General features: G+C 39.6%; 2 protein-coding genes across 7 annotated transcripts; both read right to left on the bottom strand.

Annotated features, from left to right (window-relative positions):
- Positions 1-24,475: 24,475 nt before the first annotated feature.
- LOC110790664 (uncharacterized) lies at positions 24,476-53,345 on the bottom strand. Of its 5 annotated transcripts, XM_056836609.1 has the most exons (7): positions 52,822-53,325; positions 52,599-52,716; positions 51,600-51,817; positions 51,035-51,456; positions 39,698-39,750; positions 37,145-38,021; positions 35,792-37,064 (listed from the first exon to the last, which is right to left on the bottom strand). In XM_056836609.1, exons 6-7 carry the CDS (start codon positions 37,196-37,198, stop codon positions 36,450-36,452), a joined length of 669 nt encoding a protein of 222 aa, XP_056692587.1. In that variant the 5' UTR covers positions 37,199-38,021; positions 39,698-39,750; positions 51,035-51,456; positions 51,600-51,817; positions 52,599-52,716; positions 52,822-53,325; the 3' UTR covers positions 35,792-36,449. The 5 variants fall into 5 exon arrangements, 4 of the variants coding, with proteins under 4 accessions (XP_056692587.1, XP_056692588.1, XP_056692586.1 ...); XR_008927608.1 differs by lacking the exons at positions 35,792-37,064; positions 37,145-38,021 and adding an exon at positions 24,476-24,723 and having other exon boundaries at positions 52,822-53,295; XM_056836608.1 differs by having other exon boundaries at positions 36,923-39,750; positions 52,614-52,716; positions 52,822-53,345.
- Positions 53,346-55,183: 1,838 nt separating this feature from the next.
- Positions 55,184-59,518, bottom strand: LOC110790675 (uncharacterized). Of its 2 annotated transcripts, none has more exons than XR_002533880.2 (5): positions 58,955-59,515; positions 58,252-58,318; positions 56,667-56,795; positions 56,188-56,250; positions 55,184-55,501 (listed from the first exon to the last, which is right to left on the bottom strand). XR_002533880.2 is itself a non-coding variant. In XM_021995446.2 (5 exons), exons 2-5 carry the CDS (start codon positions 58,263-58,265, stop codon positions 55,336-55,338), a joined length of 324 nt encoding a protein of 107 aa, XP_021851138.1. In that variant the 5' UTR covers positions 58,266-58,318; positions 58,955-59,518; the 3' UTR covers positions 55,184-55,335. The 2 variants fall into 2 exon arrangements, 1 of the variants encoding a protein (XP_021851138.1); XM_021995446.2 differs by having other exon boundaries at positions 56,667-56,747; positions 58,955-59,518.
- Positions 59,519-72,089: the final 12,571 nt, after the last annotated feature.

The raw sequence follows: 72,089 nt of genomic DNA, 5'->3' as shown, positions 1-72,089 counted from the left end.
TGGAAATAAATCTATTGAGGAGTAACACGATCATTAAGGAATGAGTTGAGTGTTGGAATGATGTAATATTTATGTCCAGCAATTATATTTATGTGCCCGTATATAAAAGTATTATATTATGTTATTGTAATTATTATGTCTAGCATTTTATCTTATATGCCCGTATATATATGATATGTAACTATTATGTCCAGCAATTATATTTATGCCCGTATCTAAAAGTATTATTGTGTTACTTTTATATCCAGCATTTAAGCTTTATATGCCCGTATGTGTGTTATGTGTGATTATATGATAATTATGTGATTTATGTGCTAATGGCATGATGTATGATTTAAAGTTTATAAGTAAGATTATGATAATATTATTATTATTATTTTATGATGTTAATTGTTCGGGAATAATTATGATGTATTTATAAAGTTATTTTAAAGAAAGACGATGTTGCTTTTGTCGGCATGGAAAAGTGAACTGAACTAGTAAATGGGCGAGTTACAGGTGGAGGCCATGTTAAGTTAAAGTTTGGGAAACAGTTCCCCCCTGAAAAGATGTAAGAAAAGTCCCGCCAAAACCTGTACTTGCCAATGAGCTGTAAAGGAAATGATTCCTTGCCGACACAGTTTTCAAGATAACGAGATTAAATTAGTTATTTCCGAACAATAAATGCCAATGATTGATATGTGCCAAATGATTTTCAAAATAAAACCGTTTTGACGGGCTGGAGTAATATTACTGAGTTTTCCACTCATTTTTGTATTTTCTGTGTTTTTCCTGTTTTCTATTTTTATGATGATGCACAGGTTCAATTAAGGAGCTCAAGTTGATCAAACGAGAGTTATTACTGGAGTTGGTTATTTATTATGGAGATATCGAGATGAGAGATTATTTATTATGGAAATCCTGTTATTGAGGTTGTTATAAGAATATTGATTTATATTTATTTTATGGGAAAATTGTATTTTTTTTTTATGGAATGTTTTTAAGGATTATTTTATTTGTGGGCCCATACCCACAGGTCCCAGGATTAGTTAAGCCTAATTCCGCTGCTAATGATCAGTTAAGTACGGTTTATTACCGCTAATTAAGGAGCCGAAAAGTCGGGGCGTTACAGTATGGTATCAGAGCGGAGCCCAGCCGGAAGTGCTCTGCACTGCCTGGGTATGATCTTTGGGATATGAGAAAATTTTGAGGTTTTAACTGCTATTTGGGTTATTAAGTATTAAGTTATGAGAATAAGAGTTTTAAGGGAAGTGAATGACTTTCGGGCTATTGAGAGAATTGTCATAGTATGACAATTTGAGTTTAGACTGACCTTGAGTTTTGAGATATCCAGTTTCGAGGACGAAACTTTTTCTAAGAGGGTAAGGATGTAACACCCCGTATTTTTAAGCCTTGTTATTATTCTGTAATTATGATTATTATCGTAATTACGTCCTAAATTTTTCCGATCTATTTTTAATTATCGTATTATATCTACCTTTTTATTGTGACATAATACCAATTAATTGAAGCCCAATTTATTTTTGTACAAGCCCAAATATTGAAACAATAACAAAGAAAATCTGATATTTTATTCTTGGGTTGGAAATTATATTTTTAACCTTGGTCAACTCCAAAGACCAAAGACCAAAATCCCATTTCTCCTCCTCTACTTCGTATGACCTTTTGAGCTTACTCAACAAGATATCTGACTTTTTATTTGTTTCCAAATTCAGTCTAAGTTCATGATAAATTCAATTTCTTCTTCTCCTTATGCGTGGCAAAACCATATCAATCTGAATTGAAAATTGTCCAATTTCTCCTCTCCTTTTATGACTCATCAATGTCAATAATTCCTATAAATAGCCATGTAATTTTCAGTTATCTTCAAGCTTACAAATCCAACTCAAATTTGAGTAATTAAATTAAAAACACCATTGTTAAAGCTTAAAGCTTTTTACTCCATTGATGAATCTTGAAGCTTTTTCCTCCATTTTTCTCTCTCCTCCGTTTGACCACCGCAGCACCGCCACCTCCGCCACCACTTTCTGCCGGCGACTTATTCCTTCGCTCGGACCACCTCATTGAACCCGTCGCCATCTTCTGTCGTCGCCGGAAGACCCGCCTGTTGTTGCGTGAGCTGCTGTTTTGCGTGGGTTTCATTGCCATTGCTACCTTGATTTTCTTGATAACCAAAATGAAGTATAAATGGTGAATGAAAGTGGGCCTAGGTGTTGTAAAAAAAAGTAATGGACCGTGAGTTTACATAAGGAGGAAGTATTTTGGGCTTTTCTTTATCAAGGTAAAGGTTTATAGTAATTATCATGATTTTAAGTGGACCTAATGGAAGAATCATAATTTATTATTAAGCACATGATTAATTCTTATCCTCTGTTATGATTTGAAGTTGTTATGGAGTCCTTGAAAGTTAAATGGAGTTTGAATGGGCTTTGGAAATAAATCTATTGAGGAGTAACACGATCATTAAGGAATGAGTTGAGTGTTGGAATGATGTAATATTTATGTCCAGCAATTATATTTATGTGCCCGTATATAAAAGTATTATACTATGTTATTGTAATTATTATGTCTAGCATTTTATCTTATATGCCCGTATATATATGATATGTAACTATTATGTCCAGCAATTATATTTATGCCCGTATCTAAAAGTATTATTGTGTTACTTTTATATCCAGCATTTAAGCTTTATATGCCCGTATGTGTGTTATGTGTGATTATATGATAATTATGTGATTTATGTGCTAATGGCATGATGTATGATTTAAAGTTTATAAGTAAGATTATGATAATATTATTATTATTATTTTATGATGTTAATTGTTCGGGAATAATTATGATGTATTTATAAAGTTATTTTAAAGAAAGACGATGTTGCTTTTGTCGGCATGGAAAAGTGAACTGAACTAGTAAATGGGCGAGTTACAGGTGGAGGCCATGTTAAGTTAAAGTTTGGGAAACAGTTCCCCCCTGAAAAGATGTAAGAAAAGTCCCGCCAAAACCTGTACTTGCCAATGAGCTGTAAAGGAAATGATTCCTTGCCGACACAGTTTTCAAGATAACGAGATTAAATTAGTTATTTCCGAACAATAAATGCCAATGATTGATATGTGCCAAATGATTTTCAAAATAAAACCGTTTTGACGGGCTGGAGTAATATTACTGAGTTTTCCACTCATTTTTGTATTTTCTGTGTTTTTCCTGTTTTCTATTTTTATGATGATGCACAGGTTCAATTAAGGAGTTCAAGTTGCTCAAACGAGAGTTATTACTGGAGTTGGTTATTTATTATGGAGATATCGAGATGAGAGATTATTTATTATGGAAATCCTGTTATTGAGGTTGTTATAAGAATATTGATTTATATTAATTTTATGGGAAATTGTATTTTTTTTTATGGAATGTTTTTAAGGATTATTTTATTTGTGGGCCCATACCCACAGGTCCCAGGATTAAGTTAAGCCTAATTCCGCTGCTAATGATCAGTTAAGTACAGTTTATTACCGCTAATTAAGGAGCCGAAAAGTCGGGGCGTTACAGTATGGTATCAGAGCGGAGCCCAGCCGGAAGTGCTCTGCACTGCCTGGGTATGATCTTTGGGATATGAGAAAATTTTGAGGTTTTAACTGCTATTTGGGTTATTAAGTATTAAGTTATGAGAATAAGAGTTTTAAGGGAAGTGAATGACTTTCGGGCTATTGAGAGAATTGTCATAGTATGACAATTTGAGTTTAGACTGACCTTGAGTTTTGAGATATCCAGTTTCGAGGACGAAACTTTTTCTAAGAGGGTAAGGATGTAACACCCCGTATTTTTAAGCCTTGTTATTATTCTGTAATTATGATTATTATCGTAATTACGTCCTAAATTTTTCCGATCTATTTTTAATTATCGTATTATATCTACCTTTTTATTGTGACATAATACCAATTAATTGAAGCCCAATTTATTTTTGTACAAGCCCAAATATTGAAACAATAACAAAGAAAATCTGATATTTTATTCTTGGGTTGGAAATTATATTTTTAACCTTGGTCAACTCCAAAGACCAAAGACCAAAATCCCATTTCTCCTCCTCTACTTCGTATGACCTTTTGAGCTTACTCAACAAGATATCTGACTTTTTATTTGTTTCCAAATTCAGTCTAAGTTCATGATAAATTCAATTTCTTCTTCTCCTTATGCGTGGCAAAACCATATCAATCTGAATTGAAAATTGTCCAATTTCTCTTCTCTGGTTTTATGACTCATCAATGTCAATAATTCCTATAAATAGCCATGTAATTTTCAGTTATCTTCAAGCTTACAAATCCAACTCAAATTTGAGTAATTAAATTAAAAACACCATTGTTAAAGCTTAAAGCTTTTTACTACATTGATGAATCTTGAAGCTTTTTCCTCCATTTTTCTCTCTCCTCCGTTTGACCACCGCAGCACCGCCACCTCCGCCACCACTTTCTGCCGGCGACTTATTCCTTCGCTCGGACCACCTCATTGAACCCGTCGCCACCTTCTGTCGTCTCCGGAAGACCCGCCTGTTGTTGCGTGAGCTGCTGTTTTGCGTGGGTTTCATTGCCATTGCTACCTTGATTTTCTTGATAACCAAAATGAAGTATAAATGGTGAATGAAAGTGGGCCTAGGTGTTGTAAAAACAAGTAATGGACCGTGAGTTTACATAAGGAGGAAGTATTTTGGGCTTTTCTCCATCAAGGTAAAGGTTTATAGTAATTATCATGATTTTAAGTGGACCTAATGGAAGAATCATAATTTATTATTAAGCACATGATTAATTCTTATCCTCTGTTATGATTTGAAGTTGTTATGGAGTCCTTGAAAGTTAAATGGCGTTTGAATGGGCTTTGGAAATAAATCTATTGAGGAGTAACACGATCATTAAGGAATGAGTTGAGTGTTGGAATGATGTAATATTTATGTCCGGCAATTATATTTATGTGCCCGTATATAAAAGTATTATATTATGTTATTGTAATTATTATGTCTAGCATTTTATCTTATATGCCCGTATATATATGATATGTAACTATTATGTCCAGCAATTATATTTATGCCCGTATCTAAAAGTATTATTGTGTTACTTTTATATCCAGCATTTAAGCTTTATATGCCCGTATGTGTGTTATCTGTGATTATATGATAATTACGTGATTTATGTGCTAATGGCATGATGTATGATTTAAAGTTTATAAGTAAGATTATGATAATATTATTATTATTATTTTATGATGTTAATTGTTCGGGAATAATTATGATGTATTTATAAAGTTATTTTAAAGAAAGACGATGTTGCTTTTGTCGGCATGGAAAAGTGAACTGAACTAGTAAATGGGCGAGTTACAGGTGGAGGCCATGTTAAGTTAAAGTTTGGGAAACAGTTCCCCCCTGAAAAGATGTAAGAAAAGTCCCGCCAAAACCTGTACTTGCCAATGAGCTGTAAAGGAAATGATTCCTTGCCGACACAGTTTTCAAGATAACGAGATTAAATTAGTTATTTCCGAACAATAAATGCCAATGATTGATATGTGCCAAATGATTTTCAAAATAAAACCGTTTTGACGGGCTGGAGTAATATTACTGAGTTTTACACTCATTTTTGTATTTTCTGTGTTTTTCCTGTTTTCTATTTTTATGATGATGCACAGGTTCAATTAAGGAGCTCAAGTTGCTCAAACGAGAGTTATTACTGGAGTTGGTTATTTATTATGGAGATATCGAGATGAGAGATTATTTATTATGGAAATCCTGTTATTGAGGTTGTTATAAGAATATTGATTTATATTTATTTTATGGGAAAATTGTATTTTTTTTTTTATGGAATGTTTTTAAGGATTATTTTATTTGTGGGCCCATACCCACAGGTCCCAGGATTAGTTAAGCCTAATTCCGCTGCTAATGATCAGTTAAGTACGGTTTATTACCGCTAATTAAGGAGCCGAAAAGTCGGGGCGTTACAGTATAAGGAACAAATTTGAGGAAAATACAGGAGTTCATGAAGTTTTTAAATATATCAAGTTAGCATGAAAGTAGTTTCGAAGCTATGAAATGACTATCTAGAGTGAATAACCTAGGCTAATCGATGCTAAAGTATCTATTATTGGGAAAATGCCGAACACCAATATGTTGAAGCGAAACCAAAGAAACGCATGCTGAAGGACTAAAGATGATTGATATGCCTCTATTAAGGAAGCTAAGAAGTTATACAGAAATGTTATGAACCCATTTTATAAAGTCCTTTATTTAATTTATTCATAACTTTTGGGTGCACATGCTAGCCGTGGCGAGTATGACATGGTGGAACGTCTTCCACGATGGACCGATGTCCATAAAACATGGGGCCTTGGCCCGAAAACATGAGGTTAAAGTGAAATAGACATAAGGGTATTTTAATGATTAAAAAAAATATAAAATTAAATTCTCGACGCTATATAGTGTCAAAACATGATTCGCGCAAAAAGTTGGTGGTAAACCCGCAAAAAATATTACTACACAGATGAACGTCGAGAAATATATAGCTACACCAAACACCGTCGAGATTCTCGACGCAGAAAGGCGCCAAAAATATTTTGTAGACGACAAAAACCGTCGGGATTATCGGCGCTGCAGGGCATCGAGAATTTCTCTACGGCCATATTTTCTCGACGCGTTTTTGCGTCGAAAGCCAAAAAAGCGTCGAAAAATGACGCGTTTTGTATAAATGTTATGAACTTCTAATTCATGCCCACCCCATTGTTTTCTAGAAAAATATTTCTTCTAACTAGCTCTTGAGAACGGGCAGTTATATAGTGATTGTTTAACCGTTATTTGATTTTTTTTATTTTTATTGAGAGCTTGTGAGTTTAGTGAGAATATATGATTTGATAAAATATGAATTTGAAGGTTGAAAAATTATATAAATTAAATGGAAAATTGGTATTGAGTGTTATTGAGGAGATGAAGTGGAAGAGACGTGGGAGTTATAAAGTATACTATGTAGCAAACAACAAAAGAAAAAGAAAAATCAAATTAATGGATAAAATATAGGAAGACATGTGGCATCTAATTACTTATGGTTTTGTTTTTTAAATACTACTACTAGGTATAGATGAGGTTGGTATTAGTTAATATTATCATTATATTCATTTCTTTAGCCCATTTAAATCAACGATGCATCTTCCAAAGCATCCAGTTGTCTGACTTGCCTCAATCGTCATCATATTTCAAGTGTTCTTTTATAAACGACTTAAAAACCGACAAACATGGATGCATTTTTGTTTTGAAATCTGTATGACATCTACTACTACCACACCCCCTAAATCTATAAGCATAATTTCGAGTTTTAAAAATATGGTTAGTCTTTGATATTTTCCAGAATTTTGACATACCATGTTTGGTTAGCTTGATCAACAACTCTTAATTCTTAGGCCATTTTACTTTTTGGTAGTTTTCTTGATTTTGTTGCAAAGGATAGAGTGCGAAATTTCATGTATACTTGGCAACTTTTAATCCAACAAACAAAAATGGTGAATTTCTTAGCATATTGAAGATTTGTGAATTTCTTTGGTTTAATCCAAAGAATACATATGCTTAACTTAGTTACTCCGTACTAACATATTTCTCTTATTCTCATTTTTTAAACAACCCCTTGGATAAAAAGATATACTCCTAAACTAAGAATGTATTTGTGGTCTTGTGGGAGCTCATATATTCCATAAAGGTAATGCTTCCACGGTTCCACCCAATATATCTTGAAAATTTTAGTTTATCTACGTACTATCAAAATTATTAGTGAACGTTTTTAGTGAAGTATTATACATTTATACCTTTATTATTTTGGTATGTCAATTTACCAATTTTTTCAATTGAGTTTCATAAAATATAGCTCGTGGGTAGAACGGGCGGCCAAAAGCTAGTTAGTTAATTAAAATATCTACGTGTTACCTAATTATTTATTTATGGCACTTGAATTTTTAATTCAAAAATAAATTAAAAATCTTATTTTTCATTGGCTGAAACTATTAGATTTCCTACGTGTCTCTATAATTTGGATTAGTGTTTGATTTTGGATAGAATTTTACTTTATATTATTTTTTGATTTTAGATTGTATTTTATTTTAGTTTTATTTTTTAATTATTAGAGTATTTGATTTTGGATGGAATTGTATTAAATTATTAATTAATTAATTAATCTACATGGAAGTTATTTATCTACATGACACTCGGCTTTTTTAATTCAAAAGTAAATTAGAAATCTTAATTTTCATTGACCGAAATCATTAGATTTCCTATGTGGTGCACTAATATTGGATAGTGTTTGATTTTAATTGGAATTTTATTTTTGATTAGTGTTTGATTTTGGATTGAATTTTATTTTAGATTTATTTTTTAATTATTAAATTATTTGATTTTTGATGGAGTTGTATATGTTATGAATTAATTAATATATCTACGTGGCACCTAATTATTTATCCACATGGAACTCGACTTTTTTAATTCAAAAATAAATTAAAATTCTTATTTTTCATTGCCGAAACCAATAGATTTCCTACGTGGCGCTCTAATAATTTTACATGGAAACTAATTATTAATTATTTATCTACGTGACACTCGGCTTTTTTAATTCAAAAATAAATTAAAAATCTTATTTTTCATTGGCCGAAATAATAAGAATTCCTATGTGGCGCATTAATATTGGATTAGCGTTTGATTTTGGATAGTTTTTAATTTAGTTTAGTGTTTGATTTTGGATTGAATTTTATTTTAATTTTATTTTTTAATTATTAAAGTATTTGATTTTGGATGGAGTTGTATACGTTAGGAATTAATTAAAATACCTACGTAGCAACTAATTATTTATCTACCTGGCACTCTGATTTTTAATTCAAAAATAAATTAGAAACCTTATTTTTCATTGGCCGAAACCAATAGATTTCCTACGTGACGCTCTAATAATTCAGCATATATATATATATATATATATATATATATATATATATATATTAGATTCATTTATAAAAACCTTCGTATATTTTCTGATCCTTTGACCTTTTTCTATAATCAACCATCATGTCTCTACTTAATTTTTAACTTTTTACAATTTCACATTCTAATTTCAGTTGAACAATTTACATTAAACTTCATACTTTATGATGTGGGCTTGAATACATCCCCCACAAAGCCCAAAGAGGCAGCCTACGATCCATACTGGCCAGTTGGGCTCAAACCTAGAAAGAAGGCCCAAATCTTGGTACCCAACCTGAATAAGAGCAGAGCCCCATTTTGGAAGGCCCATTCTCTCTGAGAAGGCAGGTCCAAATGGAGAAGGTCCATCATTGCAGGCCGAATGCCACGTGTCCTAAATCCCCAAGGGGCACGCACCCCACAGCTAGGGTTGAGGGTACAGTCGCCAAGAAAACCTAGCACTATAAATAGCTCAGATCCCAAGGTAAAAGGGCATTCAATTCATCCCCACCAACAAAAACTTATCTTTGCTCTACCTTCTCTCTACAAACTACTTATCTCTCTATCTTATACTTACTTAAGCATCGGAGGGAATATTCCTACGGGAATATTCTTGTTTTGCAGGTTGCCAGAAGTTCGTGCCAGGTCATACTTGATACCTCCGAGGAACGCGTGCCACGTCAGCACCGTAAAATATCCCACAACATTTGGCACCGTCTGTGGGGAGGTACAGTGTCATGGCTGAACTTCAAACTGACTGCGGAAAAACCAAGGGTAAATCAGAACTCCCGGCCAGAGAAGGGGTGTTTAAGGACGGGTCCAACACTCATTGTGACGCGGCAGCTAGCCAGCCTGCTGCCGTCATTTCTGTGCGGCCCTTGTTGGATGGTTCTCATGATAATGGCAGGATGGTAGAGTTTTTGTCAGAAGATCCCGACTCACCTATGAAGAGATGCACCCTGGAGGGAGCGAGTCGGCATGACAAAGAGGAACGTCCAGGAAGAAGGACGAGACGAACTTTACAGAAGAAAAATAAGGGCCATTACTCTCTAGAGGCTCCTAGAAGACAGCATGAGAGCGTCACCCGAAGGAAGAATGACTGTGGCTCCGAAGGAAAAAGGGGGCAAAGGAGTCGTCCTCTAGAGGTCCCTTTATGTTCAACACGGCTCTTGACGAGATCCTCCTTGCTGAAGGACCGAGTCTGGGAATAGAACCGTCCCCCCGACGATTGACCACCTCCTGCCCACAAGCACCTTTATGTGCTTTCCACAACGACGAAGGGCATGACACCCAAAGTTGTCGGATGTTGAGGAAGATATTAACTGATCGCGTGGCTGAAGGACACCTCCGCCAGTACGTCCATCTCCAGGACGCACACAAAGAAGTGAGCCCCACCTCTAAGTATTCAAACGAAAGAGTTATGGTAATATCAGGAGGAATAGCTGCAGGAGAACCATGTAAGGAGGGACGGCAAAAAGGTCCACCTCATCTTCGCCCAGCACAGAAGAACCTACCCTCTGTAGAAATTTCCAAAGACGACTATAGAAGGGCGGCCGCGCCATATGATGATGATGTTAGGTTATGATACATATGACAATTCATAAATCATGCGGAAAAACCATAAAGCCAGGAAAACATATTATTTACACATAATCATTTAGCATAGTTTAGATGCATACTCTTTGTTGCGTGCCTTCAATAGCTGCGCCCGAACCGAACAAGAACAAGTCTTTAGGACTCCAAGTGTCGTCCCTCCGTAGATAGTCCACAGCACGTCCGGATCCGCCTTAAGATTGACCAACTAGAATCGCCCTTAAGGTGCTACTTATTTTCGGTTAAATGGGCAAGAGTTATGGCTGATTTTTGTGCTTAAAAATCCTAGCTTTGAATACTTGAAAACTTGTGTATAAATTTATGACCCTAGGCATATATTTATAGAACCTTGGAAATGATTTCGAATCCTGTTAGAATACTAATTAATTAATTAATTAGAATCCTATTAGAACTCTAAATAATTAATTTAATCTTTTAGGATTAGGATTTAATCTATGCACGAATTCCGATAGCTTTAGGATTCGTATAGCACGTACACATAGGAATGGCAATGTATCGGACTCGGATCGGACCCTATAGGATCCGAATCCGATCCGATTCATAAACGGACCTAAAATTTAGGTCCGAATCCGAGTCCGACTCCGAATAGACATCCTCCGAGTCCGACTCCGAATGTATATTTGGAGATCCAGATCCGAGTCCGCGTCCGACTTAAATCGGACCTCCATACCGAGTCCAAAATTTCAGCCTCAACTTAAACAAACAAAAAATAAAGCGAACTCATGTAGATCCCAGATCCAGCAATATACGAATTGGGGTAAATCCAGTACTACAAAGTGAAGTAATTCAAGTAATAAAAACTTGAATCTTTTATTAATGATAATAAATACAAGTATGTTGCTACTTTATATACGAGGTAAAATCAAATTTGTATGAGTTGATTTAGTAATATATAAAGCATAATATTTTATTAAGTAACAAATTGTAAAGAGTTTGAATATGAAACTGAACAAAATAATCGCACCCCAAAAATCTGACATGAACCACCGCCCACCGCTTCTCGTCTTGAATCAATCTATATTTCTACCTGACAATATGTTCGCGGCCTCGAGACAACGGAGATGTTTTTCTTCACCGTATTGTGAGTTTTTGGGTTTTGTTTCATAAAAGATGAGGGAGATTATCTTTTTCAAAATTTGTTGAATTTTAAGTGAAATATTCAGAGAGAATAAAGAGGAGAAAATGTTGAATATGATAAAATGTTGAAGATGATCTGTAACTCCATACAAACTTGAGGAGGGAGAAAGGAGATGAGGGAGAAAGATAGAAAAGTTGAAGAAAAGCGGCAGAATACATAGAAATAAATTAGGGTTAAGTTATTTATACCATACATGTGATATGTTTTGAACGCGGGTCGGAGTCGGGTCGGAGTCGGGTCGGATGCTGTCCAGGCTCCGAATCCGATCCGACTCCTATTCGGATTCGGAGTTTTTTTATCGGATACGGACTCGGATTTTATTTTTTCGGACTTGGATCGGACTTTTTTCAAAGGATCGGATCGGACTCGGATCGGACTCGGACTGAATTGCCATCCCTACGTACACACGCACCGCACGAGCATCGCACGCCCATGCGCAAGCCTTGCGGCCCACGCTGTGCGCACGGCGCACAGGCCCACTGCCCGCAGCCCATTTGTGCGCGCGCGCCAGCCTTGGCTGGGACTGGCCTTGCGCTGGGCCTGGTCGAGGCATTGGCGTGTTGTTGGATGCGTGTGGCTTGCTGGGCGATGGACTGGCTTCGTGCTGGGTCCTCGTCCGGCAGGCCTCGTCCGATGCTTATTCGTACGATACGCTTCCGATTAAATTCCCGGTTCCGGAATTCATTTCCGATACGAACAATATTTAACATTTCCGATTCCGGAATCAATTTCCGTTTCGAACAAATATTTAATATTTCCGTTTCCGGAATTATTTTCCGATTCCGATAATATTTCCGATTCTGACAATATTTCCGTTTCCGGCAATATTTCCGATTCCGGCAATATTTCCATTTCCGTTAATATTTTCCGATACGTACCATGTTTCCGTTTCCGGCAACATCTACGACTTGGATAATATTTATATTTCCGATACGATCCATATTTCCGTTTCCGGCAATATCATCGTTTCCGGAGTATTCATTTCTTGCCTGTGACGATCTCAGCTCCCACTGAAACCAAGATCCGTCGATTCCGAATATCCATAGATGGAGTATTTAATGCCATTAAATACTTGATCCGTTTACGTACTATTTGTGTGACCCTATGGGTTCAGCCAAGAGTAAGCTGTGGATTAATATCATTAATTCCACTTGAACTGAAGCGGCCTCTAGCTAGGCATTCAGCTCACTTGATCTCACTGAATTATTAACTTGTTAATTAATACTGAACCGCATTTATTAGACTTATCATTGAATGCATACTTGGACCAAGGGCATTATTTCTTTCAGATGACCCTCTGGTTATAAAGGTTAAGGTGGCTAATCTTAAAGTGAAGAGAGTACTGGTGGACACGAGGAGCTCGTCCGACATAATCAGTCTGCAATGTCTGCGGAAATTAAGGCACAATCCAGAAGACATAGAAAAAGTATACGGGCCCTTGGTAGGATTCAGAGGGAGCATCGATCGTCCAATCGGCTCCATTTTGCTTCCGGCCTCTGTTGGAGTTCCCCCAGTGATCAAAGAAGTTGTCATCAGGTTTATAATTGTGGCGAACCTCACCACATTCAACATCATACTTGGCCGTCCAACACTCAATGACCTAAAAGCTGTGATCGTTCCTCATTTACTGTTGGTAAAATTTGTCGGAAGCAATGGACGCGTTGGGTCTCTCTATGGAAATCAACAGTTGGCCAGGGATTGTTACTTATCGACATTGGAGCCAACGACCTGGGGAGCCTCTCCGAAGGGAAAGGAGCAAGCTAAACCTCCGGCAAGCCGCCGTAAAACCCGGGAAATACCAACAGAGCACAATGCAGAAAGACGACCTGAGCCAGTGGGAGCACTCTATGATATAATTCTAGACTTAGCAGACCCGTCTCGAACAGTCCCCATTGGGGTCCACCCTGACGACCCCATGTCAGCAGCATTAGTGCAACTACTCCGAGAATACAAGGAGATATTTGCCTTCACGGTAGAGGAGGTGCCAGGTATAGACCCGGCGGTGGTCGTGCATAAGTTGAATGTAGACAGCACTGTAAAGCCAGTACGACAAAAGAAGAGGAATCATGGAGAAGCAAGAAATTTGGTCGCCGCTGCCGAGGTTAAGAAACTAATGGATGCAGGCTTCATACGTCCGTGCTAGTATCCAGACTGGGTAGCTAACGTAGTCCTGGTACCCAAGCCCAATGGGACGTGGAGAATGTGTGTTGATTACACCGGTCTCAATAAAGCTTGCCCTAAAGACAGTTTCCCACTGCTAAAAATAGACCGACTCGTCGACTCAACAGCCGGACATGCCATGATGAGCTTCATGGACGCCTACTCCGGATTTCACCAGATCCCATTATGGCCCGAAGATCAGGAGAAGACGTCATTCGTCACGGAACAAGGATTGTACTGCTACAAAGTAATGTCGTTCGGTTTAAAAAATGCCCCCGCCACCTTCCAACGGTTGGTGAACACAGTTTTCGCAAAGCAGCTGGGGAGGAATATAGAAGCCTATATTGACGACATGATTGTAAAAAGCAAGCAGAAGATGGATCACCTCGACGATTTGAGAGAAACCTTTGAAACCCTCAGGACATACCAGATGAGACTCAATCCCAAGAAGTGCATATTTGGGGTATCTTCTGGCAAGTTCCTTGGCTTCTTGATTGACGAAAGGGGCATTGTAGAAAATCCGGACAAAGTGCAGGCGGTCATCAATATGACGTCGCCAAGGACGGTCAAAAGATGGGCAACGCCTCACTGGGTGCCTTGCCGCCTTGGGACGATTCTTATCTAGAGCTGGAGACAAGTGTCACTACTTTTTCAGTACCATCAAAAAGGGCACCCAGTTTGAGTGGACGTCGCAAGCTGAGGCTGCCTTCCTTCGCCTAAAAGAACATCTGCATACTTTGCCACGACTGGTCAGCCCTCTCTTAGGGGAAGTTTTGTATTTGTACCTTTCCATCTCAGAATACGCACTAAGTGCCGTCTTGCTTACAGAGAGGGATGGAACGCAGCTACCTGTCTACTTTGTCAGTCCCATGCTGCAGAATGCTGAACTCAAATATCCAAATGTCGAAAAGTTTGGCTTTGCTCTGTTCTTGGCTAGTAAGAAGCTTCATCCATATTTCCTGGCTCATCGACTGGTAGTATAAAGGATCAACCGCTTAAGCGGCCTTTCACCAACCTTGAAGCGTCCGGAAGAATGCTCAACTGGGCAATTGAGCTTAACGCGTTTAATATCTCGTATGAACCAAGGAAGGCAATAAAGGGACAGGCATTTACTGACTTCATCGCGGAACTGACCAAGCCACCCTATTTGAAGAATGAGAAAACCCAGTGGATAGTACATGTGGACGGCTCTGCCACTCAGAACGGGTCAGGAGCCGGCATTATCTGCGAATCACCAGAAGGAGATATCTATGAATATGCAATGCGGTTTAACTTTCAGGCGTCAAACAACGAGGCTGAATACGAAGCCCTGATATGTGGAATTCAGATGAGCAGAGCCGCAGGGGCAACAGACGTCCTGGTTTTGTCTGACTCGCAGTTAATCGTCAGTCAGGTCAAAGGAGAATATGAGGCCAAAGATGAGGCCATGATAAAATATTTGGAAAGAGTCCGTCAAGAAGTTCAACAGCTGTCTAACTTTGAAGTACAACACATACCCCGGTCTGAAAATAACAAGGCAAACGCTTTATCCAAACTGGCAAGCTCAGCATCCTGCGACACGCCACGTCATGTATTCTGGGAGGTAAAACAGTCCAAAAGCATTGACGCCTCGAGAACAGACATCCGAACAGCCACCTGGATGGATGATATTGTCAACTTCAAAATGAATGGAGTACTCCCTGATGACCCCAAGCAGGCAGAAAGATTACAAAAGAAATGCACCTGGTTTGAGATATGGAATGGAACTCTATACAAAAAAGCCTTCTCACGGCCTCTTCTTCGCTGCGTAACCCCCGAGAAGGGGCAAGAGGTACTGAAAGATCTTCATCAGGGATTATGCAGCTCTCACATAGGAGGGAGGGCCCTGGCCGAAAAAGCTTTAAGAACCGGATACTATTGGCCCACTCTCAAAGAAGACGCCCTCAATATGGTCAAGCGTTGTGATAAATGTCAACGATTTGCTCACCTAATTCGACGACCAGCACAGAAGCTGACGCCAATCACCAGCCCTATACCATTTTCCAAATGGGGGATGGACTTATTAGGCCCCTATACGACGGCACCAGGAGGACTGCGTTATGTAATAGTAGCCGTCGACTACTTCACTAAATGGGTAGAAGCTGAAGCTTTAAAGAACACTAAAGCACAGGATGTGAGAGCATTCATCTAGAAAAACATAATCACGAGATTTGGCGTGCCTCAGTCTATTGTCTTCGACAATGGGCCACAATTCAAGACGCCCAAATTAGAAGATTGGTTGGCTGACCATGGTATCACAGCATGTTTTGCATCAGTAGGACGCCCCCAAGCTAACGGACAAGTAGAAGCATTCAACAAGATCATCTCTGAAGGGATGAAGAATAAGCTTGATGAGGCAAACGGTTTATGGGCCGACGAGTTACCCAATGTTTTATGGTCTATACGGACCACGGCAAAAAATTCCACAGGGGAAACACCATTCTTGTTAGCTTATGGGGCTGAAGCCGTCCTACCCATTGAAATGTGTGAACCCACCCTGCGCGTCATGTTGTTTAATGAAGATGCAAATTGGGAAATGGCGGCCTTGGATTTCTTACCAGAAACCAGAGGAAATGCGGCTCTACGACATCAGCTATACAAACTCCGAATGACGAGGGAGTACAACAAAAGGGTTTCTAGAAGAATACTTAAATTTGGAGATTTTGTACTTAGGAAAATAGAAGCCGTCGGACGCGCCAATGAACAAGGGAAACTCACCCCTACTTGGGAAGGTCTGTATGATATTTACGAGGAGGTTCGAGACGGAACATACCGGATCCAAGACATGCAGGGACGTCCGATCTTGCGTACATGGAATACGGATAACCTCAAGAAGTACTTTTTCTAGATTGACACTTATCTTGATTATATGCATTGTAAAGACGTCTAGAACCTAGACGCACCATGTAGCATGTTTTAAACATTAAATGAAAAATTCTCTGCAAGCCGATCTTGCTGGGAAATCCTTATGGAAAGTATGTTATCAAATTCCTCGGAGAAATGAAAACTAACGCTCTCCCAAAAGACTAGTCGTTTAAAGGCCTAAGAAGTGGCCCAGATTAGCACCCTCACTAGGCTGATCACCTAGAACGCAGGGGTTACACATTCCTAAAACATAGCTATATAAAGTGGCAAAAGACCTTGGCAAAAAGACCAGGGTAGACATCTGACGTCTCAAGTTGGAGGCGTCGGACGTAATCATAGAAAAAATGATGACAATGATAAAAGCTAAAAAGCAATAAGACGTTCAAAAGGCGCCATGTCATTCCCAAAAAGTTAGTCATAATTACAAAAATTGTGCACAAAGCCACTAAGCAAGGCGTCAAGAGAACATGTGCAAAATAAAAAAATATAAATACAAGACGCGTAGGAGCTCATTCCTCATCCTCGCTGGGTACAAACTCAGGAGGAGTGCGTCCTTCCTTTTGAGCCTTCTCCACCTCAATCTGATAGGTGGGGAACTTCTCAAACCAACTAAAGGAACGTTCACTTGCAAATTCAGCATTCCATGCAAGCTCCATACCCCTTCGGATTGATTTCTCACCTAGCATGGCCGACTGGTCGAGAACGCTCTGTGACGAAGCAACCTCCTTGCTAGCCGCCTCCAGCTGGACCTCCAACTCCTTAAACTGAGTCTGAAGACGAGAAAACTCAGCTTCTTTCTCCTTGATTTTCTTGGAAAGGTCCTCCATTTCAGAAAGTTCTGATCAATTTGTAGGAGACGAGCTGTGTTCTCAGCATTTTGGGAGGCCAGGGCGGTAGTCACAGCGTCAATATGCTCCCGCCTGTCGAAGCGAAGCTTCTCCAGCGCAGCAAAATGCTGGTCACCACACTGACTGGCTTGAAGAGGGTGACGAGCTTCTTCATGCACTAAAGCAGTGCGCCACTTTTTCAGTGAGTCCAGCAGAATGAACATCTGCACAGAAATAGTAAGTCAAACAAAAAGAAACGAGTGTGTAAAAATAAAGGTATAACGAAACTTACGTCCAGCGCCGAGGACTGCATGGCAGCAAGCATATTCTCGGCCGCCTCAGGAAGAGTCTCAGCATATTGGGGAGGAATGGCATTGCGCATCAACGTCATTATCTTCCTGCGGTCATGAGAATTGAACCCGCCTGAAGAAGGAATCTGATCCAATTTAGCATCTATGTCTTTTTGAGGATCGGGAATTTCTATGGGAAAAACAACGGCCTTAGAATCCCTGGGGGAAACTAGAGAACTGCTAGACGAGGAACGGCAGGTGGTTACGATGTTGGAGTAAAACTTACCCCCAGAATTCCTAGCTCTTTCCGCCGTCTTCAGAGGGATGTTGCGGCGGACGACTTCAGGAATCCCCGCAAGAGGATCAGCTGTCCCTCCAGTTTTCTGGAAGCTAGGAGAAGCGGATGCAACCTTGGGGACGGCAAACCCCTTAGAAGACGGGTTTTCCTGTGCCGCCAACCCTGCGTTTAGAAGTAGGAGCCGCGTCCGTGGCCGCCTTCCTCGTCTTCTGAAGAAATGAAAACATATAAGTTGCAAACAACAAAGGGAATCACATAGGAAGATTTGATCAATACCTTCTCCTCAGCAGGAGGGGGAGCCATTTGCTCAGAAATGGCTTGCTCGGCCGCCTTCTGACGCTTCCAAGCTTTGTAGGTGCTGGCGTCGAGTACCTTCGCCAACCAGGACGGCATATCGACTTGGCCTTTGGAGGCATCGTCCAGCTTACCCATGGCCTCGTCTGAAAAAACAAATAAAGACATTAGTGCGGTGATGATAAAACAGTGAAGAGTTGGAAGTATAGATACATTACCTCTCGGCATATACGGACACAAGCCTACAGCCGAGAGAAAAACGGGATTGCCCAGTTGATCCAGATGAGGCAACCACCCCTCGGGTATGTAGGCCGTCTTGTCCTTGATGACGAGTGGCTTGGCCTTGAACAGCGACGAGATCCGTTCCCAGAGCTCGGCGGAGACTGGAGGCAAAGAAGCGCCTTTTCCAACCAAGTTGGGCTTGACGTTTCAGCGTCTCATCCGCTCGCACATCTCCAGATTGGTGGTTTTGATGACCACCCACTTCTTCCTCCAGTGATGCCACTTAGACGCCTTCCCCATCACCGTCCGATAGGCCCCCTTGTACGTAAGAATTAGCCAGCCCGCGGCGGCTCTCGAAACTTGGAACATGGAGGCAATCCTTAGGAACGCCGGAAGGGAAGGGGTGATGCCTGCAAGCTCGCAGCGAGCAATATAGCCAAACACACCCGCCCAGGAGTTCGGGGACATTTGGTTCAGGCCAATATTAAAGCCGTCCAGCAACTCCACCACAAAGGGGTGAGGGGGGAATCTCATACCCAGCTTTAGAAATGAGTCGTACACGGCGAACTCTCCTTCCACCAGTCCAAAGCTGGTGCAGTTCATGCCAGCCGGCATACGAAACTTGTACTCCGAACCTAAATTCAAAGACTTCCCATAGGCCTTCCCCTCGAGGGTGAGAAAGTTCAGCCACGTCTGAAGTGGGAAGATTGCACTGGGATGAAGGTGACCTTCCTCCCCACCTGACGTGCTCGCCAGCGCGGCATCGGTGCTTTCAGGGACGTCCTCTATAGGGGAAAAGGATTCTCCTTCGAACTGCTCTTCGTCTTCTATCCGCGCCATTTAATCCTGCAATAGGCTGAGACTTGGCTCAAAACAGGGACAAACTTGAAAAGAGAAGGCTTCAAATGGACAAGATGACGCCCTCAGTTTGACGAGACCCATGCATGATTAAGAAGAGAATTCGGAAGAATCAAAATCAACAAACACATTTTTCCAAAGAAAGCATTTACCTGATAGATCAAAGAGAGTTTGTGAAAGAACTTGGATGAAGAACTGCAAGAACACGACTTTGAAGATTGTGGCGGTGCTACGGTGGATTTCAGTGGGTGTAAGACGCCGGAAATCGCCTTCTCCTATTGATCTAAAATGATCACTGGAAATGAGGGGGGAAATCACTCAAATTGGCCACTTATTTATAGAGGGGTAAGAAATGATTACCCCTGCCACGCGTCATCACCTCATTGGACACTCCAAGAGCAGTGAAAACTAACGTCTGTTTTCACTCCTCATGAGGGGCAAATGATGTGGGCTTGAATACATCCCCCACAAAGCCCAAAGAGGCAGCCTACGATCCATACTGGCCAGTTGGGCTAAAACCTAGAAAGAAGGCCCAAATCTTGGTACCCAACCTGAATAAGAGCAGAGCCCCATTTTGGAAGGCACATTCTCTCTGAGAAGGCAGGTCCAAATGGAGAAGGTCCATCATTGCAGGCCGAATGCCACGTGTCCTAAATCCCCAAGGGGCACGCACCCCACAGCTAGGGTTGAGGGTACAGTCCCCAAGAAACCCTAGCACTATAAATAGCTCAGATCCCAAGGTAAAAGGGCATTCAATTCATCCCCACCAACAAAAACTTATATTTTCTCTGCCTTCTCTCTACAAACTACTTATCTCTCTAGCTTATACTTACTTAAGCATCGGAGGGAATATTCCTACGGGAATATTCTTGTTTTACAGGTTGCCAGAAGTTCGTGCCAGGTCATACTTGATACCTCCGAGGAACGCGTGCCACGTCAGCACCGTAAAAGATCCCACAACACTTTACATTAAACTTCATACGCAATATTTACTAGTTGTTTCAACATTTTCGTTTTTCGTTTCACATCTCTTTTATTACATACGTATATCTAGTAAAATATAACTAATGGAAAAAGTGAAAAACCTTGCATTATATATATTGTTCGGATTAAAAGCTACTCCAGTCGACTACTTTAGTGATACGTAGACATGTAGTATATCTTTATACCAAATCTATATGCCACGCTATTCGTCGCCCGCTTTTACACATGTCGCCCGCTTTTTTAATGGTGAAAACCCGATATTACCCTTATACAACCCCCACCCCCCCACCCCCAAACCCCACCCCAACTCATACATCACTTTCTCTTTTCATAATATCTCCACATCTTTTCCACCGGCGACACCACTACCGGCACCCACCACCGTCATCCACCACTTCCACCCACCAACGTCGGCGCACCACCATGAACGAGTTTGAAAAGGGTCCCAAGAAAAAGTTAAAGGCTAGCTCGTCGGGTTAAGTTGAAGGGATGCCGCCTCCAACATCGTCGACGGCTGAATTACATGTTAGATTTTTTTTAACGGAATAGGGCCAGAAATCCTATTCTTACCTAGGTATGGAATAGGAATTTCCACCCTATTCCATGTAAAACACGGAATAGGGATCTTGACCTTATTCCATGTTTTACATGGAATAGGGCTAAGAACCCTATTCCATTCCTAGGTAGGAATAGGAATATTGGCCCTATTCTTACCTAGGCATGGAATAGGAATTTCAACCCTATTCCATGTAAAACAAGGAATAGGGATCTTGACCTTATTCCGTGTTTTACATGGAATAGGGCTAAGAACCCTATTCCATTCCTAGGTAGGAATAGGAATATTGGTCCTATTCCAGCCTAGGAATGGAATAGGGATCTCAACCCTATTCCGTGTATATGTTGCATGTTTTTTTTTGTCCGTTTATATGGAGTAGGGCTCCCACCCCTATTCCCGCCCTAGGACAAAATCGGGACCTCATCCCTATTCCCGCCCTAGGCCGAAATAGGGATCTCAGCGCTATTCCATGTTTTTTTTTTGTCATTCTTGTATGTCATTACAAAACACCGAATAGGGCTCCTATCCCAATTCACGCCCTAAGACAAGATAGGGATCTTAGCCCTATTCCGTGTTTTTTCTATTTTGTCGCCATTATAAAACACGGAATAGGGCTCCCACCCCAATTCCCGCCCTAGGACAAGATAGGGATGTCAGCCCTATTCCGTAATTTTTTTTGTTAATACGTCAATTTTCCTGAATTAACTCTTCATCAAAAATTTATTACATTTGTAATTATTATTTAGTTGTTATTTTTTATTATGTTTTGTATTATTAAATAGATTCTTTTTTTATGGTCATTTACCAAATAAACACATCGATTTTTTTTCCTTAACTGATTATTAACTTAATTATAGTCAACAAACAAACTTAGTTCTAGTCAACATATAAACAAACATAATAAAAATTCATTTATGTTCTCGGCCAAAATTTCACTTCAATCACGATGATGACGATAAAAGGTGGTGGTGGTGGCGGCGACGGTGGAGGTGCCGGTGGTTGAGCTCACGGAGTGGAGGGAGTGACAATGATATGAATTGAGGTGGTGGTTGGCGGGCCAATGATGGCGGTGGCTAAGGTGGGGCCGACAAAAATAGTGGTTGCCGAAATTTGGTGGTGGTTTTAGTGAAAGAAAGTGGAGTAAGTGAGTGGAGAAGTGGGGGTGAGTGAGGGTGGGGGGGTGGGGTGAGAGGGACAAAAGGGACATTTCCTTAAATAAAGATGGGCGTTTTGCGTAAAAATGGGCGTCGAATAGTAATGCCCAAATCTATACCTAGTATATAACTAGTCTATAAAAAGGAAAACCACAAACGATTAGATGGTATGTGTCACCCCATCTTTCACCACAAAATTTATGTTTTTTTTCTTCCAATTTTTCCTTTGGTTGTTTGTTGTACGAAGCATTTTACAGTTTTTATACCTATTTCACTTCATCTTCCTCATTTAACATCAATTTACCATTTAGTTTATGTATTCATTCAATATCTTTCACTTCATCGCCATCTTTAACACTTAATCATAATCTATTTTATACTTCCTATGTGTCAAAAAAATTGCAACACTTTGAATATCACGTTTGCCAAAGTATAACCTTGACCATAATTATTTCTAATTATCTTGTTTTAAAAGTTAATATTATGAAAGTACATAATGAGACCAATTCAACGACATTTTACTTGATAACATTTGTTTTAATAGATTAGTAAAATATATGGTCAAAGTTGGTATATGAATAGTGGCAAAACTAAAAGTGTTGCAATTTTTTGGAAACGGAGGAAGTATATTTTTTCAACTTTTAAAATCAACCCTATATAAATCATATATTCCAATTAGAATCACAAGCTCTCAATATAACACTTTATAAGACATCTTAACAACCACTATATAATTCGTTCATTGAACGGGCTTAAAACCTAGTAGTTATTATTATTATATTATATTAATGAGGACCACCATCACAATTACACACATAAAAAAGCATGTGATTACAGATGTTAATTTGTATTTTTGTTGCTAAAATAAACTTGTCCTTATTTAACTTTCCCGCAAGTATTTAATTTATTGGATTTTATTTAAATAGCGATCCCACCTTATTCACGTTTGATAGCAATGGAGGCCGGAATCTCATGACTCATGATTCCTTTTGAGCATAATAACTAATGCTAGTAAGTAAAATACAGATCCCCAGCCTCACGTCACATGTTAAGCTTATTAATTAATTATAGACACCTAATTTGTGTCTTCTTTTAGGGCCGATGACGATCCTAATCATTCTTGTTTCAAGTTGATGCAACTTCGAGCGGAAACCCCAATTGCAAAAAATCAATGAATTTATTCCAAGTTCAAAATCCAATTCTCAAGTCCGTTCATATCCCTTAACTTGGTACAAAATTCAATTTTAAACACAATCTCGTGAAACTGGTGCAACGATCAATCTACGAGATGTTTCCACCCAAAATGTCATTAACCAATTCAAATTCGGGTGCCGACCCACATTACCAAGCATCCCGAGAGCCGATCCGCAAAACCGATGTCAAATGAATTGCAAGCTAAGTTCGAATGTTGTACTTTTGAAAGTTGATTTGAAGATTTGATTGATTTTAGAACTCCTTAATTGAGGAGACTTGAATTGTTTTTAATATTAAGGTAATAGGACCTCAGAATAAGGTTTTTTATGTATCCCGTTAAGGAATCAGGCCGTACATAGCTCTTGATCACACAAAGCTTCTTGAAATGCTTTTTGAATCAGACATAGAACTTCTTGATCACACTAGTACATAATTAACTTTAGATAACACCGAAAAACTGTTACATAAAGGGGGTAAAGTGTTTCCATAGATTATAAGTAACACTTTATGGGTGATACATCTGCTCGTGCTACCTATTCTATTAGGTAACACTTTTAATAACATATGATAACACTTTTACTAGTATTACCAAAAATAATTTTATGTAACACTTGTCCATTCCTATTGTAGCACTTTAAAAGTGTTACTCGTAATATGTTAGGTAACATTTTTTAACCTTTAGTATCACTTTTTTATATCATCTTTTGATTTACAGTAACACTTTATTGAATCGTAGGTATCACTTTTCACCACATAACGTAACACATTATTTAATATTAAGAAACAATTTTCTGCTATTAGGTAACACTACGTATTTAACACTTTTTAATATATATTGTAACACTTACCAAGTAATACTTATAATTGAATAATAATTTAATAAATATTACAAAATTAGTATACAAATTAAAATTATATTAAAATAAATACAATAATTGTAATTGTATAATAACAATGATAATTATATAAGAACAATAATATATAATAACAAAAAAAAGAAGAATAGTAATAAGAATAATAAGAACCGAAATAGTTATTTGCACAAATATTCAAATGTAATTTTGAAGGTTAAACTAATAAACAACACTCTAATGTATTTGATGTGTGCTCTATGAAAATTACATTATTATGTTCAAAATAAAACCAAATGATCATATCTAAACATAAAATGTATAGTCCACAACTAATTGTCTTCTATCTTTTCATCTTCAATTGTTTTCCCTTGTGTGTGCATGATTCTTAATGTCAACTGGTTGATCTTTATTTGCTATCAGATCTAATCCACCATCTTATTCCTATAAAAAGTACAAAATTAGTAAGATCAAATATCCATAATCAGGAAAAGAACAACAAAAAATAAGTATAACAAACATTAAGCACAAGTCAGCCGCAGGTTTTTCCAAGTTGAACAACCACACTACACCAGTATAAATTAAAGTATAAATTAAAGCAGTGCGTCTAAATCAGCAGGCAACTCAATTGGAAAAAGCCTATGACAGACTAGAATGGGATTTCCTTTGGGCTACTCTTGACAAAATGGGCTTTCCGACAACCTGGATAAACTGGGTGAAAGCAACTGTGACTACAGTTTCGTACTCTATCAAAGTTAACAACTCAACCACGGATGTTTTTACCCCGTCTAGAGGGTTAAGACAAGGAGACCCGCTATCTCCTTACCTTTTTTTTTTATGCATGGAAGTTTTTATAATCATGCTGAATAATGCCAGTGCGAGACCTAACCTAGGGCTCGGATTTAAAATAGCGCCACAAACTATAAAAATCCCATGTTTAATGTTTGCAGACGATAGCCTACTTTTATGTAAAGCCACTAACTCCGCCTGCCATAACTTACTCAAAGTCATCACTGACTTCTGTAAACTCTCAGGCCAATTAGTGAATTTTCATAAATCAGCTATTATCTTCTAAAAGAATATCAACCACCCCAAGAGAGATGCATTGGCCAGCATTTTTAATATGCATAAATCTGGGTCTCTAGGTCGATATCTGGGAGCTCACTTCTCAAGTTTCACACCTACAAGATCTGACTATCTACGCATCATGCAAAAAAATGAACGTTGTATAAACTCCTGGCAAGCTAACTTTCTATCCAAAGCAGGTAGAACAACGCTCATTCAAAGCAACCTTGAAGCCCTCCCGTCCTACATTTGCTCTTCCTTCCTACTTCCAAGGAAGACGTGCCATCAATTGGATAATATTCATCGGCAATTTTTTTGGAACCAATCCAAGTCAGGTAATGCACTCCCTCTCATTGCCTGGAACAAAGTCTGTCAGCCTAAGGATCAAGGAGGGCTAGGTTTAAGAAGAACCTACCCTCTGAATAGAGCTTTCATCGCAAAACTAGGCTGGAAAATCCTAACAGACAAAAATAACCTTTGGGCAAAAATCATGAGGAAAAAATATCTTCAGAACACAAATTTCTTCTCTGCCAAGAGAAAAATTAAAGACTCTCCTATTTGGATCAGCATTTTAAACCAACGGGAGATTTTGAGGAAAGGAATTAGATGGAAGATTGGCAATGGGAATCACATCAATTTCTGGAAAGATAACTGGGTTGGTCAATATGCCCTTTCTGATCTCCCTTGCAACTCCCCAAATAGTAATAGGGGAGACGTCTACGTAAACTCGTTCATTGATGAATCCAAAAATTGGGATATAAGGAAACTTTCTTCGTTCCTCTCACCTGAGTTGGTGCAAAAAATTAAAGGGATCCCTATCCCTGTTAATGAACTGCCTGACAACCCCATTTGGGGCTGCACAAACTCAGGAGAGTTCTCAGTTAAATCCGCTACCTGGCTTGCCCACGAACTCCCAGTCTCTGATAAAAAATGGGAGTTTCGATGGATTTGGAAACTCAATATAGCTCCAAAACTAAAGATCTTTTTATGGCAAATTTGCCATAAAAGTATTCCAACTAAAGAAACTCTTTTTCATAGGAAAATTATTCCCTCAAGTTGTTGCCCTAGATGTAACCATGCCAGTGAAAATATTAATCATCTCTTTCTCAACTGTGAACACACAAAAAATGTCTGGATGCATAGACTAACTAAAAATTGGTTCGATTTCTCCTTCCCTATGACGGATTTCTTCAAAACTTTAGACTACCTTAGACGGAACCAAGTTGCGCTCAGGAAGTTCATTACCGTTTGCTGGACTATTTGGAAGGAAAGGAATGCCTTAGTGTTCTCCAACAATAAGCTTTCTCCCTGCCGCTGCTATTTTAAAGCTCTTAACACCTTCAAAGAATGGGAGCTTAGACTCCAAATTGACTCACAACAACTTAGAGGTAACCATTTCAACACTCATCATCCTTCCACTTCTCTTCCAACCACCCCACATCCCACTCTTGTGCGGTGGTTCCCGCCCCCACTGGGCGCCTTCAAACTCAACTTCGACGGATCACGAAAAGACTCATCAGCAGCAGGAGGTATCATCATCAGAAACAACAATGGAGATACGGTCATCGCCAAATCTTTTAACCTGGGTAACTCGCAAGTCTACATGGCAGAAGCCCTAGCCCTTCATAAGGGCATCCAAGAGGCTATCAAACTGAATATTAAAGACATCTACATCGAAGGTGACAACCTCCTTGTGATCAACTCGCTAAAAGGAATCTGGAACCCCCCGTGGAAGCTTCAAAATATTATTCAAGATAGCAGGACTCTTCTTCAGCATTTTCACTCTACCCATATCAAGCATATCTTCCGTGAAGCAAATAGAGCAGCAGATTGGATAGCTAATGTAGGACATCTTATTGTTGAACCAATGTGTATCACCCCGAACTCTAGCCCTAACTTAGATAATATTGTTCAAAGTGACAACTTAGGTTTCACCCTTGTGCGAAGGGGAACCTAAGTCTTTTTTCTTACCTTTTTTTTAAAAAAAAAAACTCAGTTGGAACAGTCTCGTCAAACTCCAAGGATGTCAAATACTTCCTCCATTTTTTAATTATTGCACCATCTTGGTTTTAGCACTATTCACATATTCTTATATAGTTAATTTTTGTGATTTATATGTAAGGAAAAATATATTCATGTGGGATCTTGTTAGATTCGTCTCGAAATACACTTTCAAATTATCAATTTTTTATAATTTTAAAAAATGTATAATGAGAGATATTAGTGGTTAAAATAGTGCATTGGCAAGCGTTAAATCTCACATGGTGCAATTAAAAAAAATGGAGGAAGTACATGAAGTCATTTAGAATGGTCCTACCTGGCATTTTTACAGAACCAAGACCATGAAATCTCAGATATAACAACACCAGGACCATGAAGTCAAGGATGTCAGATCTGTGAAATATCAGATACTGTATAATGCTACATTGATGAATAAGTGAGTTAGGTATGCTGTAAGAAACTGCAATACTTGTTTACTTTTATGTTCGTAAGACCTCTTTAGCTGCATGTTAAGTTTGATAACCCAAGGCTCAAGCTCATCAAAAAACACCACAACAAACGTAGAGTGTAGCCAAAAACTAAAGATATTCAAGAAAAAACTGTGTCATATATGATCCCCAACATGTTCCAGAGTTGATGATGTAACATTGACGAAATAAGTGAGGCCCTAAGCTAGCTTGGCTATTTAAAAGCACAGAAGAGTCTAGCTTTAAGATATTATAGCTTCCTTCCTCATTAATTATTATGAGTCTAGCTTTAAGATATTATAGCTTCCTTCCTCATTAATTATTATCATTCTGTTATTTAGACACGTTTGCCAATGCACGATTTCAAACACTAATATCTTCAATTATAGATACGAAAAAATTATAAAAAGTTGATATTTAAAAAATATTTATTGAGACGAATCCAACAAGACCCCACACGACTATATTTTTTCTTAAGTATAAATCACAAAACGAAGTCAAAGGATCATTTGTGAATAGTGTCTAAAACTCAATTGTGTCATATAAATAAGAATGGAGGAAGTACTTTCCAAAGTAATCTGAAATCAGCTAGTCACAGCCAAACATAATCAAAATTAGTGTCAGTGATTAGAATTCATATAACACAACATCAATAGCTATTTTATATTTAAAGTTTAACATACCATATGAATATATGATTAAAATGTTTTATTTTATTATTTATCATCGTGAAAGAATAACACAACTTACTGTCTTCAAATGGTTTAAACCATCTAATTCTGGCACATTATCCCCAAATGTCTGGAAGATTTCTTCTCGTGCCCGTGCTTGCCAATCTTGGTGTTTGCTCAACAATATTAAAGTCCAAACTAATAGTGTTGATGTAGTATCTTGTCCAACCAATTAGAACAATTTACAATCGTCAATTACCTCTTAAAGTGGAGGTCACATGTTCGAATCTTATGCAAACATATATAGACATTTGTATAAACGCCTGTTAATATATACAAGTAGTATAGATTACGTCACTCCTGGAATGTAAACTGACTGTAGCATAAGAAGAGATAAAGCAGTATACTCCTTAAGAAGTTCAAATATCTTTTGTCCCTCTTCATAGTTGCTACCAAATGCTTCTCTAGAGATCACATCAGCACCAAGGTGTAGTAGATCTGGCCACACATCTAGCTCATCAGAACCCTTTTCAGCTAGTTGTACGGGTAGCCCTACCGGTATGCCGGTAGGACAACCCATAACAGCTGTAACATAGACATATACTCACAAGAAGCACCAAAGGTACAGTCGGCATCCAGGGTTTACAAACCCAGTCGGCAGTTCTCTGACATCATCTGCCTATCAGAGCCGAAAGGGAGGATCCGGAACCAACGGGTAATAACCCGGGTCCTCCGTACAAATAACCCGTCTATATATACGGACCCCCATCAATGCCAAAGGTACGCAATTCCAATCCAATCATTCTTATGAGCATTTATTACAGAGCTATCAGCATAATCTGACTTAAGCATCGGAGGGGTAATTCTCGGATCACCCCCGAGGCTAGTTAACGGCTTCACTGTGCAGGATCCAGTCAGCAACCTCAGTCGGGAGTCAGTCATCCTTTTCCTATTCCGAGTCCGCCGCCGGAACAATTGGCGCTAGAAGGAGGGGACCCCACTTGTAAGCAGAACCCACAGCCAGGCAAAACAAAAAAAAAAAAAAAAAAAAAAAGAAATCAATCATAATCATCACCCTTGAAAATGGAGAGTACGCAGTCAGATTCGTATAAGAGAAGCAAAAAGCAGGCCTCGAAAGCAACCCCACAGAGTACGCAGACGACAAAAACAACAACCCCATTGAAACCCACGCTATTCTCGGCAGAACCAATAATAACACCCGTCAATGACCAACCCACCCCCCAGCTAGGGAGCCAGTCGGTCGTCAGCAAAACTACGACTGCAGCAACACCCTTGCATGTTCTGGGATACTCAGTCGAGGACGACGACTCAGAAGGAGAGCCCAAAAGCCCAGCCCAGGACGATACGCAAATGCCGTCGGAACTCGCCGGTCAGTTCTCGGAGGAACAGTTGGCTACAGCAAGAGCGGTGATGGCCGCGTTGTCGGCCTTGAAGCCAGCAAGAAAGGCAAACACAGAACCTGTACCCAGGACAGTCATACACCAGACTGCAGAAACACCAGTCGGCGAAAAACGGAAGAGATTGCCAATAAGAAACCTATTCGGAGAACAGATCCTAGTGCAACAAGAACAACACCCAAATACAAACCAGGCGATTGCTCTGCGCAGTCGGCCGGAACCCATGGTCATCGAAGAGACAAGAGAAGCACCCCAGAGATACGCGTCGCGCCGTTACACCATCCAACCTACAAACTCCCCCCTGTGCGCGGACATTCTGGAGGAACCAATGGAGAAATTGAAGTTCCCACTCTGCAAGTACGACGGATCCACAGATCCGGAGGTCCACTGCAACACATTTGAGCAACATATGATGTTGTATACAGATTCCGACGCCATGTGGTGCAAGGTATTTCCCTCAACGCTGCTGGGAGTGGCATCCGGCTGGTATAAGGGACTACCAAAGGGGTCGGTATATAATTACAGACAGTTAGAAACAGAGTTCATGCTACGGTTCATCAGCCGGCAGCAGAGAAAGAAAACGTCGGGAGAGCTGATGGCAGTCACCCAGAGAAGCGGAGAATCCTTAAGAGATTACCTCACCAGATTCAACAACGAGTCCACCAGCATTCCAAACTTGCAGCAAGAGATAGCTGTGGTGGCCCTGATGAGAGGAATGAACCACTGCGAGTTCAAAAAATACTTGGGAAGAAAATCCTTCACCGATTTGGGAAGCGCACTGATAAAGGCCCACGAATACATCAAAAGCGACGAGCTGATGACAATCCCAAATCACTATCAGTCGGCACAGACCAGAAATGCCGCACCGAGGCCGGTTCAGCCGGCGCAGCAGAATCAGAACAGGGGGTTCAGAAAGGATGAACAGAGGAAAGACCCAAGAGGGAGGGATTACCAGAAACAATCAACCAGCGTATACCCCACATTCCATGAATACACTCCATTGAACGCCCCAAGAGCCGCAATTTACAATGTCAACAAGAACGAAAACTGGAAGAGGCCCCCACCAATGAGCGACAAACCCCGACCACAGTCGAAGTACTGCGCATTCCACGATGATTGTGGACACTATACGGAAAACTGCAGAGATTTGAAGGATAACATCGAGGATATGATCAGGAGAGGCTATCTGACACAATATAAAGCCCGACAGAACAACAACAACCAACAGAATAGCAATTGGCAAAGCAATAACACAAACAACAGATTACCATCCACCCAAACACCGCTCCGAATAGAGCAGAAAGCACCAGAAACCAGTCGGAATGGGGAGGCTAGAAACAGTGGCCAGAAGGGGCCGACAGTATGGGTCATATCTGGAGGACCGTGCCATGGGGGAACAATCAGTGGAGCCGGCAGAAGTCTGGGCGAACACCGCCACCTGGTAAACTACCACAGCACCATAAAATGGCCGGCAACCCAAGTCATGCCAAATATTTCATTCACCCCAGACGACTGTCGCGGAATTATATACCCTCACGACGATCCACTGGTTTTGGGCCTCGAAATAGCAAACTTCCCAGTGAAACGAATACTGGTGGATGGAGGGAGTTCAGCGAACATTATCTTTTGGGAAGCCTTCGTTCAGCTGAAAATAGACGAGAAAGAACTCACACGAGTCAACTATCCTGTGATAGGATTCTCCGGAGCCACAGTCTTCCCGGAAGGTAGCATCAGGCTACCAGTGCAGATTGGAGAAGGTAGAGCCGCAAGGGACCTAATGGTAGACTTCTTAGTAATCAAAGTGCCTGCTGCATACAACGTAATAGTGGGCCGGCCATTCATCCACGATGCACAAGCAGTGGTATCAACATACCATCTAACTATGATATACATGTCTAACTTTGAGAAGGCTGAAAGAATCCGAGGCAGTCAAGATTCAGCAAGAGCATGCTACTTGACGGCATTAAAAACACCAGGCCGACTGACCCCATCCAGGAATATAGCGAGAGAGGCAGCAGCGAAAAGACCGGCAAAGGGTCAAGCCCCAAGATTGGGGGGCGAGTCATCTCTTTTGCCCAAGAAGGAGAAAAGGAAGAAAATGGAGTCACCCACAATCGAAAGCATCGAAAAGGGGACTTCTCTACCTAGGGTAGAGGCCGGAGGAAGGTCAGAAGAAGTCGAGCTGGTAGAAGGAGAAACTGGCAGAACAGTAAAATTAGGAACCGACATTGACCCCCAGTTGCGGGTAAACATGATCGGTCTGTTGAGAGAACATGCGGATGTGTTCGCATTTTCCGCAGACGAAATGCCCGGTATAAGCTCGGAGGTAATCGAGCACCAACTGAATGTCGACAGAGCAGTCAGGCCGGTAAAGCAAAAGAAAAGAAACTTCTCAACAGAAAAAAAATCAAGCAATACAGGAAGAGGTAGAAAAGTTGTTGGCAGCAGGATTTATTGAACCATGCGACTACCCAGAGTGGTTGGCCAACGTCGTAATGGTTAAGAAGTCAAACGGCTCGTGGAGAATGTGCGTAGATTTCACAAACCTTAATAGAGCATGCCCAAAAGACTGCTACCCACTGCCAAGAATCGACAGGCTAGTCGACTCCACATCTGGCCACGCGCTGCTCAGCTTCCTTGACGCATTCTCCGGGTACCACCAAGTCAGCCTCGCAAAGGCCGACAGGAAAAAGGCAGCATTCATCACTGAGGGGGGAGTATTCTGTTACAAGGCTATGCCGTTTGGGTTAAAGAACGCTGGGGCAACGTACCAAAAACTGGTCGACAGAGTGTTCGCAAACCAAAAAGGCCGCAACATTGAAGTATACGTCGACGACTCCATAGTGAAAAGCAAATTGGAGACCGATCATTTAGATGACCTCAGGGAAACGTATGAAACTCTACGCCGTTACCAAATGAAACTAAACCCCAAGAAATGTGTGTTCGGAGTGAAATCGGGGAAATTCTTGGGTTTCCTTGTCAGCGAGAGAGGCATAGACGCAAACCCAGATAAGGTAGAAGCGATACTCAGTCTGCCTCAACCAAAAAGCATCAAAGATGTACAAAGGCTGACAGGAAGAATGGCGGCTCTGACAAGATTTGTTAGCAAATCAGCCGACAGGTCGATTCCATTTTTTAACACTCTTAAGCAGAACGGAAAATTCCGGTGGGGGGAAACCGAGGAAAGGGCCTTCGAGAAGGTAAAAGAACATCTTCGTGCTTTACCGACGATAGCCAGGCCGGAAGAGGGCGACAAGCTACAATTATATGTGTCCGCTTCAGCCCAAACCGTTGCTGCCGTACTAATCAGTGAAAAAGACAAAGTCCAGCAGCCGATATACTTTGTCAGCCACATTTTGAATCCGGCAGAAGCAAGATACTCGCTGATAGAGAAAGTGGCCTATGCAGTCCTGATAGCCGCCAGAAAGCTCAGACCATATTTTGACGCACATACCATACAAATTCTGACGAACTTTCCACTAGAGAAGGCTTTGCAAAAAATGGATACAGCCGGCAGGCTGTTGCGATGGGCAATAGAGCTGTCGGAGTACGATCTTGAGTTTCACCCGCGCAATGCAATAAAAGCACAAGCTTTGGCTGACTTCGTAGTTGAAGCATCCTATCAAGAAGAGGAAACCAAAGAAGAATCCTGGAAAGTATCAGTAGACGGTTCAGCCGCTCAGTCGGGAGCGGGAGCCGGCGTTGTCATGATCTCTCCGACAGGAGATAAGTTCGAATACGCAATCAGATTCACTTTCGCAGCTTCGAACAACGAAGCAGAATATGAAGCAGCCATTGCAGGGGTACAGCTATGCTTGTTGGCAGATGCCAAGAGGATAGTAATGACAACGGATTCTCAGTTGGTGGCAAATCAGTTTTCGGGAGAGTATGAAACAAAAGAGCCGTCAATGCGGCGGTATCAAGAAAAACTGAAGACGCTGACAGCGAAATTAGAAGCTTTTGACATCGAATTGGTCCCCAGAGCGTTGAACACTGCCGCAGACAGCCTAGCAAAACTGGCCAGTTCGAAAACAATCGAGCTCAGTCGATCAGTAATGATAGAAATCATGCACAGAAGGAGTACGGAGGAAAAAGGAAAGGAAATAATGGTCATCACGGCAAACAAAGAGTGGTACGATGATATCTGGGCGTACAAGACGACTGGAGTTCTCCCGGCCGATATCAGGGAGGCAAAGAAAATCAAAAAAGACATCTGCTGGTACGTCATATATCAGGGGCAAATCTATAAAAGAGCCTTCAGCCTCCCCCTGCTGCGGTGTTTGACGGCATACGAATCCGCAAGGTTAATCGAAGAAATGCATGAAGGAATATGCGGAAACCATGTAGGAGGAAAATCACTTGCTTTGATCTGCCAAAGACAAGGTTACTACTGGCCAACCATGCTGGAGGACGCACAGAGCTACGTCAAGAAATGCGAAAAATGCCAGCTATTTGCCCCAGTAATACGTATGCCAGCAAACGACTTGATGCCCATTTTGAATCCAATCCCATTCGCCCAGTGGGGAATGGATATCGTGGGACCCTTCACAACAGCCTCAGGAGGCAGGAAGTTCTTGATTGTTGCCGTCGATTACTTCACAAAATGGATTGAGGCCGAGCCGGTAGCAAAAATAACAGCCAACCAGGTACGGAAGTTCATCTGGAAAAACATCATAACAAGATTTGGAATACCGACAGCAATAGTATTCGACCACGGATGCCAGTTCGACTGCGAACCTATACGAGCATTCTTGGCAGACTACCGGATCAAATTCGCATATGCCTCAGTCTGCCACCCGCAGAGCAACGGGCAAGCCGATGCTGCAAACAAACAAATACTCGTAGCCCTTAAGAAAAAGTTGGATGAGTTCAAGGGCAAGTGGGCAGACACAGTCCCAGAGGTTCTATGGGGTAACAGAACGACGGTTAAAGAAGCAACAGGAGAGAGTCCTTTCAAACTGTGTTTCGGATCAGAAGCAGTCATACCGGCTGAAGTAGCACTACCCACCTTTCGCATCCAGCATTATGAAGAACAGGGAAACGACAGCTTACTCAGACACCAGCTTGATTTCCTACCAGAGGTCAGACTGCAGGCGGAAATCAGGTCGGCCGCATACAAAAACAGAATGAGCAGGGCCTACAACAAGCGAGTAAAACATAGGAAGCTGGAGGTAGGCGACCTCGTACTCCGCCGGACGGCAGCAACCGGCAAAGCTCAAAAACAAGGAAAACTGACTGCAAATTGGGAAGGGCCCTACCAGATATGGGAAGAAGTGGTAGCTGGATCATACAGACTAATGGAGATGAATGGAACACCGCTGAAGAACTCATGGAACGCAGATACTTTAAGAAAATTCCATGTGTGAAGTTGTATGAAAACATGATGTAGTAGGGCCGACAGTGCCATATTTTGAAATCTAATATATGAGCTACAACTATATTCCAGGTAAACTATACGGCATAAACAAAACGAAATAAAAGGTTGAGCACATTGGCTCAGTCAGCAATGTTGCAAGATACAACAAAACGAAATAAAAGGTTGAGCACATTGGCTCAGTCAGCAATGTTGCAAGATACGACAAAACGAAATAAAAGGTTGAGCACATTGGCTCAGTCAACAATGTTGCAAGATACGACAAAACGAAATAAAAGGTTGAGCACATTGGCTCAGTCAGCAATGTTGCAAGATACGACAAAACGAAATAAAAGGTTGAGCACATTGGCTCAGTCAGCAATGTTGCAAGATACGACAAAACGAAATCAAAGGTTGAGCACATTGGCTCAGTCAGCAATGTTGCAAGATACGACAAAACGAAATAAAAGGTTGAGCACATTGGCTCAGTCAGCAATGTTGCAAGATACGACAAAACGAAATCAAAGGTTGAGCACATTGGCTCAGTCAGCAATGTTGCAAGATACGACAAAACGAAATCAAAGGTTGAGCACATTGGCTCAGTCAGCAATGTTGCAAGATACGACAAAACGAAATCAAAGGTTGAGCACATTGGCTCAGTCAGCAATGATGTAAGATACGGTAAAAATTAAAATCTAAGGGTGAGCACATTGGCTCAGTCAGCAACGAGGCAAAATACGACATAAGCATATGCAAGGGTTGAACACATTGGCCCAGTCGACAAGAGGCAAGATGCAATATATAATAAAATCAAAGGCAAAACGACGCCATTACGTGACAAATTGAATAAAAACAAACGGATAATCCATCAAGTGCATCACATAGATTTTAAACAAATACAGGGACGACAGCCACCACCCAAAAATAACTAAATGCGGAGTGAGTAGCTGCTAAAAGGCACAAACATACGCCTCAGACGGCGCAGCCAAGACGACAATAACGTTCTTGAAACAGTTAACACACGGCAAAAGACAAAGTGCCACAAACAGCTAAAAGGTACCAAAAAAGGAAATTGTTTATAAGTTACATCCGCTAAATGATATTCAAAAGCTACCAACAGACATTAACAAGTATGAGGCCGGAAAAAACTGTTGGAAGAACCACAGGAGGAGCCTGGTGATGACTGCCAAGACCGTCAAGCTGAGTAGTCTGCATCACTCCAGTAAGCAGACTCGGGAATCTCCATGTCGGGCAGAAGGCGAGGGTCAGCATTCTGAATGACGATGTCTGGGAAGGTCTGGGTCTCCATGCCAGTCGGATCAATATGGCCACCCTCTTCATAGGATCCCTCCACCTTACCCCAGGCATCCTCAGTCAGCGTAAAGGCTTTGACGGCACAACGATGAGCTGCAGTCCACCCACCATTGTAGCGCCCCTTCATCTCCTCGCAGTAGAAGTCAGACTTCATAAATTTCTGCACAGCCTTCAGCGCCACAGCCTTGCGATCATCCTTAGCAGCTTTCTCAGCATCTTGGGCCGCCTGCAGCGCCGCATCCAGCTTGATCTGCAGCTCAGCCGTCTTCTGCTCTTCGGCCGTCAACTTGGCTGGAAGAAGCTCTAGTTCAGCCTTCCTATTGCCTGCGGCAATAACATCCAGCTCAAGTCTCGCAATCTCCTTCCGGCAGTCACCTTCAGTCCTGACCGATTCAGCAAGGTCCGTCTGAAGCTTCTCTTTCTCAGCTTGCGATCGTTTTAAACGACGCTGATAGCTCCGATAGCACTCCACAAGCTCGGTAGCAGATTGCGTCACCTAAGGAAAGTAAAATCGCTCAGAGCCGAAAATAAAAACAAGTATAAAAAACAAGCAAGTCAAAGAGGGAAGTAAAATACCGAGTACAGGTCATGCATCAACTGTGCAGCCGGCGTCTCAATCTCCTGGGGCATACCGTCGGCGGGTGTAACAACTTGGCGCAGAGACCGGTAGCCCAGTGTACCTCCGTCTTTAGGACGGTCAAAAAGGATAGACTCACCCCTCAGAACATCATTCTGCGGCTGCCAGTGCTCTTCAGCATGACCGGGAGCAGCGGCTAGACCGGCAAGAATATCCGGAGATAGCACAACAGTTTTGTCCTCGATGAACCCCCAGAACGAACTATAACCCCATACTTAGAGGCCGAGCTGGCAGACCGGTTCATGGAAGGGCTATGCCTCGACACAGGCACAGGATGGATCGGATCGCTAATCAAATCGCTCAACACCTGCTTCCGGTTCAATTTGGACAAAAGGTCAGCATCCAAAATCTCAACCGACTGAGCAGGCTGTTCAGCAATCTTCTTTCCAGCGCCAGATGTCTGCAAGGGCTTGTCGACGCTGGCGTAGACGTCTTTCACCTTCTCCTGCGCTGTCTTCGCAGCGTCATTTTTTGACCGTTTGGGAGAACTGGCCTTCGCCTGGCTGGAAGACCTCTTCCGAGTAGCATGTCCCCCCCGACCGGTAGGAAGAGAAGCAAACCTGCCAGTAGTCATTTCGTCTTGGGTTGAGGATGTAGCCTGGTCAGCTGCCGGAACCTTTGTTCGAACAACGCGAGGAACAACACCTCGGTCCACAACGGCAGAAGGAGTCACAAAGCTGGCTGACCGACCACGACAAGCTTTCGCGCAGAAAGTAGAAACAGTGTAATATTTCTCAGCAGGACCCGCCGGACACTATTCAGCAACCCTCCAATTCTTGTCAAGGCCGAGTGAAGCCTTGTTTAAAAGATGGTGCCCTAAGAAAAATAATATAAATAAGTAAATAAATGAACGAGGAAGTCAGAAAAAAATTTTAACAAACGCAACACGACACAACAGAGATCCAAGAAATATAAACAAATACAGCAGATAACGAGTGCAGGCAAACAACTGCATTTACCAAGGGGATGTGTAGGTGCAAGGCCGACTGCGCCCAAAGCGGCAGGACTAAGAATATAACCGGCAGGAGGAAGCCAAAAAGCCGGCAAGGTTTTAGGCTTAGACAGCCCAACGTCAACATAGTCAACCAGCAGCCTGTCGTACGCACGTTGCTCTCGGGGCCCAAGGTCGGCTTGGTCAAATTGCTCCATCCTAGGTTTAGGCTGGTAGAATGTACGCCGAAGGGGGTAATCTTCGGGAACAGCCATGAAATAGAAGTGGTCCTTCCAGTCCTTGCAGCTGGAGAGCCGGGGGCTCACAGTCTGACGCTGACTCTTGGTAAAGATCGTCCACCAGCCGGTATCTTTCCCATCACGCTTCAGCCAGTGCAGTTTTTTGAAAAGGTTGAGGGTCAAGGGCCACTGTTTGAATGAAAATAACCAAGTGTACGCAACCAGATTGCGAATAACTATGGGCGATAATTGAACGAGGCCGACATTCCAGGCCCGCAGAACCTTCTCAATGAACGGGTGCAAGGGAAAGCGCAACCCATAGTCGAACATCTTCGTGTATACAACAACATGACCTACGGGACAGTCGGCCACCGTTTGCTCTTCTTTCGGCACAGTCAACTTGTAGCCCTCAGGTAAACCCAAAAAGCGACCACCAACCTCAGAATGCCGGTTGGCAACGGCCTCTTTTACAAAGTCACTATCTATCTCAGTGGTGAGGGCAGCAGAATCATTAGGGGGAGGGGCCGGAACCAAGAACGCGGCAGCCTCACCTTCGAAATTCACATCGGCGTCCAAAGCCTCTTCTTCAAACACTTGCTGCAAAATCGCAGCATCCTCCTCATCTTCATCAGAGTCGGCAATGGGCGGCGCCCTTAGCCCGGGAGACCCAGACTCAGAAGACTCCAGTATGGAGTCGCCAGGGGTGGAAGGCACATCACCACTAACGGCGGCATCAACCTCACCCGCATCATGGACGGCAGGATCCTTCCCGGCCCGTCGATTACTTGTAGACGGTTCGGCGTCTGACGGCATGACCCTAGAAACATATATATTGCCGATGTTAGTACCGTACTCCCCAAGACCAGAGCCGCCAGGCTGAGTAAATTCCCGATAATCCCGCAAATGATACCTAACCGAAATCAGATCTACGTCTAATATCGGCTCCCCAGCCGGCACGTTATGCTCATTCGGCCTAAGCTCTCTCTCCATTCGTGCCCGCAGGCCATGTAGCTGTTGTGAGCGAGTAAACTGAGCCGCAGTCATGGGTATAAAAGGGCCGGTAACAGGATTCCCACCCATAAACTCCGCAAAAGGAGGTGGCGTGTTCGATTTTACCCCCACCCAGCATTCTTAGCATTACTACCAGCCGTATTCCCGTCCATATTTAGTTCTATACCAGAACCGCTACTTGTGTCTGACAGATCTATCACGTTACTAACCCCAACCCTACCAGTCATGTTTTGGCTACCCCCACTCAAAACGCATGCAAGCAAAGAACATAAACACCCGACAAAAAGAGAAAGTAAGACCAGAAACCGTACCTAATTCTGGAAATTCACTCTCAAACAGCTGCAAAGTCCCTCAAACAACCCAACTGAAAGAGCAACACGAGAAAATCAGACAGCCAAACCTTAACAAAACAGCAGCCAACCTAAAAAAACCAGACTAAGTTCAAAACTTACCAAGAGAGACAACCAAACCCCAACGGAAAAGTACGGCAGGAAGAAACGGACAAAAATTAAGAGGAAAAACAAGAGAGAGAAAGAGAGCAAATTGGCAGCGCGAAAATTGGCAAAGGAAAATAAGAAAGAGCGGAAATGAAGAAAAAAAAAAAAAAGAAGAAACGGTTATTTAAAAGAACGAAAGGAAGTTGAAACGACAAGAAGCAGATCTGGGCGGTTGAAAATATCACAACTCCCCACACTTGCCGGATGGCCGACACGTGTCCAAAACACTTTTCAAAATCTCCCGCCACGCGCATAAAGAAAAATGAACCGTCACCACGTGTCAGTCAAGGGGGCTAGTCAGCCTAAAAAGTCAAGGGGGCTAGTCAGCCTAATAAAGTCAAGGGGGCTAGTCAGCCTAGAAACTCAAGGGGACTAGTCATTCAAAGAAATCAAGGATAACAGTCAGCCAAGAGAATCAAACACAAACATGGGCAGCCGGCATACAAAAAACCTTCCACTTAAAGCAATCAATCCTTGTCCTAATGGGGGCTAGTCATGACATCAGAACAAGTATTGAGCTAAAAACCGCACTGTAAAACAACCATCTACAGAACAATCACACCCGTGGGGTGTTGATCGTCCCCGAGGGGGCTAGTTGTATAGGGGGCTTACCCCCAGCTTTCGCTTTTTTCTTTTTATCAGAGCAACTACAGACCGTAAAAACCAGCTGTAGTCACTCTGAGGGGGCTAGTTGTGTTAGGTTATGATTCATATGACAGTTCATAAATCATGCGGAAAAACCATAAAGCCAGGAAACATATTATTTACACATAATCATTTAGCATAGTTTAGATGCATACTCTTTGTTGCGTGCCTTCCCTAGCTGCGCCCGAACCGAACAAGAACAAGTCTTTAGGACTCCAAGTGTCGTCCCTCCGTAGATAGTCCATAGCACGTCCGGATCCGCCTTAAGATTGACCAACTAGAATCGCCCTTAAGGTTCTAATATTTTCGGTTAGGTAGGCAAGAATATTGGCTGATTTTTCTGCTTAAAAATCTTAGTTTTGAATACTTAAAACTTGTTATATAAATAATGACCCCTAGGCCTTTATTTATAGAGTTATGGAAAAGGAATCGTAATCCTAGTAGGATACGAATTAATTGAAATTAGAATCCTACATGAATTCTATTTAATTAATTTATCCAATTAGGAATAGAAATTTAATCATACACTGACTCTTGTAGATTTAGGAATCACGCATGAGCACAAACTCACACACACACGGCAGCCACAAGGGCTGCCCATGCGCGTGCGAGCAGCAGCCCACGCAGCGCGGCCCACGCATCCGTGGCCTTGGCGCGCGCTGGGCCTGCCTTGCGGTAGGCGTGGGCGCTGCCTTGGCTGGGCTTGTGGCGTGCGTGCTTGCTGGGCGATGGCCCGGCTTCGTGCTGGGCCTTCGTCCGGCAGGCCTCGTCCGATGCTAATTCGTACGATACGCTTCCGATTAAATTTCCGATTCCGGAATTCATTTCCGATACGAACAATATTTAATATTTCCGATTCCGGAATTAATTTCCGTTTCGAACAAATATTTAATATTTCCGTTTCCGGAATTATTTTCCGATTCCGGTAATATTTCCGATTCTTACAATATTTCCGTTTCCGGCAATATTTCCGATTCTGGTAATATTTCCATTTCCAATAATATTTTCCGATACGTACCATGTTTCCGTTTCCGGCAACATCTACGACTTGGATAATATTCATATTTCCGATACGATCCATATTTCCGTTTCCGGCAATATCATCGTTTCCGGAGTATTCATTTCTTGCCTGTGACGATCTTAGCTCCCACTGAAACCAAGATCCGTCGGTTCCGAATATTCATAGATGGAGTATTTAATGCCATTAAATACTTGATCCGTTTACGTACTATTTGTGTGACCCTACGGGTTCAGTCAAGAGTAAGCTGTGGATTAATATCATTAATTCCACTTGAACTGAAGCGGCCTCTAGCTAGGCATTCAGCTCACTTGATCTCACTGAATTATTAACTTGTTAATTAATACTGAACCGCATTTATTAGACTTAACATAGAATGCATACTTGGACCAAGGGCATTATTTCCTTCAGTCTCCCACTTGTCCTTAGGGACAAGTGTGCATTTCCTAATTCCTTTGTCGCTTGATGCTTGCTCTTGAACATAAGGTAAGAGTTGTCATCCTTATTATGTCCAGAGGTGTTCCTCGGTTTCAGAGTTCAACTGATCAAATAAACAGATAATCATAGCCTATGATTCATCCGAGCACGGCCATGCATTTCACAGTTTCTAGCTCTCCGAGTGGCCTTGTACAACTTTTAAGCATCTCATCCCGATTTATGGGAGGACAATCCCAATCTTGCGATCTTGAGATTAGACTTCGTTTGATAGGTGATTACCTGAGCGTTGCCTTTATAGCCTCCTTTTACGGTGCGACGGTTGGTCAACGTCAAAGCAACCAGTTCTCAAACAAGTAATCTCAAATCACTCAGGTATTGAGGATTTAGTGTCTAATAATTTAATGAAATTTACTTATGACAGACTTTCATCTCTTACAGTAAAGTTTCATAGGTCTTGTCCGATACTAGTCTTCCCAAAGTAAGTATCTATGCAAATGATTATGACATTGCCATGTCCACATAGTTCAAGAAACAGAACTACTAGTCATCTTGCATTCTAGTCGTCTAACGTTTTCTATGCGTCCAATTTTATAGAAAACTCCGACTAGGGACCATTTTCAACCTTTGACATTCAAGTTCACTTGATAGACATTTCTTAGTCACAGGACTGGTCCTGACAGTCTATCTTGAATATTTCGTCAAATTTGAAGGGACTCATCATTTAATACTAAACCAAGATTAAATGGAATATGAAAATACATTTCATATATGATAAATGTTCAACCCCAATGTTTTACAACCATGGGCCTCAAACCCATTTTCTAAAACAATTCATGGAATTCAAAGCTATGCTTGATTCCCAGTGCGACAATGTGAGTGTTGCTTCTCACTTGTTGCATAGGTTTAGTTATCATGCTTTGCCAATCTTAACATCCTTTTCATCGAATGTTCTTTGAGATATGATGATAAGATCTTTTCGAGTTTGTTTATTATGTGATCTAGTCTTTCTTACTACATTAGTGGTTCTACGCATTTTGCAATGAAGAACCATTAAGTTAGCAGACGTTTTTCTTGATTCAAGAGTGGTTCCACGCATTTTTCAATGAAGAACCATCAAGCCAGCAGATAGGTGATCTACCCAAGTTCAGTGAAGAACTTTAAACAACCCTGTTTTATTGCTTCTTAGGCAATAATTACTTTTACTTCAACTGCATAGGTTGCTAGTGATGCTTTGTTTGGATTTACCTATCCAAGCAGTTCATAGATATGTGGAAGACTCTCCAACTATATCTTAGAACATAGAAATTAATATTTTAATTTCCCACGCAACAACTCATGGTCTCCAATCCATGTTGCCATTTCAAAACACGATGCTCTATAGCTCGTCCTTATCAATGGTTAACTCCAAAGGGTCTTGCTTGATCCTTTGCCAGTGTTTATGCGTGTAGCATCAATATTTAGCGTATCTTTATTTCCTTGAATCAAGAACTATTCCTATGTACCTTTTCAAGTACCATAAGTATTCTTGGTCTCAATCTAGTTGATCTTCACTTAGATCAATAGAGATTGGTATATGTTCGTCATGCCTTAAAGTCATACGATACGTTTTTGGCGATCCTCATATTATATCATACATGATAAATTCTTTTGCAGAATAATTCCCAATTGAATTCTATTCATGTAACTTTAGCTCATTCAATTTTAGTAGATACTGAATCCAGCTAAATTCTTTGACATATAATATAGGTTAAGAATCTCATTTAGACTCTTTGATGTTTAACTTAGTAAATGCTTATACATAGTTCAAACATTCTTTACTTAGATTTATTCACATGGGTCGAATATCTCCAATGGAGACTTTCGTGTTTGATTTAGTAAATGCCATTACTTAATCTAAAACAATATTATAAGATCTTTGTAAATAGATCTTAATACCCAATATGTACTAAGTTTCGCCATGGTCCATCATTGATGAATAATTTCAAATCTAAGTCATTAGCATTTGAATGTTATTTCACAATAGAGAGATATGTGTGTGATACACATAGGACCAAATAAGTTTTTATGTACTCCCACTAAACTTCTTATACATCTATAAGAATCATGTACATTTTATGAAACTAAAATACTTATTAGCTTCACTAAAATACAGTTCCAACTCCCAATTGCTTGCTTAAATCTGTACTTAGATTTTATAAGCTAGCTTTCTCTTTCAAGCATTTATTTGGATCCACAAATCCTATGACATACCATGTACATAGTTTATTCCAACATTTGATTGAGGAATACGTTTTGTCATCCAATTGCTATATGTACCAATATGCAATCATTGCTTGAATTATAGACTTGAGCATTACGATTATGCATGAGGTTTCAACACAATTTACACCATGAATTTGCTTGTAACCTTTAGCAACTAATCTAGCTTTGTGTGTGAACACAATTCCATGTTTGATGGTTTTTATCCTTAAAACAAACTTGCAACCAATAGGTGTGAACCCATTCTTGCAAATCAACAAAATTTCAATTTTGTCATCAAAACATTGAGTATGTTTTATGGCCTCTAACCATTTAAAACATTTGAGTCTATATATGGCCTCTAACCATTTTAGGGAATCTAGGTTTCGTCATAGCTTTCTTACAAGTCACAAACTCATTAATCTACATGATAATAGTTTGACTGCAAGTTGTAGGTTTCTTCACTATTTAATAGAAGAATCTCATAGTTTCATTGACCTGATCTCTATGTTTCTTTACTATCTAATAGAAGAATCTCATAGTTTCAGTGACTTGAATTCTATGCCTACTTGGGTATAGAACATCAAACATTAGAATATCAATAGCCACTTGAAAGTCCTTTGAATATTCTGTTCTCTTTGAAGCACTTGTAAAGTCTTCTAAGAGATATCTATTCTTTAAAGCCACTTCTAAAGTCCTTAAAGAATAAGTTCGGATTTTCTGAAGTACTTCGAAAAGCCTCCGGAATGTCCGTTTATGTTTGTTGTTCGCGTCGAAAACTTTCGAGGTCTATTTTCTCCCACTTGTCATTTTGGAAACGAATCTCCAAAAGGACATTATTTCGAGCAAACAAACATTATGTTCTCAAAAATTCGTGGTAGAAACAATACCCTTGTGTCTCATTTGAATAAATCACAATGAAACATATATCTAGACTTGGGCCTTAGTTTGTTGAATAACAAACACTAAGCTCCCACTGAGTTTAGCAACTCTTTAGATATATAATTGAAAAGATATCCTGAAATTACTTTTCAATAGCTTTGACGAATTTGGTTTAGTTTGGTGGTAGTTGAGCATTTTGTTTTAGAAATTATAGGAAAAGTTTTTATGATCCATCATTGATCGAATCAAGTACTAATTGACTTCGATTATTCCAACTAAGATATGCCATATCTTATGGACCTAGATTGTGAAATTACAACACACAATCAGTGATGATCATATTTGGTCTCAAGTAATCATCAACATGATCTAACCTAGATCTTTATGATTTCTTGCCAAGTGGATTTTATACTTCTGAATCTTTGAACTAGCCAAACAGATTTAACTTATATCACATTTGAGTAAATAAACCTACATTCACTCAAATCCATGCGAAATAATAAAGTCATAAAATCTTTCTTTAGCTTTGAACTCTATTGTCTAGGCGTTCTAACAATAGTTCACATCTTTTGTTACTTTCAACAAGTAAGACTAGCTTGTCTTAAGTTGATCTAGAAATCAACCAACTTTCAAAAGTCCATTAAAATAGAGTTTTTGAATGTTAACTTGTTGATATGGTCTAAGCAACAATGCCAAAGATTAGTGGAACTCAAATCAAGGGGTTGATTTGAACCTTAGTAAAGTTCTTTAAAGAGTTGTTTGTTTTAATCAAGAATATTGACTCAACCTGTAATTGACCATTTCATTCAAATAAACAAACAAACATTGTTTTTGTTCTTCTGAATGTGAGTCTTTCTGTGTTTGAAGCAGAAATTTAGGTATGCTGATTATGGAATAAAATAGCCATTTAGTTCCAGCCTTTGAAAGGACTTAAAACAAACTAGATGACCCTACAACTAATGTAGCATTTCCATGCTTCATTTCCCACTTGTAGGTCATTAGTGTATCCTAGCTTCATTTGTTTGAGTTATTACCGAAGTAAGAACCTCAAGCGGTATATGATACCAAGGAAGTTTGATTGCTAGGTCACTTCTCTTTAAACTTATAGGTAGAACCGGAATCGTAAATTCCTTTCATTTGTTCCTTTGTTTTCCTATTTCTTGTACCCTTTCTTATAGTCTTAAGAATTGAATTCTTTAGTGTTGACTTTTATACTTTGTTAGACATGTCCAATGTCACCCCAACAAGGTTCTTTACCATTTATGTTGAATATTTTGTTTCAACTAGATGATCTTACCAGAAGCTTCTAAAGTTCTCTAAGCATCGATCTATTCGAATGTCTAGGGACTAGACTCATTCGAGAATTAAATGGAAAAAGATATTAGGTTGTTAACCATTGGTAAAGCTGAGCGTGTTAAACTCAATGCTTCATGATCTCAAAACTACAGTGTATTTTGAATTCACAAGCACCAATTGGTTTGCCATTCGATTTTGATATTCGAAAACAACCATAAAAGTCGCTATAAGAAACGTACATTTTAAATTGCTCACTTTCTCTCTTTTCCGTGAATCGTTCTTGGATTCACTACCAATCGAGGAAATTTACTGTTACCTTTCTAAAAGGATTTATTGCAGTGCAAGATATTTAATTATAAACAATAATTAAAACATACATTGAAGCATGCAAAGTCTAAACATTTATCATGAATAATAACTTGAAAATAAAAGCAATCATGCAATTTAAACAAGTCATTAGCATTTTATTCGAATTATGTGTTCCGGCAGGTGTGAATAAAATGATTCCAAGATCCTAAAATCATTGAAGAACTAAGCACAGTTTGTCGACTTAATCCTAGAACATCTTAGGTAAGCAAAAGCCTTTTGCTAATAGTCTAGAAACTATTCTTGGTTGATAGGTACGTCTAAGAACTTATTAGGTAAACCTATCGAATTTGCCACGACATAAAAGGACTCCTTACTTATATCGTTGAGTTTCACCAAAACTAACATGTACTCACAATTATTTGTGTACCTTGCCCCTTTAGGACCAATAAGTAACACCTCGCTGAGCGAAAACTATTACTAGATTGATGTAAAGGATATCCAAGCAAGTGTATATTTTGGCATGGCACCTTTTAACTCAATTTTTAAGTTTGGAACTTAAGGCTCTTACTATGTTGGTTAGATTTTAAGTGAACTAAAATCCTTAATCATGCAACATAATCAAGCTTTTGATCTCATGCATTTTAAGACATATTTAAAACAATAAATAACTTAAAACATGCATAAGATATTTGTGATCTAGTATGGCCCGATTTCATCTTGAAGCTTTGACTTCAAAGTCCGTCTTGAAAATCTCCGTGGGAGGCACCATTTTCTTCAAATAGGATAAGCTATAACTAATTACAACTATTTGATGGTTCGCAGACCATATTTGAATTGAAAAATAACTTTGGTACTTTAGACCAATTACATTCAAATTAATGGTACGCAGACCATATTTTCTATCCTATTTGGGCCATACTAGTCACTTCATAACCTGCAAAACAGTACATATACAATATATACCATTCACCCATTCATTATCATGAATGGCCCACGTAGCTGGTTAGTAAAACACATTATGCATCACGTAAACATTTGCAGCAATTAATCAAGGGCACCAATAATCTACCAATTATTCAGTCCTTATTAATTCTAATCAAGTTGTTTTAACCTTAAGGATTTGTAGACCTAATCAAGAGTTTATGACTAAAAAGCGCTCCCACTTAAACCAATAAATTCATATGCTTTACCAATTTTAAACATAAAAATGTATTTCTAGTCCAACCGGAAACATACAAATTTAATTAAAATTTAAAGCTCATATCAATTTATAATTGAATCCAAAAATTTAATTTAATTTCAGTCGTATTTAAATTAATTCATGATTTTAATTTTAGTAAAATAATTAGAATAAATAACATTTATTATAATTATAATATTCAAAATTAAAATCCAAGAAAATAATTCAAATTATTAATTTTAAAATTAATTAAAATTACGTGAACTGAAATTTTCAAATTAAACATTCAAAACGATCTAATCGTAACGCAAAACACCCTACGCGTTGCACGCCCATGGACCGTACGCACACAGCCATTGCTGGCCATGTGCGCGCAGCCCATGCGCTCGTCGCATAGCTGCTGCTTCCCTATCGCAAGCCTCCGCACACATTGTGCTCGCTGCGCGCGCCAGCGCTCATCGCACGCGAGCTATCGCTCGCAGTGCGCGCGCGCAACATCGCTCGCTGGGCGCGCGACATCGCGCGCTGTGCGCGCGAGCCATCGCTCGCTGGGCGCGCGACATCGCTCGCTGGGCGCGAGCCATCGCTCGCTGGGGCGCGACATCGCGCGCTGTGCGCGCGAGTAATGCTGGGCGCAGCGCTCGTGGCATGCGAGCTTGCGCTCGCTGCGCGCGAGGCTGCGCGCTCTTGTGCGAGGCAGCGCGCGCTGTGGCGCAGCTCGCTTGCTGCCCACACGCGACTGCCTTGGCTCGCCCTTCGCCCATGCCCATTCGTTCATTGCTCGTGGCACACGACACAAGGCAGGGCTGCTGCCTTGTGCTCGTGCACTACGCCCTTGCTCATTGCATTCGTGCCGCACGGGCGACGAGCTCCCTTGCTCGTCGTCGCATGCCCGCATTATACAACACCCCTTAAGGGTAACACGAAGCGTCCATTGCTTCGTGCGTGCAAGTTATATGAACGAATCGCATAAAAAATTTAAAATTTATATTTAAAATTAATGACAAATTAATAAATATTATTAATTTCATAATTTTAGGGCGAAAAAATCGAAAATTTATTATCCAATTGATTTCCGATTGTTATGGATTCAAATCTAGGTCATAAAAATTTAAAATTTATCATAAATTTACAATTTTTATGGTGGTTTTTAATCATAGGTTTCTAATTAAATTACAATTAATTATGAAAATCAAATTAATTCTAAATTATTCTAATTTTCAACAAATTAATCATAATTACAAATTAGATTGCATAATTAACAAGACTAGGCATTCAAACTTGTTAAACATATGCAGTAGGTCAATAAAAAATTCAAGATTTATCAACAAGAATCGCAAATATTTAATTTAACATCTTAAATTTACGAAATTTTGCATTCGAAAAACTAAAACCTTCGAAAAGTCATAGTTAGGCTTCGAATTTGAGAATTCTGGGTTCGGCAGAAAAAAACTATTTTTGTCAAAATTTTAGAATGCCTTTTACATGCGGAATTGACACAAAAATCACTCAATTCGGATGAGTAACGAAGAAACTGCCGAAAAAACTGCGTACGTATAATTAAATAAACGCAATTTGCAATTAATTAACAATTACGAAAATTAATCACCCCTTTTAATTCTTGCAAATTTGTAATATTTAACCATGTTCATGCAATTTAGATTATGAAAATAATAAGGGGCTCGTGATACCACTGTTAGGTTATGATTCATATGACAGTTCATAAATCATGCGGAAAAACCATAAAGCCAGGAAACATATTATTTACACATAATCATTTAGCATAGTTTAGATGCATACTCTTTGTTGCGTGCCTTCCCTAGCTGCGCCCGAACCGAACAAGAACAAGTCTTTAGGACTCCAAGTGTCGTCCCTCCGTAGATAGTCCATAGCACGTCCGGATCCGCCTTAAGATTGACCAACTAGAATCGCCCTTAAGGTTCTAATATTTTCGGTTAGGTAGGCAAGAATATTGGCTGATTTTTCTGCTTAAAAATCTTAGTTTTGAATATTTAAAACTTGTTATATAAATAATGACCCCTAGGCCTTTATTTATAGAGTTATGGAAAAGGAATCGTAATCCTAGTAGGATACGAATTAATTGAAATTAGAATCCTACATGAATTCTATTTAATTAATTTATCCAATTAGGAATAGAAATTTAATCATACACTGACTCTTGTAGATTTAGGAATCACGCATGAGCACAAACTCACACACACACGGCAGCCACAAGGGCTGCCCATGCGCGTGCGAGCAGCAGCCCACGCAGCGCGGCCCACGCATCCGTGGCCTTGGCGCGCGCTGGGCCTGCCTTGCGGTAGGCGTGGGCGCTGCCTTGGCTGGGCTTGTGGCGTGCGTGCTTGCTGGGCGATGGCCCGGCTTCGTGCTGGGCCTTCGTCCGGCAGGCCTCGTCCGATGCTAATTCGTACGATACGCTTCCGATTAAATTTCCGATTCCGGAATTCATTTCCGATACGAACAATATTTAATATTTCCGATTCCGGAATTAATTTCCGTTTCGAACAAATATTTAATATTTCCGTTTCCGGAATTATTTTCCGATTCCGGTAATATTTCCGATTCTTACAATATTTCCGTTTCCGGCAATATTTCCGATTCTGGTAATATTTCCATTTCCAATAATATTTTCCGATACGTACCATGTTTCCGTTTCCGGCAACATCTACGACTTGGATAATATTCATATTTCCGATACGATCCATATTTCCGTTTCCGGCAATATCATCGTTTCCGGAGTATTCATTTCTTGCCTGTGACGATCTTAGCTCCCACTGAAACCAAGATCCGTCGGTTCCGAATATTCATAGATGGAGTATTTAATGCCATTAAATACTTGATCCGTTTACGTACTATTTGTGTGACCCTACGGGTTCAGTCAAGAGTAAGCTGTGGATTAATATCATTAATTCCACTTGAACTGAAGCGGCCTCTAGCTAGGCATTCAGCTCACTTGATCTCACTGAATTATTAACTTGTTAATTAATACTGAACCGCATTTATTAGACTTAACATAGAATGCATACTTGGACCAAGGGCATTATTTCCTTCAAGTTGTACGGGTAGCCCTACCGGTATGCCGGTAGGACAACCCATAACAGCTGTAACATAGACATATACTCACAAGAAGCACCAAAGGTACAGTCGGCATCCAGGGTTTACAAACCCAGTCGGCAGTTCTCTGACATCATCTGCCTATCAGAGCCGAAAGGGAGGATCCGGAACCAACGGGTAATAACCCGGGTCCTCCGTACAAATAACCCGTCTATATATACGGACCCCCATCAATGCCAAAGGTACGCAATTCCAATCCAATCATTCTTATGAGCATTTATTACAGAGCTATCAGCATAATCTGACTTAAGCATCGGAGGGGTAATTCTCGGATCACCCCCGAGGCTAGTTAACGGCTTCACTGTGCAGGATCCAGTCAGCAACCTCAGTCGGGAGTCAGTCATCCTTTTCCTATTCCGAGTCCGCCGCCGGAACAATCTCCTATTTGTTGATGATATCTGTACAACTATCAGCGAATGCGGGTAACATAAGCTGTAACAAGCACCAAAAGCAAATTATTATCCCAAAAGTTTGATTGCATGTTCATATATTTCGAAGTTAGAATCTTATGCATTCTTAGACTAATTGTTTTTAATAGATTAGAAAAAAAGTTAACAAAATTTTTAGGGACTGACCTTCAACTTCTCCATACGGAAGGCAGGGTTCATCATCCTGCGATGTTTGACCCATTTCTCTCCCTTTAAACTGACCAGCCCAGGAACAAGTTTGTGAAAAATAGGGTTCACCTTTGTCTTTCGAAATTCGTTCGTTTTTGTGAAGGCCTCTCTTATCAACTCTAGCTTTGATATGTTTATCATCGGTACAGGACCAGACCAGAGGAAGTAGTTCTTTCCTGCATTAATTAAGACCAACCTTAAAATCAATTTATCATTTTCTCAGAAATATATACAAAAATACCCATAACTGTATAGTTGGATCATAGTTGAAATCAATCTGCTCCGCTTTATTGGTTAGCTAACTTGCCACAACTGTCATTTTAACACCTTAACCGCAAAATTACAGTAGTTCTTTCCTGTCATTTTAACACATTGTAAAGAGTAAAGAGTTGCAATAAACAAGATTTTGCCCTCAATGAAGAATCTAGTGATGTCGGATCAATGCAGTCATAGCTTAAAAAGAATGAATTAATGGATAAATACCAACCAAAGAAATATCAATCAGTAAGTGTTCCATTTTATTATGGATAAATACCTTCTATTTTCAGATGTTTTAAATTGACTATTTTAACTGCAAAACATTTACTTAGTACTATTAGTCATTTTTAACAATCCTGTCAATGAGAGTTACTTTATTGTAAAGGAAGGTGTATAATACTTCAACCTTTCAATTTCAACATGGACACCAAGGAAATAATTCACAACTATCTACTGTTATTCTACTTGTCCTGCAAATCAACATCTACTACTGTTGCACAGATGTTAACAAGCTCAATTTCTCCCACAGTGAGCTTTGAAATTAAGAAACTTCCGTAATTACAGAAAATTCAGAAGAAATAACAAAGTCCGTGAAGAAAAACAACCAAAATCGCAAACAAGCGCAAATGTAAATATATAAAAATAATTTCACGTCAATAAAAAACAAGCCACCGCCAATTGTAAAGAAGAGGCGATCACCATAGTCACTTTCACCTCCGTATCCACCTTCACCTTCTTCGTAATCCGCCGCGGTTTTAGCCTCCTGCAAGGCAACCCCCTCCGCTGTATGGTGTAGCCTCACCCGCCACCTCCGCCGCTGCGAGACAACGTCATATCACATTAAAAATCAATCAAAATTAGATCGAACATCCAATTCACATCAATTAAAAAAAATCAAAATGAAGAACAATGGAAGAATTACCTCAATAATCCACCAACAATATTTCTCTCGTTCGCGTCCGCAATCACCACCACAAGCTAACAACAAGCCACCACTGATCTCTGCAGCGCTTCCACAACAGGTGTCGAGTTTGAGGAGAGAGAGGGAGGCGAAGATTTTGACGAAAGAGGCGGAGTGTTTGAGGAAGGAGAGTGATTGCCTGCGTTTGGGGAGGGAGAGATATCGCCGAAGTTTGAGGAGGAAGAGAGAAAGCCGGTGTGAATTGGTGTAGCATCCATGAATTGAAATTAGGGCTTGAGGTTTGAGGAGGAGAGAAGAACCAGAGATGAACCGTTTGCCTCATGTTTAGGCAGAGGGAAGTTTTGAGGGATTAGACTTCTTTTCCTTAGGGTTTGACAGTTTAGGAAGACTTAAGAAAATTTTTACCCAAATTCTACTTTTTTTTGGCGGCAACATTACCTTTTTCCATCAATTTGGAATTTTTGGGATTAGCACTTACTTTTCCAATTGCAAATATTTAATTTTCTTCCTAAAAAATAAGGTAACACCTCTTAATGGTACCATAAAATGTTACCTATTTTTAAAGCGTTACTTATGTTAAAAGTGTTACATTAAGTGTTACATTAAGTGTTACATTCTAAAAACATGTTACCAAAGTGTTACCTATGAATCTAATAATTTTGGATTTTTAAAAGTGTTACCAACACGTGTTACATAAACTTAGTTATGTACTCATGAGTTGGTCTAAGTTTGTTAAAGAACAAAACTCAGTACCGTCGACGTCCTTTAGCTCAATTGCTAAACCGGAGAGGATTTTCTTGACAATGTTTGGTGCGGCCCTGTTGGGTTTGAATTTCCCCCTTGGATCCATGGCACCTTTGCGAAGGGTTTTCAGGACAAGCTCGTCTTCTTTGATGTTTCGGGTTTTGATTATTACTAAAGGACAAAGAAGGTGGAAAATGACAACAACGGTGGAGGAGGGAGTGAGGAGAGAGAGGATAGTGAATAATGAGTTGTAATGGGAAAGGAAACGATACAAATGAAACTTTTTTTTCTTTAAATAAACATTAAACCAATGAAAAAGTTATAAGTGGCACAAACCAATAAAATATGTTATATCAGGTCCTCACTTGTTTTAAACAAATTGGTATTAAAGTTAGACTAGCTTATTCAGGAATAATCAAAAGAATGACTTATTTTTAGGGGATGGCCTAAAGCTCAATTTATTTTTGACAAATTTTCTTAATGTTTATTGATATATTTTTCAAAAGTTGTAACAAGAAAACAAGTTCATCATATAACAACGAACGAAGGTTCATCAGAAGTACAATATAAGTTCATTTAACAATCATTCATCCTAACTACCAAAGAAGTTCATCTAAAGAGGATAGAAGAATGAAAAGATAGGGTGGGCTAATTAATTAGCCAGTTATGAAAGAGGGTAATTATAGGAGATAGAGAAAAATTAGGTAGTTGGAAAGAGGAAAGATAGGAGAGAGAAAATTAGCCAGTTAAAAAACAAATAAGCATATAGAAAGAGAAAAAGAAAGAGGGAAATTAACGAAGTAAAAAAGATAAGAAGATGATTTTAAATTTTAAAAAATACAAAAAGCAAATTGAATTATGCAGTTAGGCATTTATATTGAGCGAATGAAATTGTATTTACATCTAAGTGTATAATCTTATTTGTGTAGTGTTACCCTTTGGTTAAGACGTCAGAGCAAACACTCCACTATTTTTGTAAACTATAATGGGGAAAATACTATAGTAATACTAATTTGAATGTTTTGTTTCTTCAAACTTCTTTCATGGCCTCTTTTCTCTATCGAGCTCATGCGTTTATGTAAGAGGTCAGATTTGCAAGAAAATATAAACCTAATTCATGAAATTCCTTTTTCAAAAAAATAATTCATGCAATTCAATTTTTTTAGAATTGATGTACTTGTGCTCAACTATTAATTCATGGATTCCCTAATTATAAGCTGTTTTTTCACATCCTTAAATCGAAAATTTGATGTTTTAGAGACTACATATGATGGTGAAGGAATGTTAATAGACTTTTGTTCACATTCTTCTATATATGTTGTTTTGCACTTTGTACTGCCGAGAAACTTTTGTTTATGTGGGTTGCTTTTGAAGTGTACTAGTCTTATATGAACACGATGCGTGCGGGATTATATAAAAAATTAAATTTGCACACATGCCTATATCAAAATATTGACGCTATTATTCATTTTGAATTTAATTTTAGAATTCAATTTAGTGTCACATTAGTGATACATTTCAAATACTAAATCACATTTCAATATCAGAAATTACATTGATTCATGTACTGAATTGCATCAATTAAACAATCTATTGGAGTGCATGAAAATGTTTCAAGTGTAACATTAAAACTTATATCAACTTTATACATTAGAGCAACAAAACATAATCTGTTCATCAACATTCACATTTACTAAGGTAAATACCTTATCTATATTCTGAAGTAAATGTCAGAATTCACTTCCAAGGGATTTGAGTATCTGAATACATTCAATTACTCAAAAATACATTCACATTTCTATGAAGAACCTGTGAATCTGTGATAAAATATCTTACAGATACATTCACAATAAGATACTCGTTTGCTGTTGCTCTGACGGAGTGACGGTTGTGTTTGACGTCCCTTTTGTGCAAATTGGTCGCTTGCTTGCACAGCCTGCACATTGTTAACCTATTATATTAAGTTCCGGTCTTGGTATAAAGTAATAAACACACATTTCATACCTCGTGGGGACTTTAGTCGGATGTATAAAATACTAATACACTTTGCCAGTGAAAGCATAATTCTTTAGCTACATAACAGTTACCCAAGTCATATTTAGCTACATAACAGTGAAAGCTTAATTCTTAGTTTTTCCTTACTGACGCTTTCCAAACACTTTCTGGTAAATATAATCAAAATGATACACCATTTAAGACATAAAATTGAAAAGAAACCAAAATCAGAATTCAAACAACGATCCTTACTCAACTTTGACATCTCCTTAAGTACTTATCGAAATCATTACTTTTTCGGGTGAAAGGGGAGTCTAGTAATTACTCTCCACAGGGAAAAAAATCCAAGAACAAATCACTTTATTAAATACAATCATGATTCATGATAGTAACTCAATCAACCCGATTCACAAATCACAACTACCAGCAACCACCATCTATATAATGCAAAAAGCTGTTAATTTTGTACCCTAAACTGTACATAGTATTAAGCTGTTAATGCAAAAAGCACTTAATTTTGCAATTAGTTAAGTTGCACAATCCCAATCTTAAACTCTTAACTGACAAACTAAAATTAGACTAACATTCAAAATTGAAAGAGGACAAAAATGGAAACTTTATTATTACCTGGAGTAGCTGGAGTTGATCAAGTGGAAGCTGAAGAAGATGAAGATGGAGATTGTGCTACATCTGAAAAACAGGGTAAAAGTTTAGTTTAAGTTCAGATTTATGTGTACTAGACATTAATTTATACTTTATACAAAAACAAAATTGAGTCTAATTTAGTTTTTTAAAGTAATTGAACAATACTATTCCGTACTACTTGAATTTTCAAATGCAAATTAAGAAATAAATTCAACCGGAACCCATTACCCCTTGTCTCAAAATGAAACCTTGAATTTGAAAGAAACTCAAATCACAAAATTTGCGAAAATAAATATAAAAATAGAAGAATCGAATTGACAATCTAAATTCACAATTCACGTAAAAATTTGAAATAAATAATAAAACCATTTTGAATTTTCCAGAATTTCAATCAATATCTAAATAACATTTCGCCAGATAATATGAGAAATTGAGCAAGGAAAATTCAAGAGGAAAACGACCTGATTTTCAGTGAGGATCGCGTCAATGGAGTTCTGAGAGATTTGACAGAAAACTTGTACCGAAAATCCCATCTCAAGTACCTGCAAATGAAGGTCTTTTGGAGACATGTTTTTTTTGCCTGTTTCTATCTGCATTAACTTGGTTTTCAGGCAGGTGAAATATTGACAGAACCCAGAAACAGATAATTATTGATTTTTAGGCAGGTGGATTAATGACAGAACCCAAGTGAATCCACTCAATACGGTGAATATGAGCATCATGAATTTCTGTAAACTAAAACAAACACATCCACAGAGGAAACCACCAAATAAATTTACACCGATTTGGCAATAAATTATAATTCCCATATTGATAATATCAAAACAAATGAGTTATCCAGCTTAAATCCTTCACCGTTCTATAATGAGCTGAAGTATACTTTCCACATATGAGCAAGAGAAAGGAATTACTTTCAGTATATTAATGTCATTTCTCATAATAGGTTATATAGACTGTGTAAATCTTATCCATCTATAACATGACTTACAGTCGATTTACAAAGTCTATATATCAAAACTAAGCTCATTGCCAAAAGTATGAGCAGATTATACATAGAATGAGCAAGAGAAGCTTTATTACTTTTTAGTGCTGATTATAAACTAATACTTTATCAGTTCTAGCCTACATGGCCAACATGTAATAATTGTAGAAAGTAATAACTTACATGTTGGTCATTCCTAACTTACATGTTGGTCATTTGTATAAAGTAATGATAGGATTTACACAGTCTATATACAAATAAAGTTCAGAACTTCTCCTGGAATACAAATAAAGTTCTAGATTAACTCATTCATGCCTCTTTAATGTTTCCATCTATAAGATGACTTATAAACCTATATGCAATGTATGGAAGGCAATTAAGAAATTATTTGCGTTCGTTCCATATTTTACATTAATAAGTGTTTAACTATTGTATACTTTCCTATAAAAAAAAAGCTATTGTACACTGAATGGTGTTCTGAACTCCTTTTGCTCAGTGTAAGGAAATGAATGAACAAGTATCGCACTGCTTTGAAATATGCAGTTCAAACAATGAAAAATAAACCTTTTTCCTGTGTAGTCGGTTTCCATAAACTATCAAAACAATCTTTGACCCAGTCTTATATGCACGCATCATTATATAAAAATTTAAATTTGCGTTATTAGAAACCTAGTGAGAAACCGGGTGAGAAAAGGAAGAAAAAAAACAATCTTTTACCCTAATTGTAAAATACATTCTTAAACTCATGCTACATAACTGAATTTGAAATTTTCAAACTAACATAATCGTCATCTAAAGAAAAATCTTGAATTGGGGATTGCTTCGCTCCACCGTCAACAAACAATTGAAAACCCTAATCAGCTAAATTCACCCAAATTTGGCAAAACTTGCCAGAAATCTTCAACAATTAATCACCCCCCCCCCCCCCCGCCCCGAAATAAATTCCAGCAACCATGGAATAATATAATCATCAAATAGAAATGAAACAGTTACAAAATAAGGAAACCCAAACTAATTACTTCGAAACAGAAGCAAAAACAATCTAGAAAAACAGAATGCAGTACCTTGCGAAAGCCATTGTTCACGGCAAGCATCAAGCTTACACTGCTTCAATTTTGCCGACCTATTCGCCTGTTAAATAAAAAAACTCCATTGTCAGACCAAAATCAAACAAATTACATGCAATCGTAAACAAAAATCGAGAAATTAAAATTAAAATTGAAGAGATAAATAATTAAAATAATTAGTAAATTACCCTCTTTTTCTTGCCGAAATCAACAATAAACAGCAATATCAAGGTATTGATAACCCCACAAAACAATGAAATCTCACATTATAAGAATAAAATCAATCTGAATCTTCACAAAAGCAAACAAAAAGAAAAACCCAGATATATAAAATAAGGGTAACATAAACATAAAGGCGTAAGGAATCAAACCAGCAAAAGATAATCAGATTACAAAAAAATGTATTCAACTATTACATCAGAATTAAATTCAGAAAATATTCCCAAAAAAAATCGGAATAATTAAATCAACCAAATTAACTCATGAATTAGAAAAATTGAATTAAACGCAAAAATCAAATCATCTAATAAAGATAAATTTATAATTCAATGACACAATTACAAACCTTCCATCTAAAACTAAGTTCAATTAATAATATTTAACCAAATCAAACAAAAAATGGAGTGATTTACCTAAACCCCCAGATCTTACAAATTTGAAATCGAAAGAGTTAAGAAATGAAAGAAATTGAGTGATTTACCTAAGAGAGAGAAAGAGAGTGATTCTGGAACTCAATTTCTTCCCCAAATCATAAAAAAATGAATTCGAAGGAACTGAGAAATGAAAGAAATTGAGTGATTTACATGGGAGAGAGAAAGAGAGAGAGAGAGCAAATGAATTTGGAACTTGATTTTCTGGGATCGAGTAAAACCCCTAGAAAATTTGAATGAACTCCGACGAAGAAAGAAAAGGGGGAAAGGAGGAGAGCGTCGGGATACAGATAACTCTACAGCCGGAGTTCGCAATAGCGCAACGGTTGTTGTCGGTGTTGAGAAGGAATTCGGCCGCCAAACTTAGATTCCAAGTTCCCTTTCTCTTTCCTCTGCATGCCAACTTTAATTTAGGGTTTCTGATTTTGTCCAATTAGGCAATTGGGCTTCAAAGAGGACACGAAATGGGAAGATCGAAGAGGATTTGAGGAAGAAGATTGAAGAAGATTGAAGAAGATACGTAGAGGAAAACGGGAGGGAGGAGAGAGAAAGGAGTGAGATTACGAAACGGGAGGGTGGTGCAGGAAGGTTTAGTGTAAAGGGTACATTAGTCTTTTTGATTGGGGACACGAAAAGTGATATTACCACATGAACCTCGGCTCTTGGCTTATATAATAGAGATGATCATTTTTGGGTTTTAGTTGGGTAAGTAGTATAATACTCGTGCGATGCACAATTTAAACTAATTTTAAACAAAAACTAAATTACAGTTATGGACAATAATCATCAATGGTGCTTATAGATATTCTTTTAATTAAAATTAATACATGATAGATATGTTATGACCCCGTTCAGTCTCTTATTTTATTTTATTTAAAAAAAATTAAAACGATCAAGGTTACATATATAAAATTATTTTCACCCTGTTCATCACCCGTGTCAAAAAGTAAAGTCATTTGCATCCATCATTTACTTCGATAATCATATTCACCTTATACTCGACACACCATCTATCTTAACCCGATCACTTAACACTAGACCTGTCAAACGGGTCGGTCGGGTCGGGTTGTAAAAAATTATTTTCGGGTTCGGGTTAGATCGGGTCGGTCACTTTCGGGTTTGGGTTTACAAATGCTTGTTCAAGACCCAGAACTTTCGGGTTCGGGTTGACCCAACGGGTTGAGAGATTTTAAAACGCGCATTATATTTTCATTAATTTAGGTGATAAATATACAAAATATGGGCACAAATTAATAAATTTTCCTACACAAGTTTATATTAAGTCAAATTCAACCATAAAATGACGTATAATCCAAATTAAAATCATATTACACACAATGATAGTAAAAACAACGTGTTTATTATGCTTAAATTTTCTTATAATCTCATTTATTACTATAAATACAACGATTTTCAATCGGTCGGGTCCAAAACGGGTTCGGTCGGGTTTTGACCCATTACTTTTCGGGTTACTCGGGTTCGGATAAAATCGGGTTACGGGTCACAAAATCTTGTTCAGGACCCAGTATTTTCGGGTCGGGTTCGGGTCGGTTTTCGGGTCGGGTCGATTTTTGACAGGTCTACTTAACACCCAATCATACAATCTATTTTATTTAGCTACAGATGACTTCGACGTGGGGCAAATGCGGAGAATTGGTCCCGCCATAACCGTACTTTTCTATCTTGTTCCTATATTCACCACCCAAGATAAGTATGATACTCATTGTAGGGGGTGTTTTTGGTCGCATCACAAGTATGCTCATTTCCCTACAAGGGGGCGGTTTTTTTAGAAAACCATTGTATTTTTGTACCTCGAAGGAGTCGCCACCAAACATTGTTTTAAAGTCTCGTTTGGAAAGACCGCAATTGACTCTATTTTGGATAAGGCTTTGAATCCTCGAAACGGATGGGTGAGATCCGGGCACGGGAACGAGATGCTTATTTCGCGAGCTTTAGAAATATTCAAGTACGTGACATGGCATTTTCGAAAATATACCCTAGATTAGACTATGTGGGTTTGAAATTTAGAGCAAATAGAATCTCTACTTTGTATGGTGGTCACTTTGCTTTAAAGATTAATTTAAAGGAACCTAAGGCCGGTTTGTCCAAGAAATTATCTTCGTTAATGTGAGGGGGTCGAAAAAGCACGAGGCTAATGCATGACCTCGTCCCTCGTGGGCGTGACGTCGTCAGATCAAGTGTAGTTAGATTTCCTGTGAGTTTACACCCAATCGACTAGTAATATTGGAGTCGCCATTCAATTTTTAACGACAATGAGAAAAACTGACAAAATTCGGTTATCGTGACATAAAGGGAGTGCAATTATGTTCGACCACGATGGCCATAGGTTCCCTTGTGATCCTTGGTGTGGGGATCGCTCAACGTACACCCGCAGGGCAGAGATTGAGAGTTCGGGGGACTGTAACTACCGAGAGGAGTGCTCATCGATAACTCCAGAGGCAGGTTATCCTTACTAGCTCAGCATAAATAATTGAAGGGACATGCGTTAAACTATTAAACTATTCTGAATTGATTTTAGCAATATGCAACACATAACACTAAATAGATCGTGATTATCTTATTTAGATTGATTTAAGGTACCTAGTGTTGTGGGCAAAATTACTATGCCTTCGTGTACCAATGAGGATGTGACACATGACACGTATTACGCCCCGTAAGCAAAAACCGCACGAAGTCTACTCCGGAGTATGGGTATCAATCTACGTATCTACAATGTATATATATTTGTATTTCAGTATGTATAAATGTATGTAATGTACTTATGCCTAAAAAGGGGGCTTAAGTAGTAAGTATCTCAAGCAGTATGAATAAGCACAACAGGCCCAAATAGCCCACTATTGCCAAAAGGGGCCAGAAAACTGTAAGAAGGAAGGACACATGTCCTCCTCCCACACCTTAGCCAATCATGTAAAGGGAATATTAGGTCATTCCCACAAAAACCTAGTACTATAAATAGTCTCACTTGAAGGAAATAATGCCCTTGGTCCAAGTATGCATTCTATGTTAAGTCTAATAAATGCGGTTCAGTATTAATTAACAAGTTAATAATTCAGTGAGATCAAGTGAGCTGAATGCCTAGCTAGAGGCCGCTTCAGTTCAAGTGGAATTAATGATATTAATCCACAGCTTACTCTTGACTGAACCCGTAGGGTCACACAAATAGTACGTAAACGGATCAAGTATTTAATGGCATTAAATACTCCATCTATGAATATTCGGAACCGACGGATCTTGGTTTCAGTGGGAGCTAAGATCGTCACAGGCAAGAAATGAATACTCCGGAAACGATGATATTGCCGGAAACGGAAATATGGATCGTATCGGAAATATGAATATTATCCAAGTCGTAGATGTTGCCGGAAACGGAAACATGGTACGTATCGGAAAATATTGTTGGAAATGGAAATATTACCAGAATCGGAAATATTGCCGGAAACGGAAATATTGTCAGAATCGGAAATATTACCGGAATCGGAAAATAATTCCGGAAACGGAAATATTAAATATTTGTTCGAAACGGAAATTAATTCCGGAATCGGAAATATTAAATATTGTTCGTATCGGAAATAGATTCCGGAAATGGAAATTTAATCGGAAGCGTATCGTACGAATTAGCATCGGACGAGGCCTGCCGGACGAAGGCCCAGCACGAAGCCAGGCCATCGCCCAGCAAGCACGCACGCCACAGCCCAGCGCGCACAAGGCCGCGCATGCGTGGGCCGCGCTGCGTGGGCTGCTGCTCGCATGCGTGGGCAGCCCTTGTGGCTGCCGTGTGTGTGTGAGTTTGAGCTCATGCGAGATTCCTGAATCTGCAAGAGTCAGTGTATGATTAAATGTCTATTCCTATTGGATAAATTGATTAAGTAGAATTCATGTAGAATTCTAATTCCAATTAATTCGCATCCTACTAGGATTACGATTCCTTTTCCATAACTCTATAAATAAAGGCCTAGGGGTCATAATTTATATACAAGTTTCAAAGTATTCAAAAGTGAGTTTTTTGAGAGAAAATTAAAACCCATCTTGCCCCAAAAGTGCCGAATTTTCTGAGTACCTTAAGGGCGATTCTAGTTGGTCAATCTTAAGGCGGATCCGGACGTGCTGTGGACTTTCTACGGAGGGACGACACTTGGAGTCCTAAAAGACTTGTTCTTGTTCGGTTCGGGCGCAGCTAGGGAAGGCACGCAACAAAGAGTATGCATCTAAACTATGCTAAATGATTATGTGTAAATAATATGTTTCCTGGGTTAATGGTTGTTTCCGCATGATTTATGTAAATGTCATATGTATCATAACCTAACAGTGGTATCACGAGCCCCTTATTATTTTCATAATCTAAATTGCATGAACATGGTTAAATATTACAAATTTGCAAGAATTAAAAGGGGTGATTAATTTTCGTAATTGTTAATTAATTGCAAATTGCGTTTATTTAATTATATGTACGCAGTTTTTCGGCAGTTTCTTCATTACTCATCCGAATTGAGTAATTTTTGTGTCAATTCCGCATGTAAAAAGCATTCTAAAATTTTGACAAAAATAGTATTTTTCTGCCGAACCCAGAATTCTCAAATTCGAAGCCTAACTATGACTTTTCGAAGGTTTTAGTTTTTCGAATGCAAAATTTCGTAAATTTAAGATGTTAAATTAAATATTTGCGATTCTTGTTGATAAATCTTGAATTTTTGATTGACCTACTGCATATGTTTAACAAGTTTGAATGCCTAGTCTTGTTAATTATGCAATCTAATTTGTAATTATGATTAATTTGTTGAAAATTAGAATAATTTAGAATTAATTTGATTTTCATAATTAATTGTAATTTAATTAGAAACCTATGATTAAAAACCACCATAAAAATTGTAAATTTACGATAAATTTTAAATTTTTATGACCTAGACTTGAATCCATATCAATCGGAAATCAATTGGATAATAAATTTTCGATTTTTCGCCCTAAAATTATGAAATTAATATTATTTATTAATTTGTCATTAATTTTAAATATAAATTTTAAATTTTTATGCGATTCGTTCAAATAACTTGCACGCACGAAGCAATGGACGCTTCGTGTTACCCTTAAGGGGTGTTGTATAATGCGGGCATGCGACGACGAGCAAGGGAGCTCGTCGCCCGTGCGGCACGAATGCAATGAGCAAGGGCGTAGTGCACGAGCGCAAGGCAGCAGCCCTGCCTTGTGTCGTGTGCCACGAGCAATGAACGGATGGGCATGGGCGAGGGGCGAGCCAAGGCAGTCGCGTGTGGGCAGCAAGCGAGCTGCGCCACAGCGCGCGCTGCCTCGCACAACAGCGCGCAACCTCGTGCGCAGCGAGCGCAAGCTCGCGTGCCACGAGCGCTGCGCACAGCATCACTCGCGCGCACAGCGCGCGACGTCGCCCGCCCAGCGAGCGATGTCGCGCACCAGCGAGCGATGGCTCGCGCGCGCGCAGCGAGCGATCTCGCGCGCCAGCGAGCGATGGCTCGCGCGCACCAGCGAGCGATGCAGCGCACCAGCGAGCGATCTCGCGCACCAGCGAGCGCGGTAACGCGCGCGCGCTGCGAGCGATAGCTCGCGTGCGGTGGGCGCTGTGCGGAGGCTTGCGTATGGGACAGCAGCAGCTATGCAACGAGCGCATGGGCTGCGCGCACATGGCCAGCAATGGCTGTGTGCGTACAGCCCATGGGCGTGCAACGCATAGGATGTTTGCGTTTCGATTAGATCGTTTTTGAATGTTTAATTTGAAAATTTCAGTTCACGTAATTTTAATTGATTTTAAAATTAATAATTTGAATTAATTTCTTGGATTTTAATTTTGAATATTATAATTATAATAAATGGCATTTATTCTAATTATTTTACTAAAATTAAAATCATAAATTAATTTAAATGTGACTGAAATTAAAATTAAATTTTTGGATTCAATTATAAATTTATATGAGCTTTAAATTTTAATTAAATTTGTATGTTTCCGGTTAGACTAGAAATACAATTTTATGTTTAAAATTAGTAAAGCATATGAATTTATTGGTTTGAGTGGGAGTGCTTTTAGTCATAAACTCTTGATTAGGTCTACAAATCCTTAAGGTTAAAACAACTCGATTAGAATTAATAAGGACTGAATAATTGGTAGATTATTGGTGACCTTGATTAATTGCTGCAAATGTTTACGTGATGCATAATGTGTTTTAACTAACCAGCTATGTGGGCCATTCATGATAATGAATGGGTGAATGGTATATATTGTATATGTACTGTTTTGCAGGTTATGAAGTGACTAGTATGGCCCAAATAGGATAGAAAATATGGTCTGCGTACCATTAATTTGAATGTAATTGGTCTAAAGCACCAAAGTTATTTTTCAATTCAAATATGGTCTGCGTACCATCAAATAGTTGTAATTAGTTATAACTTATCCTATTTGAAGAAAATGGTGCCTCCCACGGAGATTTTCAAGACGGACTTTGAAGTCAAAGCTTCAAGATGAAGTCGGGCCATACTAGATCACAAATATCTTATGCATGTTTTAAGTTATTTATTGCTTTAAATATGTCTTAAAATGCATGAGATCAAAAGCTTGATTATGTTGCATGATTAAGGATTTTAGTTCACTTAAAATCTAACCAACATAGTAAGAGCCTTAAGTTCCAAACTTAAAAATTGAGTTAAAAGGTGCCATGCCAAAATATACACTTGCTTGGATATCCTTTACATCAATCTAGTAATAGTTTTCGCTCAGCGAGGTGTTACTTATTGGTCCTAAAGGGGCAAGGTACACAAATAATTGTGAGTACATGTTAGTTTTGGTGAAACTCAACGATATAAGTAAGGAGTCCTTTTATGTCGTGGCAAATTCGATAGGTTTACCTAATAAGTTCTTAGACGTACCTATCAACCAAGAATAGTTTCTAGACTATTAGCAAAAGGCTTTTGCTTACCTAAGATGTTCTAGGATTAAGTCGACAAACTGTGCTTAGTTCTTCAATGATTTTAGGATCTTGGAATCATTTTATTCACACCTGCCGGAACACATAACTTGAATAAAATGCTTAATAAACATTGAATTATGCATGAATGCTAGAATTTAAGTTTATTAAGAGAAACTGTGAATGGTTATTTATTTGTTTATTCTTTTCAATTGTAGTTTTTAATATGGCAAACAACAATTCATTCAACATTCGATCAATTCTCGAAAAGGAGAAGTTGAACGGGAAAAACTTCCTTGACTGGCAAAGGAACTTGCAAATAGTTCTTATGCAGGAAGAAAAGGAGTATGTCCTAGATGAGGCGATGCCCGAAGCTCCAGGCGACGGGATCACTCAGGCAGCCCTCAATCGTTGGATTGATGCCAACAAGGATGTGAAATGTCTAATGCTCGCCACCATGAGTGCGGATCTGCAGAAAACGTTCATCAACTCAGATGCTTTCACAATCATCAGTGAGTTGAAGAACATGTTCCAAGATCTGGCTCGAGTCGAAAGATTCGAGACTCATAGGCAAATTCTTGAGACCAAGCTTAAGAGAGGCGAGCCCGTAAGTCCACATGTTCTCAAAATGATTGGACTCATTGAGAATATGAGTCGGCTGGATCAGCAATTTTCTCAGGAAATGGCTATAGACACCATCCTCCATTCTCTTCATAGCGGGTATGATCAGTTCAAACTGAACTACAGTATGAATAGTCTGGACAAAACGCTCACTGAGCTTCACGGTATGCTGAAGACCGCTGAAAAGACGCTCAAAAGTGATAAGCAGGATGTGCTTATGGTGCGTGGGGGCAAGTTCAAGAAATCTGGAAAGAAGAGGAATGCTAAGAAAGGTGGCAACAAGGCCAGCCCAACTAAGCATACTGGCGCCAAATCTGCAAAGAGGAAGGTCAGTCAACCCACTTCTGAATCCGAATGCTTCTACTGCAAGAAGAAGGGGCATTGGAAGAGAGATTGCTTGAAGCTAAAGGAAGATCAGAAGAACGGAACAGTCGTTCCATCTTCAGGTATTTTCGTTATAGACTGTATACTTGCTAATTCAACTTCTTGGGTATTAGATACAGGTTGTGGCTCACACTTATGTTCCAATCCACAGGGACTAAGAAGAAGTAGAAAGTTAAGCAAGGGAGAAGTCGACCTACGAGTGGGAAATGGAGCACGGATTGCTGCATTAGCCGTAGGAACTTACTATTTGTCGTTGCCCTCCGGGCTAGTTTTGGAACTGGAAGAATGTTTCCATGTTCCAAGTCTTACTAAAAACATCATTTCAGTTTCTTGCTTAGATGCTAAGGGATTTTCCTTTATAATAAAAGACAATAGTTGTTCGTTTTATTTTAAAGAGATGTTTTATGGATCTGCTAGATTAGTCAATGGACTTTATTTATTAGATCACGACAAACAAGTATATAACATAAATACCAAAAAGGCCAAAAAGGATGATTCAGATCTCACCTATCTGTGGCATTGTCGATTAGGCCATATAAACTTGAAACGCTTAGAAAGACTTCAAAGGGAAGGAATTCTAGAACCATTTGACTTAGAGGATTATGGTAAATGCGAATCATGTTTACTTGGCAAAATGACAAAGCAACCTTTCTCTAAAGTTGGAGAAAGAGCAAATGAACTATTGGGTTTAATCCATACAGATGTATGTGGACCAATGAGTACAAATGCTAGAGGTGGTTTCAGCTACTTTATCACTTTCACTGATGACTTCAGTAGGTATGGTTATGTCTACCTAATGAAGCATAAGTCTGAATCCTTTGACAAATTCAAGGAATTTCAGAGTGAAGTAGAGAATCAATTAGGCAAGAAGATCAAGGCACTGCGGTCTGATAGAGGCGGTGAATATCTGAGCTATGAATTTGATGACCATCTGAAAGAATGTGGAATTCTATCAGAATTGACTCCTCCTGGAACACCACAATGGAACGGTGTGTCAGAACGGAGGAACAGAACCTTGCTAGACATGGTCAGGTCAATGATGGGTCAGGCCGAACTTCCATTAGAATTTTGGGGACATGCACTAAATACAGCTGCACTCACTATAAATAGAGCTCCGTCTAAAGCTGTCGAAAAGACTCCATACGAATTATGGTTTGGAAAGCCTCCAAATGTGTCTTTTCTTAAGATTTGGGGATGTGAAGTATACGTCAAACGATTAATTTCAGACAAACTTCATCCAAAATCTGACAAATGTATCCTTGTGGGCTATCCAAAGGAAACAAAGGGGTATTACTTCTACAATACATCTGAGAACAAAGTGTTTGTTGCTCGAGATGGTGTCTTTTTGGAGAAAGATCACATTTCCAAAATGACAAGTGGGAGAAAAGTAGACCTCGAAGAAATTCGAGTCGAACAACAAACTCTAGAGAATGCTCAAGATGACATTCAGGATGAAACTCAGAGATCTTTAGAAGAATCTGGTGAGAATCATGGTCAATCTAGAAATGTTACCCCGCGTAGATCGCAAAGATATAGATCTCAACCGGAAAGGTACTTAGGTATTTTGACGAACGAGAGCTATGACGTTCTATTACTTGAAAGTGATGAACCTGCGACTTACAAGCAAGCTATGACGAGCCCTAGCTCCAAGCAGTGGCAAGAAGCCATGCAATCTGAATTAGACTCCATGTCTGAAAACCAAGTATGGGATTTGGTCGATTTGCCAGATGGCTACCAAGCCATTGGAAGCAAATGGGTTTTCAAACTGAAAAAGGACAAGGATGGGAAACTTGAAGTTTTCAAAGCTAGATTGGTTGCGAAAGGTTACAGGCAAGTCCACGGTGTGGATTACGATGAAACCTTTTCACCAGTTGCAATGCTAAAGTCTATTCGAATAATATTAGCAATCGCTGCATATTACGATTACGAAATATGGCAGATGGATGTCAAAACTGCTTTCTTAAACGGCGTTTTAAACTGTGTTTATGACACAGCCTGAAGGTTTTGAGGATCCAAAGAATGCTAAAAAGGTATGCAAGCTAAAGAAGTCAATCTACGGATTGAAGCAGGCATCCAGGAGCTGGAATATACGTTTTGATGAAGCAGTCAGTGACTTTGGTTTCATCAAGAACGCGGACGAATCTTGTGTATACAAGAAGGTCAGTGGGAGCAAAATTGCTTTCCTAGTATTATATGTCGACGACATATTGCTTATCGGAAATGACATTCCTATGTTGAACTCTGTCAAGATTTGGCTTGGGAAATGTTTTTCGATGAAGGATCTAGGAGAAGCACAGTACATATTGGGCATCAAGATTTACAGAGATAGATCTAAAAAGATGATTGGACTTAGTCAAAGCACTTATATCAATAAGGTGCTTGATAGGTTCAAGATGGCGGACTCCAAGCGAGGCTACCTACCCATGTCTCATGGAATGACTCTAAGCAAGACTCAGTGCCCAAAAACACTTGATGAGCGTAGACGAATGAATGGGATTCCATATGCATCATTGATTGGTTCAATAATGTATGCTATGATATGTACACGCCCGGATGTTGCGTACGCACTCAGTGCTACGAGCAGATACCAGTCAGACCCAGGAGAGGCGCATTGGACTGCTGCCAAGAATATTCTGAAGTACCTGAAAAGGCACAAAGATGACTTCCTGGTCTATGGTGGAGATGATGAATTAATTGTTAAAGGCTATACGGACGCAAGTTTCCAAACCGACAAAGATGATTTCAGATCACAGTCTGGGTTTGTCTTCTGCCTCAACGGAGGAGCAGTAAGCTGGAAAAGTGCTAAGCAAAGCACCATTGCGGATTCTACAACTGAAGCGGAGTACATTGCTGCACATGAAGCAGCAAAGGAAGCTATATGGCTAAGGAAGTTCATAGGAGAACTTGGTGTAGTCCCCTCCATTAAAGGACCAATAGCCCTGTATTGTGATAATAACGGAGCTATTGCACAGGCAAAAGAGCCTAGACACCACCAGAGAGTCAAGCATGTACTTCGTAGATTTCACCTTCTACGAGAGTTCGTTGAAAGAAAAGAAGTCGAGATAAGCAAAATTGGAACTGATGACAACATATCAGATCCATTAACTAAACCTCTGCCGCAAGCGAAGCACAACTCGCACACTGCAGCTATGGGAATCAAGCATATTGGAGAATGGCTTTGATGTCTCTGTTTAATGTTTTAAAGTTTTAGAGTTTAAATCTTTGTAAAACATTATTGGTTAATCATTCACAATAAATGAAAGGAATTCATTTTTCCATTTAATTTGTGGTTTATTAAATGATGAGTCCCTTCAACTTGACGATATATTCAAGATAGACTGTCAGGACCAGTCCTGTGACTAAGAAATGTCTATCAAGTGAACTTGAATGTCAAAGGTTGAAAATGGTCCCTAGTCGGAGTTTTCTATAAAATTGGACGCATAGAAAACGTTAGACGATTAGAATGCAAGATGACTAGTAGTTCTGTTTCTTGAACTATGTGGACATGGCAATGTCATAATCATTTGCATAGATACTTACTTTGGGAAGACTAGTATCGGACAAGACCTATGAAACTTTACTGTAAGAGATGAAAGTCTGTCATAAGTAAATTTCATTAAATTATTAGACACTAAATCCTCAATACCTGAGTGATTTGAGATTACTTGTTTGAGAACTGGTTGCTTTGACGTTGACCAACCGTCGCACCGTAAAAGGAGGCTATAAAGGCAACGCTCAGGTAATCACCTATCAAACGAAGTCTAATCTCAAGATCGCAAGATTGGGATTGTCCTCCCATAAATCGGGATGAGATGCTTAAAAGTTGTACAAGGCCACTCGGAGAGCTAGAAACTGTGAAATGCATGGCCGTGCTCGGATGAATCATAGGCTATGATTATCTGTTTATTTGATCAGTTGAACTCTGAAACCGAGGAACACCTCTGGACATAATAAGGATGACAACTCTTACCTTATGTTCAAGAGCAAGCATCGAGCGACAAAGGAATTAGGAAATGCACACTTGTCCCTAAGGACAAGTGGGAGACTGAAGGAAATAATGCCCTTGGTCCAAGTATGCATTCTATGTTAAGTCTAATAAATGCGGTTCAGTATTAATTAACAAGTTAATAATTCAGTGAGATCAAGTGAGCTGAATGCCTAGCTAGAGGCCGCTTCAGTTCAAGTGGAATTAATGATATTAATCCACAGCTTACTCTTGACTGAACCCGTAAGGTCACACAAATAGTACGTAAACGGATCAAGTATTTAATGGCATTAAATACTCCATCTATGAATATTCGGAACCGACGGATCTTGGTTTCAGTGGGAGCTAAGATCGTCACAGGCAAGAAATGAATACTCCGGAAACGATGATATTGCCGGAAACGGAAATATGGATCGTATCGGAAATATGAATATTATCCAAGTCGTAGATGTTGCCGGAAACGGAAACATGGTACGTATCGGAAAATATTGTTGGAAATGGAAATATTACCAGAATCGGAAATATTGCCGGAAACGGAAATATTGTCAGAATCGGAAATATTACCGGAATCGGAAAATAATTCCGGAAACGGAAATATTAAATATTTGTTCGAAACGGAAATTAATTCCGGAATCGGAAATATTAAATATTGTTCGTATCGGAAATAGATTCCGGAAATGGAAATTTAATCGGAAGCGTATCGTACGAATTAGCATCGGACGAGGCCTGCCGGACGAAGGCCCAGCACGAAGCCAGGCCATCGCCCAGCAAGCACGCACGCCACAGCCCAGCGCGCACAAGGCCGCGCATGCGTGGGCCGCGCTGCGTGGGCTGCTGCTCGCATGCGTGGGCAGCCCTTGTGGCTGCCGTGTGTGTGTGAGTTTGAGCTCATGCGAGATTCCTGAATCTGCAAGAGTCAGTGTATGATTAAATGTCTATTCCTATTGGATAAATTGATTAAGTAGAATTCATGTAGAATTCTAATTCCAATTAATTCGCATCCTACTAGGATTACGATTCCTTTTCCATAACTCTATAAATAAAGGCCTAGGGGTCATAATTTATATACAAGTTTCAAAGTATTCAAAAGTGAGTTTTTTGAGAGAAAATTAAAACCCATCTTGCCCCAAAAGTGCCGAATTTTCTGAGTACCTTAAGGGCGATTCTAGTTGGTCAATCTTAAGGCGGATCCGGACGTGCTGTGGACTTTCTACGGAGGGACGACACTTGGAGTCCTAAAAGACTTGTTCT

The sequence above is a fragment of the Spinacia oleracea genome, chromosome 2 (genome assembly GCF_020520425.1).
Source record: "Spinacia oleracea cultivar Varoflay chromosome 2, BTI_SOV_V1, whole genome shotgun sequence".
In the NCBI taxonomy this organism is placed as follows: domain Eukaryota; kingdom Viridiplantae; phylum Streptophyta; class Magnoliopsida; order Caryophyllales; family Amaranthaceae; genus Spinacia; species Spinacia oleracea.
The sequence above is the reverse complement of the archived record's forward strand: the minus strand, read 5'-3'. Positions and strand labels throughout refer to the sequence as shown.

Excerpts from the sequence above, each read along its gene's own strand:
- LOC110790664 (XM_056836608.1), bottom strand. The coding sequence starts at position 39,455 with ATGGGTGGGAATCCTGTTACCGGCCCTTTTATACCCATGACTGCGGCT.
- LOC110790675 (XM_021995446.2), bottom strand. Across the intron at positions 56,251-56,666 it reads CGATCCTCACTGAAAATCAG|ATGTAGCACAATCTCCATCT; the intron begins GTCGTTTTCCTC and ends CCTGTTTTTCAG. Across the intron at positions 55,502-56,187 it reads ATCAACTCCAGCTACTCCAG|GCTGTGCAAGCAAGCGACCA; the intron begins GTAATAATAAAG and ends AACAATGTGCAG.